This window comes from Euleptes europaea, chromosome 4, assembly GCF_029931775.1.
Source record: "Euleptes europaea isolate rEulEur1 chromosome 4, rEulEur1.hap1, whole genome shotgun sequence".
Taxonomy (NCBI): Eukaryota; Metazoa; Chordata; class Lepidosauria; order Squamata; family Sphaerodactylidae; genus Euleptes; species Euleptes europaea.
In genome coordinates this window covers 9,649,214-9,721,302 of record NC_079315.1, presented here as the reverse complement: position 1 = coordinate 9,721,302, position 72,089 = coordinate 9,649,214, and the positions used below count along the sequence as shown (strand labels likewise).

General features: G+C 46.0%; 1 protein-coding gene across 1 annotated transcript; it reads right to left on the bottom strand.

Annotated features, from left to right (window-relative positions):
* Nucleotides 1-12,969: 12,969 nt before the first annotated feature.
* On the bottom strand, nucleotides 12,970-51,098 carry WARS2 (tryptophanyl tRNA synthetase 2, mitochondrial). Its single transcript, XM_056848399.1, has 8 exons — nucleotides 50,690-51,098; nucleotides 36,573-36,585; nucleotides 32,293-32,428; nucleotides 31,052-31,309; nucleotides 20,435-20,515; nucleotides 18,740-18,825; nucleotides 15,793-15,911; nucleotides 12,970-13,425 (listed from the first exon to the last, which is right to left on the bottom strand). Exons 1-8 carry the CDS (start codon nucleotides 51,096-51,098, stop codon nucleotides 12,977-12,979), a joined length of 1,551 nt encoding a protein of 516 aa, XP_056704377.1. The 3' UTR covers nucleotides 12,970-12,976.
* Nucleotides 51,099-72,089: the final 20,991 nt, after the last annotated feature.

The window sequence follows — 72,089 nt, the reverse complement described above, 5'->3', positions numbered from 1 at the left end:
GGAAGGCTTGAAGAGGGGAGTGGGCATGTTCGTGGAGGAGAGGGCTATCCATGGCTACTAGTCAAAATGAATAGTAGTCGTGATGCATACCTATTCTCTCCAGGATCAGAGGAGCAGGCCTATTATCTTAGGTGCTGTGAAACACAGGCAGGACAATGCTGCTGCAGTCGTCTTGCTTGTGGGCTTCCTGGAGGCACCTGGTTGGCCTCTGTGTGAACAGACTGCTGGATTTGATGGACCTTGGTCTGATCCAGCACAGCCTTTATGACGTTCTCATTATAATTATATTATAACCCGCAAACCCAGATGGGTTTGAACCCAGCATAAACCTGTTTGGCTATGTCCTGAACTTAGGTCTTCTACAGGGAGCCAGTCCCAGAGTTCTTCAAGCGCTCTTGCGTGTCCGGCTTTTTCATGTGATCAGCTAATGCTCTCTGAATGCGCTATAGCATCTCCCTTGAACTGGAGATGCCGGGGATTGAACATAGGTCCTTCTGCATGCCAAGCAGATGCTCTACCACTGAGCCACAGTCTCTGGGTTGGCTTGTGTTTGCAAGGATGGCCGGGAAAAGTCGAGGAGGCACTGGTATTGATTTATTTATTGATTTCTCCCCAATGGGGACACAAGGCTCTTTGCATCTCCTCCGTTGCATCCTCACAACGACCCTGTGAGGTAGGCTAGGCTGAGAGAATGTGACTGTCCTCAGGTCTCCCAGAGAGTTTCCACGGAGTGGGGGATTGGAACCTGGGTCTCCCAGATCCCAATCTGACACTTTTAAGGGAGGGGGCAGAGGACTGACCAGGTCCAGGCCCCATATTTGTTTATTTGAACATCTGTATCCCTCCCTTTCTGGTGGTTCAAGGCGGCTAACAATGCTTTGGTAATCTGCATGAAATTATTTCAAAACAAAAATTATTTGCATTTCCCCACACCACCTCCCATCGACAATTAATCAGGTTGGTTAATTCCCCACACACACTCTCAATAGTCTGAATCGCCAAGAAAGAGGGCTCTGTAAGAGGAGAGGAAAGATGTCAAGAACTCTTTAGCCTAGAAGGTTAAAAATTTCACTTGTGACTGGAAGGAGATCTTTCCTTCCCCCCTCCCCTCTCCTCGCAACAACCCTGCGAGGTAGGTTACAGTGAGCGTGGGACTGGCCCAAGGTCACATGGATTCAGGGCTAAGTGGGGATTTGAACTCTGGTCTCAGAGCAACACTTTTTAACAACCACATGGCTTACATACTGGATACTCAGTATGAATCTCCAAATGCATCTCAGAATCCAGAGTAAATACTGGCTTCTCAAATACCCTGGCCTGAAAATATACTAAAATATATACTGGTACCTATTTTCAAGGGCAATGGGCTAGCTGTACCAGGGATATAAGGGACAAGGGAATGTATTCCATATTTCAGCCATAAAATATATTCATTCAAAGAGAACTTTTGAATTTGAAGGATACAATGCCCTGTTTTAGAATTTTATTAGTACATTTGAAGATTCCCAGGGAGGATTCCTCCCTCTCACTTTTTAATAAACTAGTTTAGCTGTAGGTATCTGAAGAAGTGAGCTCATACCCTACCAGAAAATAATCCAATCAAGCCTGCTATTCACATTTACATACTGCTCCTCTACTTAAAGACCGATGGATTCACATTCTAGCTGTATCTGAAGAAGTGAGCTGTGGCTCACGAAAGCTCATACCCTACCAGAAAATATTTTTGTTAGTCTTTAAGGTGCTACTGGACTCTTGCCCTTTTCTACTAGTTTAGCTTTAGTGTGTCTAATTCATTTTTAGCCGAAATTCGTAACAGCCACGTTAACTTTAACCATTTCTAATTTATCTGGATTGCTGTTTTATGAGACTTATGCTTTAAAAAAAAAAAAGATTCTTAACAATGTTACACAAACGATTTTTTTAAAGTGTGCACTATCCTCCGGGTCCAGTTTCTCCTAAATAAATGCCAGAGTAAATAAATAACGAAACGAAATGCATAATGGGTCTTGAATTTCCGCTAGGCTAATTCCTTAGAAGGAATCAAGAGATATTCCAATTCCTTTCCAGATCAAAAGCCTTCCCAGGTTCGGATGAAAGCGATTGTTCTTGAGCGCCCCCTGGCGGCTGCAGTCACATTCCGGAATATATTCCTAAAACACATCCCAACGCAAATTGCGCTATCAACGTTGCGCACAATTTGACTTTTTTTATATATATAATTTTTTATTGAATTTTACAATACAAAAAAGAAAAGAAAAGAAAAAAGAAACAAGAAAAAAAAGAAAATATATATATATATAGATATAAAAGGGTATTCACATAACATATTGAATACATTTCATTTTTTAATACATTCATCAAAAGAAAAATACCCTTTCCCCCCACCCACCAAAAGTGACCCATCACCGTGACTTCCATAGAAGTGTCCGGTAGCTTTATTTATTAATTATCTAAATTCTAATGTTGCTTAAAAAATAATTTTCTATAGCTCACTAAATAACAAAGTAAAATCCATTTTTGCCAACTTATCCCAATATGAGGTGGCCTTAAACCATGTTAACTTAAATTCTTCCAAATCATTTCCATGCAGAATTTCCGTTAATCTGGCCATCCTCATATATAACCACACTTTCTCTCTCCATTCTATAATTGAGGGTTTACTTGTTTGTTTCCATACTCTAGCTATCACAATCCTTGCAGCAGCAAAACTATATTGACAGATAATCCTATCCCGATCATGAATATCGTACAATTTGACTTTTTTAGGGAGTACACATGAACGCATGAATCTGTCTTCTACTGAATCAGACCCTTGGTCCATCAAAGTCAATATTGTCTACTCAGACAGGCAGCGGCTCTCCAGGCTCTCAGGCAGAGGTCTTTCACATCACCTACTTGCCTGGTCCCTTTAACTGGAGATGCCCGGGATTGAACCTGGGACCTTCTGCATACCAAGCAGATGCTCTACCACTGAGCCACAGCCCCTCCTGGTATGTCCTGGAATCGCTGAAGGCGAACTCCGATCGTTTGACAGTAGGGGGTTTCGATTGGTTCGAGTCTAGACTGGATTTTTGGGCCCGTTGGGCAGGTTTCTAGTCCCATTCATTGCTATAGACTCTCGATTCAAACGAACCCAGATGTAAAGCGTTTGCTTTATATACAGTATATTAAGAGAATCGCCACCGGACACCACGTGGCTTAGGCCAGAGGCAGGGAAATCTCCAGCTTGACTCCATACCGGATCGTCGAGTTCTCCCCAAGGAAAAGAGAAGCTCTCTCGCCTGCATTCTTGCATTCCCAAGATTTGCCCGAAATCTGCCGCCCTGTTTGTGTTGAAAGACTTTGGCCTTGCTCCTGGGGGTGGGTGAGTGGGAGTGGAATCTGAAGGGGCTGGCAAAAATCCGGACTCTCTTTTCCACCCCTTGTCCTACCCCCCTCTCCTTCTTACAAACCCTTGCTCTCTCCTGCCCCACCCCCGAGGGGCTCCCCTGCTAGATTGGAAAGAGGGAGGGAAGCCCCCCCAACCCACCAGATGCTCCGCGAGGTTCTTAGTTTAGAAGCCCTTCGGATTCCCCCCCCCAAAAAAAAACGCACACCTTAGTTCTCTGCTGCCCCCTCCCCCACCCCACCCTGTGACTTCATCCCTTGCATGGTTGCCATTAGGCCCTTCCTTACTCAACCCTCTCCCCCCTCCCACAAAAAAAAATCACAAAAAAGCAAGGGGGGATGAATGGCCGCGTTGGAAGATCAAAGCCAGGATCTCCCTCCCCGCATCTGGAGACCGAAGCGGGGTGAAGGGAAGAGCCGCGGTAGTGGCGACTTCAAAGCGCTTGGAAGGAGGAGGTCGCCCCCCACTCCTCCCCCCCACCCGCCAAGCCTCTCTGCAGACCACGGCTCCCCTCCAAAGAAGGAACTTGCCCCGCGTGCAGGCACGACTCTCGCTCTGGGTCCACAGGTGCCTTTGGCATCGCGTCTTAACCTCCCAGGGATTTTTTTGGGGTGTGTGTGTTAAAAAATAGTAGTATCCTGTAGTAATGACTACAGGAGAATTACACAACTTTAAGGTTGACAATGAGGAAATTGAAATTGTTCAAGACTTTCTATTCCTTGGCTCCACCATCAACCCAAAGGGAGACTGCAGCCAAGAAATCAGAAGGAGATTGAGACTGGGACGGGCAGCCATGAAGGAGCTAGAAAAGATTTTGAAGTGTAAGGATGTGTCACTGGCCACCAAAACTAGATTAATTCATGCCACCGTGTTCCCTATTACTATGTATGGGTGTGAAAGCTGGACAGTGCAGAAAGCTGATAGGAAGAAAATAGATTCCTTTGAAATGTGGTGTTGGAGGAGAGTGTGATGGGTCGGATACCCTGGACTGCCAAAAAACCAAATCAGTGGGTTATAGATCAAATCAAGCCTGAACTGACCCTAGAAGCTAAAATGATTAAATTGAGGCTATCCTATTTTGGTCACATCATGAGATCACAAGAGTCACTGGAAAAAACAGTCATGCTAGGAAAAGTTGAGGGCAGCAGGAAAAGAGGAAGACCCAACAAGAGATGGATGGACTCAATAAAGGAAGCCACAGCCCTCAGTTTGCAAGATCTGAGCAAGGCTGTCAAAGATAGGACGTTTTGGAGGACTTTCATTCATAGGGTCGCCATGAGTCGGAAGCTACTTGACGGCACTTAACACACATTAAAAAAAAAAAACCCAACAACCTCAGTTCTCAGGCGCACCGATACTGAAGTCCGGTAATTATGGACACGGAACTCCCCAGGAATGTCTGGTTGGACGAGATGCCAGGCTGAGGGTCTGTTGGCAGAGAACGCTAAGTACGCAGCGAAGGGTCAGACTTACCGATTAAAGATAAAGTTGCCTTTATTGAGGGAACTACATTTTAGGATAGGAAAGCTGAGAGACAGAGCCGCTAGCTGTCGATCTAGCCAAGGAGGGAGGGAGAGGGTAGGAGGACTTCCAAGAAGGAGGAGGAAAAGGACCCCTAAAAATATCAGTCTAAGGACAGAAAAGAGGTGTGAAAAAGGGTGGAAAGGTCTCCAACCTTACAGCCCTAACTAGCTGACCACTTGCCCGCCCCCTGCTGGGATCTTCTTCTCAGTTCATTTGCTCCCTATACATTGCAACTCTTCCAACAGTGTTGGCTATTGCTAAAGCTCAGTCTCCCTCTCTCTCTCTTTGGGGTCCTGAATGGCATGCCCCCCCTCACAAGTTATTCTCCCCTTCTATGACCCCATCAGGGGCGTTTGCTGGTAGAGGTCCCCCCCTCACCACCCCAAGGTTAGACTTGAACACATGGACACCCCACCCCTGGTCAATCAAAGACAGTATTGTCTACTCAGACCGGCAGCGGCTCTCCAGGGTCTCAGGCGGAGGGCTTTCCCATCACCTACTTGCCTAGTCCCTTTAACTGGAGATGCCGGGGATTGAACCTGGGGCCTTGGATGGGAGCAGGGCCGGTGCCAGTCATTTTTGCACCCTAGGCACGGCTAACTATGTGTGCCCTCCCCAATTGCCAACCAATTTTCAAAAACAGATATCTTGTAGAAAAATAAAAGCACAAAACCTCATAAGACGTTATAATTCTATCTATCTATCCACCTACCTACCTACCAACCAACCATTAATTATATTCCATGGCACTGTTTTATCTTAAAATAAATATAAATTGTCAGCTGCATTTTTTCGAGAAACAAATTGGTTTAAAACTGTGCCCCTTGGGCCAGTTCTGTGCCCGTCTGAGGTCTGCCTCCTAGGCAACCGCCTAGTTCGCCTTAATGGTAGAACCAGCCCTGGATAGGAGACCACCAAAGGAGCCCGGGGTTGCTACACAGAGGCAGGCAACGGCAAAACCACCTCTGAGCATCTCTTGCCTTGAAAGCCCTACAAGGATTGCTGCTGTAATTTGGCTGCGGCTTGACAGTACTTTCCACCACCACTATTGCTTGACGTCAGCCTGTCCACGCCATGCTTCTGTCAGAAAGCTTTCAGGGAGGGAGGAATTGCAGAACACATTTTGCACCCAGGTAACGTTCAGGGGAGAGCAGGCCAAGCACCTCCTTTCTCGTTGCCTCCCCCAACACCCTCCCCTTCGCCTTACAAGGGCATCCTTGGCCCCGATCCACAAGCAGAGACCGCCGCAAGGCGAAATACACCATTTATTTCATGAGTAGCACTCCCTGTCCCCTCTCTCCAAACCATGCATAATTTTATAGATATCTATCACGTCTTCCCTTCTGGATCGTTTGCAAGTGGATTTTGCCATTTCACACAGTTTGCAAGTGGATTTTTCCATTTCACACAGTCAGATCCAGTTGCAAAAGTGCATTGGAAGTAGGCTGAAAGGGAATTCGTGAGCATGGGTGAAAGGGCCCCAGCGGGCCTAGGGGCTGCTCTGCTCACACCGTTTTCAGGATGGATAGCTTAAAAGGTGGGGAGTGTCAGGGCCAGCAGAGACAGCATTTTGGAAAGGCGCAGTCACCAAACAGCTGGCATCGGCTGTCCCTTCCTCCTCCGGAGGTGGCAAACCTGTGTGTTTGCCAGCCCCCCCCCCCACACACACACACACCCCGCCTGAAAGGGAGCAGAGACTGCAAGCAGTTAAGTACACTCTGCTCTGTCCCTCCCTGAACAGAAAGCCCCGCATTTGAGACTACGATCTGCCCCCTGGTGTTCACCTGAAGCAATGGCTCCTTCTGGGTTGCCCTTGCTTCCTCACAAGGATCAGAGAGGGAGAGACAGCACCTTGCCACAAGGGGGAATTTCCCCTCTCTGCATTCAGCCGGCAGGGTGAGAGAGACTCAAAAGCCACCCCAGGGAGGGGCGGGCCTCGGATCATCTTTGGTGCTTCCAAGGACCCTTTCAGCAGCCCAACCTCATCAGACGTCTAGATTTCCTGGCCCTTGGAGAGGACAACCGGTCCGAGCACCTAGAACTTCTATTCACAACAGCCCCGAGCACTGCTGCCTGGTACGTAGGCTGGGAACGTGCCTCCAACGCGTTGTTCCCACAGAAGCTTTCAAAATGAGCTGAAGACATCAGCAGACTGCAGCTACTGGAAAATCTAGCAAGAACATAAGAAAGGCCCTGCTGGATCAGACCAAGGCCCAACAAGTCCAGCAGTCCGTTCACACAGTGACCAAGCAGGTGCCTCTAGGAAGCCCACAAACAAGACGACTGCAGCAGCATCCTACCTGGGTTCCACAGCACCTAATATAACTGTATATAATTATAATAAGAACATAAGAAAATCCGTGCTGGATCAGACCAAGGCCTATCAAGTCCAGCAGTCTGTTCACAAAGTGGCCAACCAGGTGCCTCTAGGAAGCCCACAAGCAAGACAACTGCAGCAGCAATGTCCTGCCTGTGTTCCACAGCACCCAATATAATTATATATAATTATAATAAGAATGGAAGAAAAGCCCTGCTGGATCAGACCAAGGCCCATCAAGTCCAGCAGTCTGTTCACACAGTGGCCAACCAGGTGCCTCTAGGAAGCCCACAAGCAAGACAACTGCAGCAGCATCTTGCCTGTGTTCCACAGCACCTAATATAACTGTATATAATTTAATTATAATATGAAGGTAAGAACATAAGAATAATTATAAGAGCCCCATGGCGCAGAGTGGTAAGCTGCAGTATTGCAGTACAAGCTCTGCTCACGACCTGAGTTCGATCCCAACGAAAGTTTGTTTCGGCTCACACTGAGCTCAAACTCAGCCGGCTCAAGGCTGACTCAGGCTTCCATCCTTCCGAGGTCGGTAAAAGGAGTACCCAGCTTGCTGGGGGTAAAGGGAAGATGACTGGGGAAGGCACTGGCAAGCCGCCCCATAAACAAAGTCTGCCTAGTAAACGTCGGGATGTGGCGTCACCCAGGAATGACCCGGTGCTTGCACGGGGGACCTTTGCCTTTTTAAGAACATAACAAAGGCCATGCTGGATCAGACCAAGGCCCATCAAGTCCGGAAGCCCACAAGCAAGATGACTGCAGCAGCATTATCCCGCCTGTGTTCCACAGCACCTAATATAATAGGCATGCTCCTCTGATCCTGGAGAGAATAGGTATGCAACATGGCTAGAATCCATTCTGACTAGTAGCCATGAATACCCCTCTCCTCCATGAACATGTCCACTCCCCTCTTAAAGCCTTCCAAATTGGCAGCTGTCACCACATCCTGGGGTAGGGAGTGCCACAAAATCTCAGATTTCCCCCCGCTTGTTTGTAAAGCTAGATCCATTTTCTTTGCTAGGGTCTAGGCTATGTCAGCCAAAATACCCAAAAGGTTTCTCAGGAGGTAGGGGTGGCAGACACACTGATGGCGCACAGATACAGAGGTAGGCAACATCACGTTGGAGAAATTAGGCATGTCCATCAGTTATGCAGGTAGCTGAACTCCCTTTCCCCTGGCCCAGAACTCTGATTTATTTATTTCCGCCATTTAGAGTCTGCCTTCTCACGGAGACTCAAAGCGATTGCCGAGATCTTGAAGTGCTCTTCCCTGCCACTGGTGTGTTGGGTTGGAAGGTCTGTCCCGTGGCTACCTGTGGTCAGAAAAGAGGCAAAGAGCCAGAGGAGGGAGCTGGGGCCAGCGTCGTGTATGGGTGGAGTGCCTGGCTAGGATCGGGGTGATTCAGGTTCAAATGCCCACTCTGACATGGAAACCTGCTGGGGGACTTCGGGACAGTCAAACCCTCAGCCTGGCAGACCTTACAGGGTTGTTGTGAGGATAAAGTGGAGGAAAGGAGAAGGGTATAAGCCTTTTTGGGTCCCCACTGGGAGAAAGGAGGGGTTCAGGTTGAGTATCTCTTATCTGGACATCCAAAATACGGAAAGGTCCGAAATGTGGACATTACTCGCTGGCCCGCAGCAGCACTCCAAGCTGCTTCCTGACGGTTCAATGTACACAAAATTATTAAAAAATATTGTTTAAATTACATTCAGGCTACGTATATAAACTGTATATGAAACATCAATGAATTTCGTGTTTAGACTTGGGTCCCATCCCCAAGATACATTATGTATATGCAAATATTTCAAAATACGGAAAGATCACCGGAGTGCCCTCGCAACAAAGGGGGCAGGTTCCCAGATCCAGGCCGCAAGGCATTCTTCGGCCCCTCAAACTACCCACACAGCTTCTTCGCAAGAGAAAACACCCAGGCCATCCTTCTTTCCCTGATGGGACCTCCGGCTATTTGGTGGCCGGAGGTCTCATCATTTCACGTATTTTATCTTCTAAAGCAATACTTCTAATTTTGATTTACAGCCCGGATTATTTTCAAATGACTTTGCCTGCTCCAGCCCCGGTTTATTCCTTTAGGTTCTTGCCAAGCGTCAGCTGAATATTGCTAGAACACCCTCCTTCATTCTTATGCGGTTTCCGGTACTGGCAGCTCTTTGCACCAAACCTTTTATTGCTCTGTTATTGGTGTCACTAAAAATGTTTATACAGCATGTCCAATAATGTGCTAAAAGCACATGCCGTTGTTTTTTTTTTGTGGGGGGGAGGCAGAAACTGTAAGGACCACCGGCGGGTGACGTTAAATTAATGCCGGATAGAAGCTTTGAGGTTTTGGGAGATCCAGCATCCTGCCATCCAGCATGTGGAAATGGATTATTTGAGCTAGCATCATTCATTTTTAAGCATCAGCCAAATTTAAACACATCTGATACTTCACTGTTGTCACAGATCGGTTGGTGTCGATTCGGTAGCGGAAGGCTGTTGCTATTCCGCAGCTCTTTCCGCAAACTCCAGGGTTTGGGCCACAATACTCATCTTCTGTGCAAATGGATCCTTTGCCTATATATATATATGCCACATATATATATGTGCCATAAAGTCACAGCTGACATATGGTGAAATTGTAGTTTTCAAGGCGAGTATCGTTCAGAAGTGGTTTGCCATTGCCTGACTCCACCTCACGACCCTGGGAGCCAGCGTGGTGCAGTGGTTAAGAGCAGTGGTTTGGAGCGGTGGATCCGGAGAAACGGGTTTGATCCCCCACTCCTCCACATGAGCGGCGGAGGCTAATCTGGTGAACTGGATTTGTTTCCCCCACTCCTCTGCATGAAGCAGCTGGGTGACCTTGGGCTAGTCACAGCTCTCTCCGCCCCACCTCCCTCACAGGGTGTCTGTTGTGGGGAAGGGAAGGGAAGGGGATTGTACGCCGGTTTGAGTCTCCGTTAAGTGGTAGAGAAAGTCGGCATATAAAAACCAACTCTTCTTCTGGTATTCCTTGGAGGTCTCCCATCCAAATATCTGCCAAGGTCGAGGCTGAGAGCATGTGACAGGCCCAAGGTCACCCAACAAAATTCCATGGCAGAGAGTATTGACTCTTTCTTTCACGCTTGGTGATGTTATACAAATCCTGAGAAGCATATCATATACGAGTGAGCTGCAGAGCCATGCTAACACACATGGACTGAACGTTACTACATAAAGCCACACAAATTAAAAGACCTTTATATGTCCTTTACCTTGTATAACGTGTATGTATATGTCAGGATGTGTATTATAAAATTGTTTTATGTATGACCACTGAGGTATGACCACCTATATAAGGCCGAAATGCTTCTGGTTTTAGTTTGGTCATTTTATGTATTGACATCAAACGAGCATGTGTTGTTGACATTTGTTCATGCGTTTTAGGTGGTAGCCTGCATTGTAGGCCCAGTATTGGTGCACAATATAATAAAAAATAGTTTTATTTGCTTATACGTCATGTAGCCAGCGTGGTGTAGTGGATAAGAGCGGTGGTTTGGAGCAGTGGAGTCTGGGCTGGAGAACCGGGTTCAATTCCCCACTCCCCCACATGAGTGGCAGAGGCTAATCTGGGGAACTGGATTTGTTCCCCCACTCCTACACACAAAGCCAGCTGGGTGACCTTGGGCTAGTCACAGCTCTCTCAGCCTCACCTACCTCACAGGGTGTTTGTTGTGGGGAGGGGGAGGGAAGGCGATTGTAAGCCGTTTGAGTCTCCCTTAAGTGGCAGAGAAAGTCGGCATATAAAAATCAACTCTTCTTCTTTCGTTTCCTTTGATTCCCAGGTTGGGTTTCTCTCCCCACCCTTCTTTTTCCAGTCATACTTTAACCATTACACCATGGCTGGCTCTATATAATACCGCTGCAAAAAACAACAACTGCAGAGGGCCCCCAAAATTATCACAACCACAATGTTAGGTACGGCGGGAGGGGATTCTCCATATAGCATTCACCTGTTTGAAAATGCCCCCTCTTTACCCCATGGCTCCAAATGCCAGTAGGAAAAGCAAAGAGGCAGTTGCCCCCTCTACCGTTAAGACTGAAAAGCTGTAGTGGGGTTTTGTGCCTGGAAAAACAACTGGGGGGGGGGGGGACATCAATCCGCCCAGCACTGCAGCCCTATTCATAACCCTTTCTGATTCAGCTGCTTTTTTGCACCGCAAGCACGGTGTGGTGAAGAGCGGAGGATTCCAATCTGGAGAGCCAGGTTTGGTTCCTCACTCCTCCACATGAGTGGCGGACTCTAATCTGGAGAGCCAGGTTTGATTCCCCACTTCCTCTACATGAGCGGCGGACTCTAATCTGGTGAATCGAGTTGGTTTCCCCACTCCTACACATAAAGCCTGCTGGGTGACCTTGGGCCAGTCACGGTTCTCTCAGAACTCTCTCGGCCTCACTTACCTCACCAGGTGTCTGTTAGATCACGATGGGTAGCCCTGTTAGTCTGTCTGTAGCAGCAGAGAAGAGCAAGAGTCCAGTAGCACCTCAGAGACTAACAAAATTCCTGGCAGGATTATGAGCTTTCATGAGCCACAGCTCACTTCTTTAGATCTGAAGGGGTGAGAAGTGACTCAGGAAAGCTTATACCCTGCCAGAAATTTTGTTAGTCTTTAAGATGCTTGTTGTGAGGGTGGAAAGGAAGGCGATTGTAAGCCACTTTGAGACTCCTTAAAGGTAGGGCGCTTTCACACATGCTGAATAATGCACTTTAGCGATTGTTTGAAAGTGGATTTTGCCACCTCACACAGTAAAATCCATCTGCAAAGTGCATTGGAAGGGGATTGAAAGTGCATTATTTGGCATGTGTGAAAGCGCCCGTAGAGAAAATTTCGGCATAAAAATTAACTCTTCTTTTAAATTACTTCTCAGGGATCCAGTCAAGGATGCCCCCACATGAATTCCTGTTTGGGCCCACGGCAGTAGGGGACCCCATAGGGGTCTGCGCCAGCGAAGCCCAATCCAGCCAATGGAATAAAATATACCCTCAAAGGAATCCTGACAATTTATTTCTAACATCTTGCGTCGCTGCCGCTGGGGTGTTGTGTGCATTCCAGCGTTAACCTTTTAAAAAACCACTTCAAGGTGGAACGGCCTCTCTCACCCCCTGCAAGAATAGAGGGCCATACTAACTGAACCTCGCAGTGGGGTTTGAAGTATCATTCTGCCAAGTTTTGCAAAGAGGCTGGCCAAACCCCCCTCGCAGGAAAAGTTCCAAAACATTTCCACGCACGCAGTTTTGTGAGCGTGGCTGCCGAACCCAGGTACCGCCGCCAAACAGCCGCTGCCAATGAATGAATGTCCCTTTTAAGGTCTGGATGAAGCAGACGCAAGCCAGGCTCTCTCCTGCCTGTTCCTTCCCCCCGGCCCTGGTGGGAGTCCTCCCCTCCTTCACTGAGCTGCAAGCCAGGGTTGTCCTACAGCATGAGGAGGGGGGAGAAGACAAAAGAAGGGCCTGTGGAGAAAAGGGGAGAGGGAAGCTGAGGCTACTTCACCCTCCCACACACACAGACACGCCTGGTTGCGGCCTGGAAACATTACATGTGAGGATCTGAGTGCGAAAGAGGACATTCAGTCAGACAGCTCTTCTGATTCCCCACTTTTACAAAGGGGACTTCCTGGAAGATTGTGGGGTCAAGATGACCCCGGTCCACTAAAAAGAATACCCGAGAAGGTCCTGGCTGCTTTCCCCTTGGGATTAATGAAACCCCACTAGCTTTTTGACTTCCCGATATACTGGAGCCGCGAGACTTTTGGCCTTTTCTGCTCCGGTCCGTAAAACCTGCTCCAGGTAAGCCCCGTCTTCTCTTAGTCTCTCAAACTCGCCCCTGATCGGCGCAAGTTTTGCAATGACCGCCTCTGCCACTACGGCCTTGTAACGGGCAGTCTCCAGGCCGACGCTCTGACGCACCACCTCCTCCACGCCGAGCCCTGTGACGGCAGAGTGGATGGTTACGAGATTGGAGACGCCGGGGCGGTGGTCCGGCTCGTAGGTCACCTCGGACGTGAAGTCTGTTACGGCCTTGCGGAATTTCAGCAGGATCTCTTCGGGGCTGTCGGTTATGCCCACTGTGGCTAACTTCTGAGGGTCGGACTTTGACATCTTGGAGGAGGGGTCGCGGAGGGACCTTACCTTTTTCATCGCAGCTGAAAAAACAAGGAAGGGAAAAGGAAGTTAAAGGAGGACGGCTGGTGTAGACAAAAACCAGCACGCCGCTGGCTTCCAGTCTCCCCAGGGGCCCTCTGGAAGCCCACTGTCCCAGCCACCAGCAACAAGAGGATATCAATTTCATACACATGCTTTCATACACATCAGATAATGCACTTTCAATGCTCTTGAGCAATTGTTTGAAAGTGGATTTTCCTAACAATGGCTGCCTTCACACATGTCAGATAATGCACTTTCAATGCCCTCGAGCAATTGTTTGAAAGTGGATTTTCCTCACAATGGCTGCTTTCGCACACATCGGATAATGTGCTTTAGCAATCGTTTGAAAGTGGATTTTCCTACATTGCAAATGATTGCTAAAGTGCATTGAAAGGGCATTATCCAACATGTGTGAAAGCAGCCATTGTCTCTCACACACCTAATGTAAAAGTTAATGTACATGCCAGGAGCACACTCACCAGTGCTAGGGACTTATTACTCCCACCACTACATGCAAACATGGTTTTCCCCCCATGCACCTTTAACCATTGCCCTCCCACCTGCACTGCTGAATACACACCTCCCGCAGCCTTCAGCCTTTCTCCAGAGGCCCCAGGGGCAATTCTCTCTCTCCCCCCCCCTCCAACATTACCTGCAAAGACCACAGCCTTCCTCTTTCTTTCATTCTCTAGGGCCCAGAGCTGGGGCAAGGCTCTCTCTGGGGCAAGGGGTCCTGCTGACCAGCCGCAGAACCTGGCGTGCCGGCCCAGTTTTAAACCCTAAAAGCTCGCCTCTTACGGAGTGCTCGGAACAGACCAAGCTGACCTCTGCCTTCCAGGTGGCCTTGCCTGACCCCCTTGTCGAAAACACATTCTCAGCTGCCCCCATCCTTGCTCCCTTGAGAAAGTTTGTGTCATCATCCAGCAAACAACGGCCGAAACATTGCTCTAAAATCTTTCCCAAACCTTTAGGTCAGCCTTCAGGCCACACTTTCGGCAAGGAGCCAAGTTCTAAATAACTCTTTTGGATATCATCAGGCGTCAAAGGAACACTTTCCCCATCTGCAGAATTATGTGGCTTCGATGGTGGGTCTTTGTTATAACCTTGAACGGGCCTTACAAATATTTGTAGAGAAGTACATTGCAGGACACCGTGTTCTTGAGAGCTACAAACACTGCCCAAAAGTCTCGAGGAAAGCAGAAATTGAGAATAATAATACTGACACCAAAGATGGGGGCTTTCCGATGACAAAAGAGGAGCCACAAAGCCCTGCATTTTCTCTCTCCACTGTATAACCTCAATATTTCTTTTAATGGTCTACAGCAGGGGTGTCAAACTAATTTGTTATGAGGGCCGGATATGACATAAATGTCACTTTGTTGGGCCGGGGCATTTGTACCGTTCAAATTTAACGCCAGGTACTGGAGATACAAACTTTACAGAAGACAGGCATAGCCAATTAATGATATTATTTTTTGCTTTATTTTTAACTTGAACATAGGAAGCTGCCTTATGCTGAATCAGACCCTGGGTCCATCAAAATCAGCATTGTCTACTCAGACCGGCAGCAGCTCTCCAGGGTCTGAGGTAGAAATATTTTACATCACCTATTTGCCTTGTCCCTTTAACTGGAGATGCCGAGGATTGAACCTGGGACCCTCTGCGTGCCAAGCAGATGCTCTACCACTGAGCAACGGCCCCGCCCCAAAAAGACTGTCATTACAATAAAAACCTGTTTAACACAATAACACTCTTAACAGTATTTTCTTTTATTTAACAGTTTTTTTTAATCATTGGCACTTTGGGACTGGGGGTGGGGGGTGGGCTAGCCAGCCCAGATTAGGAACGGTGTGTGTGTGTGTGTGGCTGCGTCAGCTGGCTCACGGGCCAGAAGAGCCCTCAAGGGGCTGAATGCAGCCCCCGGGGCAGTATGTTTGACACCCCTGGTCTATAGTATGGTTTTATTTTAATAAGGATTGGGGGGGGGGTTGGATCTTCAATTCTGTTTCATTGACCCCCTCCTCTGTTGCAGACCTTACACTTTGTCCCCACACTGACCTGCGGGATCCCAATTTCAGGGGGCACAGAGGGATTCCACACGAGGGTGAGAAGATACGTCCATCTGGTACGACTCTGCTCGGACTCTCGGGCATCCAAGCCCAATGTTTTACCTTAGGAGCTACTTTGCAGCCAGACTCTTGAAAGTGGCATCTGTTTAAATAGAGAAGTAAAACTTCCCCTCCGCTCATTTGACGTTGATATCTCTTTTCCCCTCCCCCTCTTCTTTGAAGAGATCTATTTTGCTTGACATGTAGGCTTTTCTTTTTTTCTCTTGTTTTTAAACCGGGGTTGCACCAGCTACTCACTCAAAATGGCTTTGGGGACTGGGAAAAATTCTCCGTATTTCCTGTTGAAGCGACGGGCGAGATCCTGGGTCAGCTCCAAGTGGAGGACTTGATCTTCTCCAACCGGGACATGCGTTGACCTTTCAACAACACACACACACACACACACACACGAGAAATCATAAACATTCTTGCACTGACTGGTACTGCCCCTCCTCATTAAGGGACCAAATGCAATGACCTCTAAGCTCCCTCTCCCCCCTACACACACAGCATTTGCAAAAAATAAGCTGCTGAGGACAATGAACATTTGTGCCAGCTCACCCAAAAGCAGGCAACCAGATTTACCGAGAGTTTAACAGCCATGCATAGAGTACCCTGCCCTGAATCGAATGGCCCGGGTTGGCCCAATCTTGTCAGATCTCAGAAGCTGGTTAGTACTTGGATGGGCGGCCACTTAAGGAAGTCCAGGGTTCCTACACAGAGGCAGGCAATGACGAACTGCCTCTATCTGTGCCCTGACCTGGATGGCCCAGGCTAGCCTGATCTCTTCAGATCTCAGAAGCTAAGCAGGGTTGGCCCTGGTTAGTACTCGGATGGGAGGCCACCAAAGAAGTCCAGGGTTGCTACACAGAGGCAGATCACCAAGGAAGTCCAGAATTGCTATGCAGAGGCAGGCAATGTTAAACCACCATTGTTTGTCTCTGCCCTGACCTGGATGCCCCCCCACCCCCCAGGCTAGCCTGATCTTGTCAGATCTCAGAAGCTAAGCAGGGTCGGCCCTGGTTAGTACTTGGATGGGAGACAGCCAAGGACATCCAGGGTTGCTATGCAGATGTGGACAATAGCAAACCATCTCAGAATGTCTCTGCCCTGACCTGGATGACCTAGGCTAGCCTGCTCTTGTCAGATCTCAGAAGCTATAATAAGTATAATAATAGGGAGTATAGGTACCAAATACACTGAAGATAACTAACAAAATAGTAGTACCTATAATGATAGACTGATTCTCTAAGCGAAGCCACAACCCTCAGTTTGCAAGACCTGAGCAAGGCTGTTAAAGATAGGACGTTGTGGAGGACACTGATTCGTAGGGTCGCCAAGAGTTGGAAGCGACTTAACGGCACTTAACACACACACAGTACCTATAATAAAACATATATGCATGTATATTCAAAACATAAATCACTGTTAGTTTATACAGTATATAGTTTTCCAATGTTTAACACAAGTATACACCATTCAAAAAAACAACTATTGACTTATACAGTATAAAGGTTTCCAATGTCTAGCACAGTTTGTTCATATCGATACGACGTTTAGAATTATTTAAATCTATCAAACATCTTTTTGTTATTGGTTCTTGTAGGTTATCCTGGCTGTGTAACCGTGGTCTTGGTATTTTCTTTCGTGACGTTTCGCCAGCAGCTGTGGCAGGCATCTTCAGAGGAGTAACACTGAAGGACAGTGTCTCTCAGTGTCAAGTGTGTAGGAAGAGTAATATATAGTCAGAAAGGGGTTGGGTTGAGCTGAATCATTGTCCTGCAAAAAGTATCAAAGGTAATGTGCTAATCATTGTCCTGTAAGTATCAAGATAATGTGCTAATGAGGGTGTGGTATGTTAATATGGAACCATTGTATCCTGAAGTGATCTGTTAATGAGTGAAATCCAAAGCTAATCTGCATGGCTATTGTTGATTGTAGTCTTTGTTAGTCTGGAGGTTTTCAGGACAGGAAGCCAAGCCTTATTCATTCTTAAACTCTCTTCTTTTCTGTTAAAGTTGTGCTGATGTTTATGAATTTCAATGGCTTCTCTGTGCAATCTGACAAAATAGTTGGTAGAATTGTCCAGTCTTTCAGTGTCTTGGAATAAGACCCTGTGTCCTGTTTGTGTCAGTCCATGTTCAGCCACTGCTGATTTCTCAGGTTGGCCAAGTCTGCAGTATCTTTCATGTACTTTTATCCTTGTTTGTATGCTGCGTTATTCCAATAATAGCCATGCAGATTAGCTTTGGATTTCACTCATTAACAGATCACTTCAGGATACAATGGTTCCATATTAACATACCACACCCTCATTAGCACATTATCTTGATACTTACAGGACAATGATTAGCACATTACCTTTGATACTTTTTGCAGGACAATGATTCAGCTCAACCCAACCCATTTCTGACTATATATTACTCTTCCTACACACCTGACACTGAGAGACACTGTCCTTCAGTGTTACTCCTCTGAAGATGCCTGCCACAGCTGCTGGCGAAACGTCATGAAAGAAAATACCAAGACCACGGTTACACAGCCAGGATAACCTACAAGAACCAATGAACTCTGACCGTGAAAGCCTTCAACAATATCTTTTTGTTAGTTATTAAGAATAATACAGACTATGCTGGAAAAGAAAATACAGCAATTTGAACTTCTGAACTCTGCCTTATGAATTAACTACCTGATGAACTTAGCAAATAAGATTTCAATTTCAAGCCGATAAGAGAATATATCATTTTGAATTTGTATACTATCTGGTTTTACCTTGTATTTTGCATTTTCTTTTGTATGCTTGTGTTAAACATTGGAAATCTATATACTGTCTAAACCAACAATGATTTACGTTTTGAATATATACGCATATCTATTTTATTGTGGATCTCAGAAGCTAAGCAGGGTCGGCCCTGGTTAGTACTTGGATGGGAGACCGCCAAGGAATTCCAGGGTTGCTACGCAGAGGCAGGCAATGGGAAACCACCTCTGCTCATCTCTTGCCTTGAAAGCCCTACCGGGTCACCCAAGTCGACAACCCATCACAGAGGGCGCGCCATTGCAGATCCCAGAGACAATCACATAATGACAAAGCTGCCGAAAAGCCACCCCTCCCCAGCCATGTCAGCTGACGACCCTTCTTTGCCGTCAGCAAGTCCACCGACCTCCAGTTGAGAGCAGAGGCCCAGAACACCCTGAACCTTACTTGTACAGAAGAATATCCGCCGCTTGAAGGATGGGGTAAGTGAAGAGACCAGCCGTTCCTTCGTTCATCTGGCTGGCATTCTTTACCTGTTTCCAAAGAGAAGAACGAGGAATGGGCCTCAGCATAGGGGTTTTGAGTGGGCTCAGGATTACACAAGAACATAAGAAAAGCCAGGCTGGATCAGACCAAGGCCCATCAAGTCCAGCAGTCTGTTCATACAGTGGTCAACCAGGTGCCTCTAGGAAGCCCACAAACAAGACGACTGCAGCAGCACCATCCTGCCAGTGTTCCACCGCACCCAAAATAATAGGCATGCTCCTCTGATACTGTACAGAATAGGTATGCATCATGACCAGTATCCATTCTAACTAGTAGCCATGAATACCCCTCTCCTCCATGAACATGTCCACTCCCCTCTTAAAGCCTTCCAAGGTGGCAGCCATCACCACATCCTGGGGCAAGGAGTTCCACAATTTAACTATTCTTTTGTCAAGCATGAGCACATGCGGCGTCGCATCCAGAGTTAGAAACACAACAAACAAAACTGGTCACGGTATGCCTCTAAGAGCAAGGAGGCCACTCGGCAAACCAACACCTCCGGTCAAGAGCCCCAAGTGGCTGCTTATGGCAGTGCAAGGAAGAGGGAGCCAGTGCCCCCACAATGGGTCGGCTTGCTGCCAGAACTGGGCGGGGCTATGGATCAATGGAAGAGCCTGAGCTTTGCATGCACAGCGTCCCAGGTTCAATCCCCAGCATCTCCATTTAAAACGACCAGGTAGCAGGTGATGTGAAAATGAACCAAAATGATCAGGGGGCTAGAGCAACTGCCCTATGAGAAGTGGTTAAAACGCTTAGGGCTGTTTAGTTTGGAAAGAAAGCAGTTAAGGGGAGACACAATAGAGGTCTATAAAATTATGCATGGTATGGAGAGAGTAGACAGCAGGGTAAAGCTTCTCTCCCTCTCTCATAATACCAGAACACGGGGTCATCTGCTGAAGCTGGAGGGTGAGAGATTCACAACAGATAAAAGGAAGTATTTCTTCACACAACACACAGTTAAATTGTGGAACTCCCTGCCCCAGGGATGAGGTGATGGCTGCCAACTTGGAAGGCTTGAAGAGGGGAGTGGACATGATCACGGAGGAGAGGCTATTCAAGGCTACTAGGAAAAATGAATACTAGTCATGGTGTATACCTATTCTCTCCAGGATCAGAGGAGCAGGCCCATTATATTAGGTGCTGTGGCACACAGGCAGGACGGTGCTGCTGCAGTCGACTGTCTTGTTTGGGGCTCTCCCTTAAGTGGTAGAGAAAGTCGGCATATAAAAACCAACACTTCTTATAAAATCTTTTTAAGGGAACCTCTGAGATGTGCGGTTTCAGAGAGTAGCCGTGTTGGTCTGCCATAAAACAGCTAGATTCAAGTCCAATATCACCTCAGAGACCAACAAGATTTTGGGGTATGCCCTTTTGAGACTCAAAGCTCCTTTCAAAGGCTTTGACTCTCGAAAGGTCACCCCCCAAATCTTGTAGACCTCTAGTGACCCACTGGTCTCTGAGATTCGTAGTTCCCAAGAGCTACCGGACGACTCCCCCCGGATACATGGAATGACCGACTCCACCGTATCTGAGCAAAACCCTGTTGAAACACGTCCTGTTTCGAGTTTAGCCAAGAAACGCTCCAGCAAACCATACCTTCCACTGTGGAAAGTGCTGCAGGCGTGGTATGCTCGTGAGGCACCCCAGAATCCATCCGAGCTCCGTGTGTTCAGGCACCTGAAACAAACCAGGTATGGAGTGAGCGGAGACGTGTTTTCTCGCAGCAGCATCTCCTCCCCACTTCCAAAGACGAACGAATACAAAGCCTTTATTGGCATTAGCAATACAGCAGTAGTGTCTGCATAGACATAAAACCCAATTTATTATCACCTCCATCAAATTTAAGAGCCTCTGTGGCGCAGAGTGGTAAACTGCAGTACTGCAGTCCAAGCTCTGCTCACGATCTGATTTCAATCCCGACAGAAGTCGGTTTCAGGTAGCCGGCTCAAGGTTGACTCACCCTTCCATCCTTCTGAGGTCGGTCAAATGAGGACCCAGCTTGCTGGGGGGGGGGGGAAGGGAAGACGACTGGGGGAGGCACTGGCAAACCACCCTGCAACCAAAGTCTGCCCAGGAAACGTCGGGATGTGACGTCACCCCATGGGTCAGGAATGACCCGGTGCTTGCACGGGGGACCTTTACCTTTTACCTTACCATAAAATTTAACCCTAAAACAGTTTTAAGTTGAGAGCCAGCGTGGCGTAGCAGTGGTTCGGAGCGGCAGAGGCTGATCTGGAGAACCGGGTTTGATTCCCCACCCCTCCACATGAAGCCAGCTGGGTGACCTTGGGTAAGTCACAGCTCTCTCAGCCCCACCTACCTCACAGAGTGTCTGTTGTGGGGAGGGGAAAGGAAGGTGATCGTAAGCCGGTTTGATTCTGCCTTAAGTGGTAGAGAAAGTCGGCATATAAAAACCAACTCTTCTTCTTCTAAGTGCAATAAGTAGTTTGCTCACTTCAGAGCTCTGCGATCGGCTCATGAATTACACAAACTTTCACTCGCTTTAGTTGCCCTTTGTAAGAATCTTGCCACCACATGCGTTCATAAGGAGGGCGGCCTTAATATTTACGGGCAACCATTCCCTGTCCGCAAATACTGGGTCTAGTAATTGGCGCCGACCTCTGACAGCTGAATAGGACACGGGAGACTGATTCAGTTTCACCTCCCCACGTAGACAAACCCTGTCTGCGTAGGGGACTTTACTAAATCTCCCACTTAGCATAGCAGATGGCAGCACTTCCAAAGACAAGGAACACCCACACATGTGATAACAGTTTCGTCCCCAACAACCAGAGGCGCAGTGGCCAGAGGCAGCGCAATTGCGCTACTTCCAAAGAACGTTCTCTCCCCCCCCCCCCCCGCACTGAAGCCGAAACCTTTCCCTTACTTCAAGCCCCGTGGAACTGCTCCATGGGGTTCCAGGGGGCTACGTGGCGTAAGTAAAAGTAAGGGCAAAGGGGGCGTTCCCAGGCCGAAAGGGCTTAGGAGGCTGCCTAAACGCGGCTCCTAGAATCATAGAGTCGGAAAGGACCACCAGGGCCATCTAGTCCAACTCCCTGCACAATGCAGGAAATTCACAACTACCTCCCCCCTACACCCCCAGTGACCCCCTACTCCATGCCCAGAAGATAGCCAAGGAGCCCCTGGACCGGCCCAGGAATGCCCCTGCAACGCCCCTAGGAGAACGGTGCACAGAGGTGCGTCATAGGGACGCTGGCGTGAGGCTGTGTGCGCCCCCCTCCCCCAACCACACATTTACAGCCTGTGGTCTTTCCAGCGTCCTTTGCTTTCTCCGTGTCTACAGTTTGATGCGTCTTTCAGTGGCGCCTATGGATCTAGTCGGAGAGAAGTAGCTGAAAGCCTTTGTTCAGCTGTGGACTGCCAACCGAGCAGCACCGTTGTCTTTTTTTTTAATCAAGAACTCCCACCGACTTTGGTGCTACTTACTTCCAAATAAACACACATGTGGCATCACTGCCTTCATTTTCTTCCTTTCCCCGCTTCCCATGGCAGCACAAAGACGCATCCTTGCCTTTTTGTTGTTGAGCATCTGATCCGTCTTAATTTCGGTCATTCTACAAATTAATCAGTCTTTTGGGGGAGGTAATTTTTTTTTTTTTTTTAAGAAGTCAGTTACTAATAACCTTAGCCCAGGTACATCCATGGCAGTTAAAAATACTTTATTTCTACTCAAGATACACCTAAAATGGAGGAGAAGGAGGAGGAGGAGAAGGAGGAGGAGGAGGAGGAGAGTTGTTTTTTATACGCCAACTTTCTCTACCACTTAAGGGAGACTCAAACTGGCTTACAATCTCCTTCCCTTCTCCTCCCCACAACAGACACTCTGTGAGGTAGGTGGGGCTGAGAGAGCTGTGACTAGCCCAAGGTCACCCAGCTGGCTTTATGTGTAGGAGTGGGGAAGCAAATCCAGTTCACCAGATGAACCTCCGCCACTCATGTGGAGGAGTGGGGAGTCAAATCCGGTTCTCCAGATCAGAGTCCACCGCTCCAAACCACCGCTCTTAACCACTACACCACGCTGGATGGAACCTGTCCCAGTACAAAACTTTATTTCCCCGAGGAATGAACATCCAGAGAAGGTTTTTGTTACATAGAACAAGAATGCTTCCAGGTGAAGAAAGGACTTATTTTAAGTCAAAACAGCCACGCGCCCATTCCATGTAGCTGTTTTGCTCCACGTGGCAGTGGTTTCAAAATCTGCCCCCAAACAGACCACTATCCAAACGAACAAATGTCTAGCAACTCGGCTCCAAAAGCATCATCCATTTCTCTCTCTCTCACTGAAGCATTCAGCATAGGCTCCCATGACAGAAAACACCCCCCTACCAACCATTCACATATGAAAGGGGAGGAAAGGGGAAGCATGCAGAAGAAAAACTTGAATAAACCAGGAAAGGAAGCCACGGTCACCCAATGAAAACAACTGAAATTTATTCCCCCCCCAACGCTGTTCACAAACCCGATGGCCATGCCAGCGAAGCAAGCTGTGTGCACTGGAAAGACATTCTGTTTTGATATCTGGTGCAAGATGAATCTCAATTTCCTAAAACATGGTCTCTGCCAAGGTATCAGGCATGCAGTTCAAGCAACCAAAGAAACTCTAAAACGCACTGCCCATCTTGCGATCGGCTGACTCGCATCCAGCCGCCGAGGGCACATTTCGAAAAAAATGGTCGCCGCCTAGCAAGCAGGCACCACACAAGGTCGAAAAGACCACAAAGTGCGCAGCCGTGTGCGTACAAAATGGCTGCTGAAAGGAAAACGGCATCTGGCGCGGAGCAGAGGACATCTCCACTTGCGACGGGACAGCGACGTGAAGGAAGAGCTAGAAAGTTGGGAAGCTGTGTGTAGGAAAGGGCTTGATAGAAAACATCACTGTGTACTTGCGTGAGGCTCCAGAAACCAACTCGATCGACGGAGACAAACGAGGGTCTCCGAAGCCCTGCTCTTCTCCCCTTCGATTTCGGGGAGGGCACAATTTGCTGCTCCACTCGAATCGGCAACCTACGTGGTTTCACACTTCCTTTATTACAAAAACGAGCCTAAGCCCTTTTCTTTTCTCTTTTTAGTTTAAATTTTCCAACACATTATAAAACATACAGCAAATAACACACAAACTACACAACACAACAGTTTTGCCTATCAATACAACTCTTGGACAAGTTACTATTTGTAAATAGCTAGATTGGGTTTATAATCCTTCTAACCTAAGACAAAAGTAATGACTACAGGAGAATTACACAACTTTAAGGTTGACAATGAGGAAATTAAAATTGTTGAAGACTTTCTATTCCTTGGCTCCATCATCAACCCAAAGGGAGACTGCAGCCAAGAAATCAGAAGGAGATGGAGACTGAGAAGGGCAGCCATGAAGGAGCTAGAAAAGATTCTGAAGTGTAAGGATGTGTCCCTGGCCACCGAGATCAAGTTAATTCATGCCATTGTATTCCCTATTACTATGTATGGGTGTGAAAGCTGGACAATGAAGAAAGCTGACAGGAAGAAAGTAGACTCCTTTGAAATGTGGTGTTGGAGGAGAGTGTTACGGATATCGTGGACTGCCAAAAAACCAAATCAGTGGGTTATAGATCAAATCAAGCCTGAACTGACCCTAGAACAGTGATGGCGAACCTTTTAGAGACCGAGTGCCCAAACTGCAACCAAAACCCCACTTATTTATCGCCGAGTGCCAATGCGGCAATGTAACCTGAATACCACCCCCAGAGGGGGCCCAGAGGGAGAGAATAGGGTTGCCAAGTTCCTCTTCGCCATGAGTGGGAGGTTTTTGGGGTGGCGCCTGAGGAGGGCGGGGTTTGGGGAAGGACTTCAGTGCCATAGAGTCCAATTGCCAAAGTGGCAATTTTTTCCAGGGGAACTGATCTCTATTGGTTGGAGATCACCTGTAATAGCAGATCTCCAGCTAGTACCTGGAGATTGGCAACTAGTTCCTTAGTGTTTTCTCTCTACATATCTAGACAAATGGAAAGGTTTTTGGAGGATAGCTTGTGGGCACTTCAAAGGTGGAATAGGACTGCACGCCCCTCCGCCCGCACAGACCCAGAGGGTGCCGGAGAAGCCGCTGGAGGGAAAGAAGGAAGGAAGGAAAGAAGGGAAGGGAGGGGGAAAGGGAAGGAAGGGAGGGAGAGAAAGAAAGAAAAAGAGAGAGAAAGGGAGAAAGAAATGGAGCAAGGGAGAGAAAGAAAAGGACAGAGGGAGACAGAAAAAGAAAGAGGCCATTTATACATGGGAGGTTTTGCCTTGGATTTGCCACTCGGTGGGGCGCGGTGGCAGGCTTGTGAGAGGCGAGCAGGGTGGGGCAGAGGGCGCCTCCTTCACACCCACCGACCAGCCATGCCCCTCCGCCCGCACAGGCCCAGAGGGCGCCGGAGAAGCCGCCGGCCATGCCGAGTGTGAGCGCTCAGTTTCTGTTCCCCGCTCTCCCACCCGCCTGGCTGGCCGCGCACGCTCCAGCGGCGGCAATGGCGGCAGCTTCTGTGGGAGAGTCCGGGGGCCACTGCCAATGATGTCGGAGGTTCCCCACCCCTGGGCTACAGCCTCCCCCATCCGGGGTGGGGCAGAGCCGGAAAGACCAGCGGCTTGGAGGAACCGTGCGTGCCGGCAGAAAGGGCTACGCGTGCCGGAAGTGGCATCCGTGCCATAGGTTCGCCAGCACGGCCCTAGAAGCTAAAATGACTAAACTGAGGCTATCGTATTTTCGTCACATTATGAGAAGACAAGAGTCACTAGAAAAGAAAGCATGCTAGGAAAAGTTGAGGGCAGCAGGAAAAGAGGAAGACCCAACAAGAGATGGATGGACTCAATAAAGGAAGCCACAGCCCTCAATTTGCAAGACCTGAGCAAGGCTGTCAAAGACAGGACATTTTGGAGGACATTGAGTCATAGGGACTCCATGATTCGGAAGCAACTTGACGGAACTTAACACACACACACACACACACACAACCTAGACTAATATAAACTGTTAAATGCTTACAAAATATATTGATTAGTTAAAACTGCATTAACCTGCTGTGTGTGTGTGTGTGTGTGTGTGTGTGTGTATATATATATATATATATATATATATATATATACACACACACCTATATATTTTACTTTACTAAAAGACTGCACTTCCATATCAAAGAATAGTTAATAAAGTTAAGCTCAGTTTGCTGATATCAAAAATTTGCTTATATAAAATTTAAAAAGCAGAATTAGAAAGAAAATAAAAACAATAACATGCTTTCATATATCATAACTTTATTTAGTTATCCCATTAATATGTAGTTATTTTATATAACACTAAACTAGCATCAATGACCAGTCACAGAAGAGAAAGAGCCTAAGCCCTTTTCAAAGCACAGAGTCTGATTCTGGCCACGCTTTAATGTCCCAGCCGGCAGGGCTTCCTTGTAAACTGGAAACAGGGAGGGGAGTTGTGTGCCTGTGAGGGAAGAGAGGGAAACCCACAAATCTGGGGCTCATCCACCGTTTCCCAAGTCCCAGAGACTGAGTCACCGGCAAGTGATGATGAGAAAGATAAGGGCATCCAAAGCAGGTGCCTTTGTGGGGGGGGAAAGGATCATTATTTCCTCTGTATAAAAGGGACGAGCACTTAAACGCGCCCATAAATCTGGCCGATTAGCGTTTTAATGGGCTTTCCTGAATCAGTTCTTAATTTTCAGTCTGGCAACTGTTCAATGCGCATTCTAATCATCGCTAGTAATTTCCACATTGCTCTATCTGAAGGATCCATTTTCCTGGCCTATATTTTGTCATATTTCTGAAAAACATATTTTTTTTATGCCCCATCCCCTCCTCCAACCTCAAACAAACAAGGATCAGGAACCAGACGGATGGCAAACCAAGAACTCTTAGTCATTTAGTGGGGGAATAAAATCGAGCCAAATTATGTTTGTAGTAATCAAGCAGTTTTCTAGTGTCTGGAGCAGTCATATGCTTTGCCAGATACCTTTGCCAAAGAGCCAACGTGGTATAGTGGTTAGGAGAGGTGGATTCTAATTTGGAGAACTGGGTTTGATTCCCCACTCCTCCACATGAGCAGCGGACGCTAATCCGGTGAACCCGGTTTGATTCCCCACTCGTCCGCATGAGTGGTGGACGCTAATCCGGTGAACCGGGTTGGTTTTCCCACTCCTCCACATGAAGCCAGCTGGGTGACCTTGGGCTAGTCACAATTCACTTAGAGCTCTCTCATATTTTGTCTTTATAAAATGTGTGTCAATGTATAATAACGTTTAAAATAAAGAAAAAGAAACATCAGCTACGAGACTGAATCTGTTGCAATCCATATGGAAAGTGAACAACCAGTAAACAACATACAGGTAATCATTCCGTTTGCTATTTTTTAGGTTTTCTCTGGCAAACGTAGCCCCTTTGTTTTTCGTTTGTTTGGGTTTTATTTGCCCTCAAATCACAGCTAACTTTATGGTGACACCGTTGGGTTTTCAAGGCAAGAGATGTTCAGAGGTGGTTTGCCATTGCCTGCCTCCACATCACAACCCTGGTATTCCTTGGTGGTCTCTCTTCCAAATACTTTTCCTTTCTCCCTTAGAAGCTCCTTGATTCATAAATCTTGAGCAGCACAGTTCTACATCAATTGTTTAAGGGAAATAAGGACTGAGATAAATTTTGCCACTGCCAATGTAACCTTAGTACTGCAGTCAAAAGCTCTGCTCACAACCTGAGTTCGATCCAGACGGAAGTCGGTTTCAGGTAGCCGGCTCAAGGTTGACTCAGCCTTCCATCCTTTCGAGGTCGGTAAAATGAGTACCCAGCTTGCTGGGGGTAAAGGGGAGATGTCTGGGGAAGGCACTGGCAAACCACCCTGCAAACAAAGTCTGCCTAGGAAACGTCGGGATGTGACGTCACCCCATGGGTCAGGAATGACCCGGTGCTTGCACAGGGGACCTTTACCTTTTATCTCAGGCGTAGAGGTACTAGTCTGATCTGTTAAAAAGAGGAATAATATACCTTGATCTTAGATCCTCATATAAATGACATTCCAGGAGCACATGTGCTAGAGAATCAATAGAACCAGAAGAACCCGGGCAGGTCCTTTCTGAATATGGTAAGTTCATGCATCTACCTTGCATAACCATAGAAGGGTTAGCATTTAATCTAGCAAGGAAAAACGCTCCTAAAAATGAGGCATTGTCAAGAAATAGGCAAGCAGGCAAGTAATATAAGGACGGAATTCCAAAGAACTAAGATGAGCAAACACAACGAACAGGAATCGATGCGTTTACACAATCAATCTCTTGAATATGCTTATTTATTTCAGACAAAACCTCTGATTCCCCAAGATCTCTAATCATATCTCATGATATGCCCATCAATGACAATTTCTTGTCAAATCTTTTTTTGCCATGAGGATCTATATGAGTCAGGTTTCATGAAAACTAGGCATCCCTCAGTGCTAAAAAAAAACAGCCTAAATTGCAGCTTGAACGCAAACAACCATGTCCTAGCTTCGAGAGACATTGGGCCAAACCCAGAACGAAGATAACACCAGCAACCCACCGAGGGGCATTTAACAGCCTCAGTGAAAACTGGAGCAGAGGACGATCAATAAACTTATCAACAGCATTTAGCCAAATGGAAGCACCAAAAAGAACAATTGGAATAATTTTTTACATTCAAAACTTGAATACCTCCAGGGACATATTTCCAACTTGTGGTATAAAAATAAGTTACAATTGCCCCAACAACAGGTTCGATTTTTATCAGACACAACCTTTTGATGGGAGTTCCAGCTCAGATTATAAGAACAGAAAATATCCAGACAAGCAAACTCCTTAACCTGATCAACGTCAATGCCTTCTAGTGCTCAACAAAAAGAGGGTAGTTTTCTCTTCTTAGAGAAGATCATAATCTTAAATTTATGGTGCTTTATTGGAAGACCTTCCCTAAAACAATACTCAGGAAAAAATTGTAATGATCTATGTAATCCAACTCTTGTACGGGACAAAAGAACCGCATCGTCAGCATAAAGCAAGACTGGAATACTGTGGTTTGCTAACTTTGGTGGGTGACAAATCTCTTGAAAATTCGCTGCTAAATCATTTGAATATAAATTAAGCAATAAAAGAGCCAGAAGATAACCTTGTCTAACCCCCCCAACCAAATCAAAAGGCTCGGTCAATTTTCCTTGGTTGGCACAGCGAACCTGAGCCATAAGATCCGTATGAAATTGCTTCTTCCGAATGCTGACCCTGACCAACCCCACTTAGTTTACGAGATCTGATCAGTAGGGTTGCCAGGTCCCTCTTCGCCACCAGTGGGAGGTGTTTCGGGCGGAGCCTATGGAGGGCTGGGTTTGGGGAGGGACTTCAATGCCCTAGAGTCCAATTGCCAAAGCAGCCATTTTCTCCAGGGGAACTGATCTCTATCGGCTGGAGATCAGTTGTAATAGCAGGAGATCTCCAGCTACTACCTGGAGGTTGGCATTTTGGAGGGCAAACTGGCAAAACCGCCATTATTTTGCTGGCCCTACACGTACTGCCCTGACCTGGATGGCCCAGGCTAGCCTGATCTCGTCAGATCTCAGAAGCTAAGCAGGGTCAGCCCTGGTTAGGTATTTGGGTGGGAGACCACCAAGGAATACCAAGGTTGCTGGAGGAAGGCACCGGCAAACCACCTCTATTAAACCAGTCTCTTGCCATGAAAACCCCAAAAAGGGGTCGCCATAAATCGGCTGTGACTTGATGGCACTTTACCCACCCACCACACATACTGTGCTTTAGCCCAACACCTCTGTTGACCAAAGTGGCCTAAAAGATGACCCAAAGCTGACTTGGAAAGCAGATACAGAGGAGACGGCACGAACAGCTGCACTGCCCACACAAACCCAGGGCACCCCAACTGGGCTTAATAAACCGGACACACATGAAATCCCTGAGTTGGAAAGATTGAGAGAGAAAACGGCGGAATATGCTGTGATGGCAAAGTTAACCCATTTGCCGAACAAAGGACCTGTTGGGGAGTGGCAGAGGAAATGGAAACTCTACTATGATTATGCACAAATGTGAGTTCCAGGGGATTACCGCACTTGTATTCCCAGCGATTTATTAAGAGTTTGAAAATGTTATAAAAAATACTGTTCACGCTTTCTATGTATTCTCACCGATGTATTAAGAGTTTGAAAACGTTATAAAAAATACTGTTCACACTTTGTTTGGCCCTTTTAGCTGTGAAGACGTCTTCCAACCTTTTATAAGCCGTGGTATCCAAAAACCCTTTTAAAGCGATGTTTTTTACAACATTTTCAAACTCTTAATATATCGCTGGGAATTCAAAGTAAGGTAACCCCCCCCCCCCAGTGGGACGTAACCACACGGTATGTGAAGATCATCTCCGTGACAAAATAGATTTTTCATTACTTTTAACCATCCTCCACAAAGTAGAGTTCATTTTACTATCAGCATTGGAATAGCATAAATGTAACTTTTGTAGCAGAACAATTAGAACGGGATTAAGTTAGAACATGGCGGTTAGAACACATATATGTTTTAGCAACAGGATTTAGTTATCTTCACTTTGATTAATTTCATGCCTACGGTATAGGGTTATAAAGTGTAAACAAATAATTTTACAGTAGTTATATATAATGTGCTGTTAAGGGAAAAAGTTTAATACTAAAAAAAAAAGTGGGAGATTAGATGTGGGAGAGTAGTGAAATAAGTAATGCTATAGTTTATAAGACAGATAACAACCCAAAAACAGCACCATGATATTGAGCCATCGTGCTGTTTTGGGTTGTTATCTGTATTACATTCAGCATAGGGTGTTTTTTTTTCATTTGTACGTAGTTTATAAAACAGCATAAAGGGTCTGAAAAATCTTATACAATGGGATCTCCTGTGTTGGATATTTTTATTACTTCAGTAGATACAGAAGATAGGTAATAGGCAGCTCCTTTAGGAAGACTTGATATACTGTATGTATGTTAATTCACAGTGGGTAGCCGTGTTAGTCTGTTTGCAGTAGTTCAGAAAGCTCATACCCTACCAGAAAATATTTTTGTTAGTCTTTAAGGTGCTACTGGACTCTTGCCCTTTTTGTATGTATGTTGTGTAAGTATGTCGTGTTTGAATTTCTTTTTTCTTTAATAAAATAATTTAAAAATAAATAAAAATAAACCGGACACACATACACACACACACTGACCTGAGACTGCTGAAAAAGGACGCACTTCTTTGGATCTATGCCACAGGCCAGGAGAACGGCTGTGATGTCTAGGATGCTGGCCCGAAGGATGGCTGGATCTCTCGGAACCGTGAGGGAGTGGAGATCTACAATGCTGTACAGCACAGAACTGCATTCTTCCTGTAGCTTCACCCAACTTGTGAGAGCGCCGAGGTAATTCCCCAGGTGAGGGACCCCCGTCGGCTGAATCCCAGAGAAGATCCTCTTCAGGCCGTTATTCTGTAACCAAACAGCAATTTAATATTGTTTAATACAGTATAATGAACAATCGCGTGTAAGCAATATGGAAGCACCTGTACATATGTATGTGCGTGCACACAAACGAGTCTACCTCCTCCTGCGCGCACACAAAGAGCAAACACAGGCAGTATGAAATAATCCCCCTCGGAAGCCTAGTTTTCCCTTTCACATTTATTCTGTGAGGCACCACAGTACTTCTCATGTGCGAGAATTCCCATGCTTCTCAACGAGTCTTGGGTAGGAAAACTTTCCCTAGTCGGTTGTGCTTTCTGTAATTCAGTCAAATTCTGATTTTAATCTGGTGGAGAGTGCCGTCAAGTCGCAGCCAACCTATGGTGACCCTACAGTGTTTTCAAGGCAAGGGGAGATCAGAAGTGGTTTGCCATTACCTGCCTCTGCGTAGCAACCCTGGACTTTCTTGGTGGTCTCCCATCCAAGTGCTCACCAGGGTCGACCCAGCTTAGCTTCTGAGATCTCATGAGATCAGGCTAGCCTGACCCATCCACGTCAGGGTGATTTTCATCTAGGGGTGTTCAGCTGTTACCTTAGGAAGGATCCATACTTTACAGTAGACACAATACACTTTGCATGTTTGCAATGGGGTACAGAGAGTATGTGGCATACCTATGTTTTTGGCTAGGGTAGAGGGTGGGATACAAGTCTAATTAATAACAACAGTGATAATGATAATAATGAGGAGGAGGAGAAGCCATGAACATTCTTCTGAAACCTCAATACAACGAGGGCTCTCAAAGGGATGTGCGCAGATATAGACATGGGTATATAGTACGTACTTTACAGGTTTTGATGTGGAAAACACCAATAGATGCAAAGATAGATATTTTCCTCAAAAAGCATATTATTATTTAAAAATCCAATTTAAATTAAAATATTATTTAAATTTTTAAATCCACTTTTTTATTTTTTTAAAAAATTGACTTTTAACCACCCTGGTGCATCACCTTCAGAAGGCTTTGCTCAGAGGCACAAAGCTTTTCCAGCCACGTATAGCCAGAGAAAGATGTGGCGTCTGAGGCCACGAAGGACTGGAAGTAATAACTAGCCCCTTGAACTGAACCTAGGCAACCAGTGAAGTACCTGCGGAACAGGCGTGAGACAGGTTTTCAAGACACTTACGGGTTGACTGCAACTGTTCTAATCAGAAATGTAAAATGCCCAGACATTATGAAGCTGTGGGAGGGTTAAAATTCCACCCCCGTCCAGAAAAAAAAAAGGACATTTGACAGAAAATTGAAATATATGCAGTACTTGCTTTCCGATTGAGTCGCTTTATTGTTTTAAACATAAAATGCATCATTTATGGCTTTAATTAAAGGTGTATTAAGCATATAAATCTTTCTTCCCACCTCAGCTTTCCTGGCTCCACTCACTCTGCTGCCGTCCCTCTTTCTCCCAGATGTCCTTTCTACCTCCTCCTTCTAATACCCTTCGGCCTTCCGAGGGATCTTCTCTACAAAGTGTTCAAAATTCTGCATTTACCATACTGAAGACTATTGTCAAATGGCACGGGGGAAATATTTTTTTAAATAAAATCAGCATTTGTGGATGTTGACTTATTGGAGAAGTAATGAAGGAGAGGTATACAAATCTTCATGCCGGCTGGGTGCTTTAATCCCGTTCTGAACAGTGAATATCTAATCTAACTCCATGCTATTAATACTTTCAAGCAATACCCCAAGCGCTAAAAGAAATGTGTGAATTTTTTACACTAAAAGCTGAAGCAAAACAATTTTTGGCGTGGACTTATATGGGAACGTAAATGTGGGGGAGAATAAATATATACGAGGAAACAGGACGGAGATCATCGAGAAGCCTGAACATTCCCATTCGAAAGGAGGCCTACATTGTTGGGTTAACTCAGACAGCAACACTCTATAAAATAGCTAGTGATATTTAAAAGCCACAGAAGACATAAAATCTGTAACGTCAGTACTGTGCTCATCTAAATTCCACGTTTTAAAAATTGTTTTCTAAAACCTTTCAAGACAGATAAAAGGATTACAATTAAGCCAAAAATATGATCCTTTGGTCTGGCTTTGAAATTATAGAAAGGAGCACAAAGACCGGGAATAATATTGGCGTTAAATCTTGTAAAAGTCAGCGGAAGCTCCGAAAGATTTTGGAAAGGGAAAACAGAGCCTGCTAAGAGACTGGTTATTTAAGATTCGGGATATGAGCACAACAGTGAAAAATCACAACCTTAAACAACAACAGAAAAAACCTACAGTAACACAGTGCCAAACAAAGGAATAAACTGCTCACTTGTAACATACAGCGAAGCAAAATATTTATTTACTTCATTTATACACCACTTTGATTATTCATTTCATTTATTTATAAAACATTTATTTACTCCATTTATACTTTCTCCCCAATGAGGACCCAAACTGGTTCACATCATTCTCTTCTCCGTTTTGTTCTCGCAAGAACCCAAGTGAGGCCAGGTTACTGCAGGCACAGTGGTTTTAGGGGCGAAATGGAAATCGGATGAAAGCCCCAATATAGAAGAATGGAAGAGCAAATTGGCAGAATATGCTGGGATGGCGAAACTAACCAATCTAGTAAATAAAAGACCTAATTTATCTTACACTGGAGGCTTCACTCTGCTTATGTGAGAACAATACAAGTTATGAGGAGTTTGAAATGGAGGATATCAAAACTGTTATTAAAATGTATTGTTGTTCAAGTTTAATAGAAATCTAGAAATACAGAAGGAGACAATAAATATAGTATACTTTAGAATGTTATCGGGATATAAGGGATATCCATAACCAGGGTAGACATGTATACTTTTGTCGAAATAATTGAACAGTAGAGAAGATCACTGTAACCCCCAAACCCCTCATCCTTTTTTTTTTAATGTTTATCCCTTTTTTAAAAAGAAAATAAATTTTAAAAAACGAAAAGAACCCTATGAGGCCGGAGATCACCCAGCAAGCTTCCATAGCAGAGCTTAGCTTGAGAGACTAATCAATACACCACGCTGGCTCTCATTATTACTGTTAAATATAAGCTGTCATCATGGGCCAAGGGTGACGTCTCCTTACTAAAACTTTGCATGAAGGGTGGGTCGTACCTGTATCTTTTCTCTTGCGCACATTGCTGAGGAGTGTATTAAAGCAAAGAAATGTTTTAAATAAATCTTATATATAATTCTGAAGTCGGCCTCAGAGGGTAGATCAAAAAATCTACACAATGCTGCCAGGAAAATAAAAGTTTTTTGTTTTTTTACAAACGGAGGCTATCCCTAGATTTGCAGGGGGCGTTAAAAATGGGGGGGGGGAACCCATAAAAAAACACTGGAAACCTGTGCACGCATCACAATTTTTTAAAAAAAGAGGAAAGACAAGGAAAGGGGGAGAAAGCGGAAACAACGAGAGGTTTGAGGGCAGAAAAAGAAGAAAGTGGCATCATAAACTATAGGGGGGTGGAGGGAGGGAGAAATTGGTGACGGGAGAGGGGATGAGCAGGATGAGAGGAAACGGGGTCCAGCAGATGAGACTGCCCCTCCTTGCAGATCGCTCCTCTTGTATATTCTGAGGCGAGGATATAAGGAATAAAGCCAACTAAGTGTCTCAATGAAAGATCTTTGAAGTTATGAGCAAATGCCAGATGTCTTGCTGCCAACCTGAGCACAGTTACTTGCGAAGAAGCCCCGCTAAACACAGTGAAAAAAGTAAACAGGCAGAACCTCATACCCAGCTGAAGAGGTTCAAGTCAGCGGAGAATTTTCTAAGGTAAACCATCCTCCCGGGAAATATCAGCATTTCTACTTTGGTTACTCCATTGCTTTTTGCTTGGCCTTTCATTGGAAAAAAAAAAGTTTCATGCATGAACTACTTACTCTTATTCCCCCTAGAGATTCGCCATATTATCGTTGATACAAACGGGAAACCCAAAAGTATAATTGTACAAACTGAGCTATTTAAAGCATTTTTTAAAAAATTCAGATATAACCTGGCATTAAACTTTTTAAAAAGAATCCGCTTAAATAATCAGTCATAAGCGAGCCCCGACAGTTTAGTCTCTGAAGAGGCAAGCGACTTCCTGGGTGGTCCCTTTAAACTTTACTCTCTGCGTTAAACGGTCCACCAGAGCTCACACTCAAATTCAAGCGCGCACGGAAGAACTGTTTCGCTGAACAGCCATTCACAAAAACCCACCAGCAGCACAGTCACTGTAGCAATGACAGAAAATTTAGCCTGGATAAAACTCGCTCACAGATACAGGGGGCGGCCGTCCAAGACAGCAGATCCTTGGGCCAGCCGTGCTCCCCATTAAAAAGGGAAATACGACCCCGTCACCTGACATCACAAAGTGCCTTTCCCAATGCAGCCCTAGAACAGGGGACTGGCAAACATCTGCAGAACATGAAGTCATCAGGACATGGGGCAAATTCCACTACATGTTGTGGAGGGGGGGGGCTACATTTGGCTGGCGGAGGCCATCTTCAGCGCCATCCAAAACATAGTTTTGCTCTTAGCTAAGGATCTGAAGGACGTCCTAGGACTTACACGCACATAGGAGAATTTGCTTTCCATTTTTTTCCCTTTCAACTCATGCAGCGTTGCCAACTGCTCTTTAAATGCAGCTCTGGAGGGGCCCATGGTGTGGCGGACTGCTGACAAAGAGGCCGTCCCCCAGTGCCACGGCAAAGCCTCGCGTCCGCACAGTCCGAAGCGCAGTGACCAGACTCTCCAGGGCCGTGGCTCAGTGGTAGAGCATCTGCTTGGCGTGCAGAAGGTCCTAGGTTCAATACCCGGCATCTCCAGTTAAAGGGACCAGGCAAGTAGGTGATGTGAAAGACCTCTGCCTGAGACTCTGGAGAGCCACTGATGGCCTGAGTAGACAATACTGACTTTGATGGACCAAGGGTCTCATTCAGTATAAGGCAGCTTCATGTGTTCATGTGTGTCTCAGAGATGCAGGGCTGGGGGGGGGGGGAACCCTCAGCCTGAGAACTTGGAGAGCCACTGCTAGCCAAAGTGGACAGCACTAAAGGCAAAAGGATCAAGGGTATAATGTGGCTTCATGTCTTCGTTTTTTAAAGAAGGAAGCTTTTGGTTGTTCTTCAAATGCCGTTCTTAATCCACTGCTTGGAAAATGCAGCTGCATGGGTTCTAACAGAAGTCTGGTTTTCGGAGAGAAGGACACGGGCTTCTACCCTACCATTCTCCACAATCTAGTCTAAAGTAGAGGGGACTCCTGCCCCGGTCCTCACCTCCCACTGCCACCTGGTTCAACAGCGGAAGAAAAATAAAGGGGGAATGGCTGTCACTGCGACACCATGCTGACATCACTTTTGTGTTCATGCTAGGAGTGACGCCAGCATGAAAAGTCTAGGACTCGTAAAACAATAGAGTTCTCGTGAAATCCTAGAGTGTCGTGCTGATGAGCTGACGTACCTTCTGGGTCTGCACTAGAAGTGATGCGATTAGAACGTCCCGGCCCCTCAAAACCCCTGCCGGTTGCCAGCGCTGGGCTGGCAACCCCAGCCTGAAGTCTTCCTCCGTCAGAGTGGCTAAGACGCACAACACGGTTTCCTTAAACTTTTACAACAAGTACAGTCAGATGTTCTATTAATACAGCATAAGCCAGTAAAACACAAGCGTTATTTATACGAAAGTTAAAAAATTATATCAATTCAACCAAAAACATTCCTAATTGAAATCTCCAAATAATTTATAATAGACTAAAATTGACCAAATTATGATTTAATCTAATTGCAATTGCCCAACATTAGGGGTCGAACTTTGTATGCTATTGCACAAAATTTGGCTACCTGTTCTTCCGTCTGGGCATTCCCTTCCCAGAGGAGACTCTTAATTCTCCCTTCATCTGAGCTGACTGTGATTTGGCTGAATGATTAGCTTACAACGAACTTCCTCATAGAAGGAGCACCTGAGCAAAACATGCTCTATAGACTCCAATTCCCCCGATTTACAAGGGCACAACCCATTCTGTTATTGGAAGCTTCTTAAATCTGCCTTGCTAAAGTAGTCTAACAGTGTTCTAATCAGAGGTGTAGAACATTAAGCGTTACCAAAAAAAGAGAGAGAGAGAGAGAACATAAGAACATAAGGAAAGCCCTGCTGGATCAGACCAAGGCCCATCAAGTCCAGCAGTCTGCTCACACAATGGCCAACCAGGTGCCTCCAGGAAGCCCCCAAACAAGACGACTGCAGCAGCAGCACCATCCTGCCTGTGCTCCACAGCACAGGGCTTCCAATCAGTCAGTAATAATGGGAATAAAGGCAGGCTCTAAAACAAATAAATGGCAGGCAACCCTGCCACATTTGAGCTATCGGCCAAAAAGGGAAACGCACCGAACACATTAAGGTGTCCAACTAGAATGGACCTTCATACACACACACACACAGAGAGAGATAGAGTCAAGAAGTGATTATTCATCATCATCATCATCACCTTTATTAGGCACTTACATCAGCATACAATAAACAGAGTTGCGAAAACGGTTAAAACGGGTTACATTAAAATGACATTACTTAGAAGTATGAACAAACTGCTCACGAATCCTTTGTGCAGTCAGAAGAAAACTAGCTACTTGTTGGGTGACAGAGGGGTTTCTAAAGTGATCATTCTAAGCACACAACCCAAAAGCAGACCTAAAAACACTGTTAACCATTGAGGTGCCTCAACCACAAAAAGATACTGGCAGCCTGGAGAGAGTTCAGAGGGAACCAACTAAAATGATTAAGTGCCTGGGAACGGCTGGCTGGGGGTGGGGGGAGATTAAAAGAATTACATATGTAGAGTTTAGCTAAATTACAGGACCTTAGAAAATTCGCTTTCTTCCACCCCAGCCTCTTGGCCTGACCAGTCTCTTGGCGACTCCAGCTGTCAGGATTTGATCTATTACACTTCAAACTTTCCAGGATACCTCGACATCAACTGGAAACATTTTTATTTAAAATATTTTCCATGTGCCATTGTCTAAGGCTGGGCAGAGGGGCAGCTGCTCTTTGGGTTTCTAAGCGAGGAGTTTGGTTTCCCCCAACAAGCGCCTCCGAATTGAATTGCGATCTGAACCCCCATCCAGGCATTTGCATCTGAAAACAAATCCATTCATTCCTCTGCCCGTTAGAGATGATGGCAGAGGAACCTGGAAAGCTCCTATGGTCATCATGGTGCCCTGTGGAAGGAAACGGCATTTGCTTCAACATGATTTAGGCATTAGCAAGCTCCCTGACCATAGCTGAAGATGCTGAACAAGAAAGTGCAAATTAAAATATGTGGAAACTATTCACAGGGCTTTCAATCAGTCGGTAATAATGGGAATAAAGGCAGGCTCTAAAACAAATAGAGGGCAGCGACCATCCCACATTTGAGCTATCGGCCAAAAAAGGAAACACATCGAACACCTTAAGGGGTCCAACTAGAATGGACCTTCATACAGCAATAAATAAATAAATATCCCACATTAATTCCCAACGGACAGACCCATTGCTGAAGTTTCAAACTCGACCCTGATCATTCTGTTGATCTAGCAATTGTTTAAACAACGGGTCGCCTGAAACGTTTGGCTTCACTGACAAAAAAAACCCGTTAAAAAACTGAGACTCCCGGAATCGTAATTCTCCAAAAACCGCACAGAAGATTCCGGCCTTTTACAAACTTTGCTCTGTGTTTATTCTCCCGGCAAGAGTCCGAGAGTGGCCTTAGCAGGGGCTCAGCCTGATGCCATGAAATCACGGGGCTGGAATGCGCCTCGGCGAAACACTGAGGTCAGGACATCGGAGCTGCTGCGTGCTTGGAAGATCTGGAGTTAGCAAAGAGTGCCCGATGGGGAGAAATAGAAACCACAAGACAGGCAAGCTCAGATTGTCTGCCCTTGAGGCCTCAGGCTTTTGTCCAGCATCTTCCACACTCAAGAATTCTGTACGGAATACTTTGCCTGTTAAAAGAATGTAAAAAGCCATGTATGGTTGCCTGAAATAAAATAGCAAGATGACCCAACGATGACTCTTAAGTGTATGAGAAAGGCAGGGTTCTTGTGCTCATGCCCACCCTGAGAGTTGGATAATGGTGAAATTGTGCAACTTTCAGAGGCCAACCAGCAAACACCAGAGCTGAAGAAGCGTTTTGTAGTTCCTTTACACAGCACTGTCCAGGTAATTATTTCAGAGGGGTAGCTATGTTAGTCTGCCACAGCTGAGATAAGCAGGAGCTTTGTGGCACCTTAAAGACTAACCAAAGCTTTTTTACTCCCGTGTACATTTTCTGGATTAGAGCCCATTTTTTCAGCTGCAATCAGTGGTTTCTCACTTGGCACGCGTTTTATGCAGGAGGAATGGAGTTAAACCCAAACTGCAGGGGTAGAGGCCATGAAATACAGGACTACAGGGTGAAATCATGTAAAATACAAATCCAATCAGAAAAACCACAAGATGCCATTCCAAGATCTTTGCTGATTTTATTTTGATGTTTTCCTAATGCTTGCATAGGTTTTTATAACTTTTTTTTTTACTCCTCATGCTCCTAGGGCTTTAAACAGCCTCCCAACATAAACGTTTCACGGGCAAAGTTTTCCCCACCGCTTTTCTCCACGTGAGGAAAAGCATGACCTGTTTGGTTTCTGCCTGAGGGATTAACGCCCGGGAGGCTCGTGAGTGGGGCTAATGAGAAAGTAACAGCACCACCATTTGCTTTTATACCTTTCTTGTTTATTCACTTTGCTTTATACTACCAAATATTTTTTAAAAAAATACCACTGGGTGCAGAATATAGCTAGAGGCATTCAATAAACACATTATAGAAGAATCGCTGTGCAAATTCCAGGCAAGCCAGCATTACTGATTGGACATGGCCACATGCTTGCCTTGAAACAAACAATTCCTGAACACTGTCAGGGGAAAAACCCAGGGTGCGAGCAAATTATGTGAAGCATTCCAAGCTAAAATAGTTTCCGAGGCTCAGAAACGTCAAGAGAAACAAGAATCCAGCATGCCCCGGACCCTTACGCAGCCTCCGATCTCCGTCAAAACTCTGCCACTGGCATCAAACTGCCTTGCGTTTTGGATTTTGGAAGGGCAGGCTCCAGTTTGACGGCTGTTTCCTCGGAACAGAGCAGGTGAGGGGCCGAAGCTGGTCCCAACTACAGGTGGTGTGCGCTGGTGCGGGTGAGAAAGAACTGAGAGACCAGAAGAGGGGAGCGAATCGCTGCTGACATGCGGGACAGGGAAGATTGATGGCTTCCCCCTCTAGTTCTCCCTACTGCGAAGGCACCCCGGGGGTGGGGGAAAGGGACGAAGAAGCCGCTGGGCCGGCGACGAAACTAGCCGCTCTGCTTATCCCTGATTAATGAGGCGGCGGCAATTCAGGAAACGGGAAAGGATCAGGCTCAGACTCCCCCCCCCTTATTTTGGACTCAATTACAATTTGATCCACAGCATTCCACATGGTTTCAGTTGTCCGGTCATTAGGAGTTTTCAAGCGGAGTCAGACAAAGAGGAATTGCTAAGAGAGAGAGAGAGAGAGACGCTGTTTGTAAAGTCTTACCTGGAATCCGAAGGGGAAGCCCGGACCTTTTCGCAAACATGGTTCCAATCTATTGCGCGAACGGACGGAAAATGGGCTGCTTTTTTTTCTTTACCTGCGCTAGAGCAAGAGAGAGTCTGGAGACAACCCCAGTGTTACATGAAGCAGCTCTGCCGGCAGCAGACCGATGCTTTCCTCCTAGCATCACACGCTTACGTACTTAGAGGCAAATTCTATGTATATTCAGACAATAGAGAGTATAGCAGATTATAATAATCAGCTGCGTTTGGGGGGGAAAAACCCAACCTGCTTTAAAACTTCGGTGGTTTGGAAAAAAACACATTCAAGCATCACCTGAAGGGTATCCTTTATAACATAAATGGTACGCTGATCATTTACAATGATCCCATCAACGTTAACCAGGACCGCACTGAAATGAAATTATTCAGAACTAACGTTTGTCAAAGGGATAGAGATGGTGGACTATACCAAAGCTTCTTAAACTGTGGGTCGCGACCCCATATGGGGTCACGTAACTGAATGTGGGGGTCGTGAAAAAATTGGCAACAGTAAATGGTAAAATTATATGTATACCAAATAATTGTTTTAAAATAAATTTCTTTATGATTTATTATCAGCATATGTTTGATTTGTATACCTATTTTATATACCTATATACCCAGGGTCACGTAAAAATTTCTTGGGCGAAAAGGTGTCGCAAGTGGAAAAAGTTTAAGAAGCCCTGGACTATTCTACTATACCCTGTCTGGTGTAAGTGTGCTTCTGCTGTGTAATTTCTGTATCGTTTAACATGTCAGGTTTTAAATGCTTAAGCTTCATTTCAGGTTGTTTGAGATTTCGGCTTGTTTTCAGATGTCTGCAACCCGAACCTGACTGCACTGTATACGGGATGTCCCATCCTGTTGATATATATTTGAGTTACACTACGTAATCCACCCTGAGGCTCAGTGAGAACGGCAAACTACAAACAAGGCAAATAAAAAAATACATCTTCATACAAGAGTAAGGATGTGTCACTGGCAACCAAGATCAAGTTAATTCATGCCATCGTATTCCCTACTACTATGTACGGGTGTGAAAGCTGGACAATGAAGAAAGCTTGTAGGAAGAAAGTAGATTCCTTTGAAATATGGTGTTAAGGAGAGTGTTACAGATACTGTGGACTGCCGAAAAAAGCATCAGGGGGTTCTAGATCAAATCAAGCCTGAACTGACCCTAGAAGCTAAAATGACTAAACTGAGGCTTTCGTACTTTGGTCACATTATGAGAAGACAACAGTCACTGGAAAAAAACAATCATGCAGGGAAAAGTTGAAGGCAGCAGGAAAACAGGAAGACCCAACGAGAGATGGATTGACTCTATAAAGGAAGCCACGGCCCTCAATTTGCAAGACCTGAGCAAGGCTGTTAAAGAGAGGACGTTTTGGAGGACATTGATTCATAGGGTCGTCATGAGTAGGAAGCGACTTGACGGCACTTAACACACACACACAAGTCAGCTTCAACTGAAAGCCAAACGAGAAATCCAAATTTTAAATCTACTTATTTATTAATTTATTTTTGCTGCCAAGTCACAGCTTACTATGGCGACCCCGTAAGGTTTTCAAGGCAAGAGACCTTCGGAGGTGGTTCGCCATTGCCTGCATCGGGGTCACAAGCTGGTATTCCTCAGAGGTCACCCATTCAAATACTAACCCGAGTCAGGGTTGAGAATGCGCTACTGGCCCAAGGTCACCCAGTAAGCTTCCATGGCAGTAGTGGGGATTTGAACCTGGGTTTCCCACGTCCTAGTCCAACCCTTTAACCACTACACCACGCTGGCTCTCTAAAATTACCTATACATTAATTGCACTAAGCAATGCATAAGGGCTGCAAGCCAGCGATTATGATTATTGTTGTTTATTACAAGCTTCTATTTAATACCACACTCCTAAACTGCTGTATATTTATATGCCATAAAATCCAATCACTCATGGCGATTCACAAATCACAAGGCAACACTACTTTAAAATTAGGTAAAATCTAACCACAGAAGAGCAAGAAACGCATCAGAGGAGCCGCCGCCGCTGTTTTCAGACCCGGGTGCCACCTTTTAGCTGCACTATCAAGCACACTGCTGTTATTTTTAACTGGGCATGTCCATCTTTACCTTCTTTTCCCAGCGTGGTGCAGTGGTTAAGAGCAGCAGATTCGAATCTGAAGAACCGGGTTTGATTCCCCTCTCCTCCACATGAGCAACAGATTCTAATCTGGAGAACTAGGTTTGATTCCCCACTCCTCCACATGATGCCTGCTAGGTGACCTTGGGCTAGTCACAGTTCTCTCCGAAATCTCTCCGCCCCACCTACCTCACAAGGTGTCTGTTGCGGGGAGGGGAAGGGAAGGTGATTGTAAACTGCACTGACACTCCTTAAAGGTAGAGGAAAGCGGGGTATAAAAACCAACTCTTCTTTTTCATCTCAATCCTCCCCCTTGTTTTTCGCCCCCTCTCCCAAGAGCAGCTCCCCCCCCCGAAACTATGATACCCCTCAGGCTGCTGCAGCCCCCTTCAAAAATATGACCCAGCTATGGGTCGCAACCCAGCAGCCGAAGGCAGAAGTCTGAACCATTTTTGCTCTAAAGAAGAAACCATTAGACAAGGTTCCCCAATCACTGCCTGAGAATTCAATGGATGGCAGGTACACAGTCACAAGGCATGCGGCTCCAACACATGTCAAAGCTTCACTTAAAACATCGTCTGTGTGCCAACAAAGCACTCGTCTTGATAGGCACACAGATATGCTTGGCCGGCCCTAATAAATGTAAATTTGCCAGTTCCCCCCCACCTTAAGACTCAAATAAAGGTTTGCACATGAACACATGTTCCCAAGCTGTGCAAGAATAATTTTAAACATTGCCGTTATAAAACACATGTGGAAAACATTTATCGATACAATTAATGGGCCTCAAGCCTCCAAAGTGAAAGTAAGCAAAAAACGCTCTCACAATGCAGGAACGGTTCACACAACTCTAGTTTCCTATGTGGGAGTCCCGTGCTTACGAGACAGAAATGCAAGATGTGAACGGGGCGGTAATTGTGGTACCTAGAGTGACAGCTCAGCAAGTCACCAGAATTGCCACCAGCTGGTTGAGACTGCTCACGCACAGCAAGGGGATGGGATGTGGCTCAGTAGAAGAGCCTGAGCTTTGCATGCAGAAGATCCCAGGTTCAATCCCTGGCCTCTCCAGGTAAAAGGACCAGGCAGTAGGTGATGTGAAAGACCTCTACCTGAGACCCAGGACAGCCACTGCCAGCCTGAGTAGACAATACTAATTTTGATAGACCGACGGTTTGATTCAGTATAAGCAAAAAGAAAGGGGGCCGGACCAAAACAATACTGAGACAAAAAGCAACGGTTGGTGCAAGGGAATAAAATGCAATAAATAAAGTACCCCTACGCTTTCGCACAAGCTTCCTCAGGGGGATCTATTCTCTGCTCAAGTGTCCCATGCAAGCAATAAAATAATTAAGAAACCATGCAAAACGATTAAGAAAACAATGAAGGAAAACCATTGTTTTATTGCTTGCATGGGATGCTCGAGCAGAGAATAGATCCCCCTCAGGAAGCCTGTGCGAAACACAAGATCAAGTTAATTCATGCCATCGTATTCCCTATTACTATGTATGGGTGTGAAAGCTGGACAATGAAGAAAGCTGATAGGAAGAAAGCAGATTCCTTTGAAATGTGGTGTTGGAGGAGAGTGTTACGGATACCGCAGACTGCCAAAAAAAAAACAAAAAAAAAACAGTTGGTTCTAGATCAAATCAAGCCTGAACTGACCCTAGAAGTTAAAAAGACTAAACTGAGGCTGTCCTACTTTGGTCACATTATGAGAAGACAAGAGTCACTGAAAAAGACAATCATGCTAGGAAAAGTGGAAAGCAGAAGGAAAAGAGGAAGACCCAACAAGAGATAGATTGACTTTGTAAAGGAAGCCACAGCCCTCGATTTGCAAGACCTGAGCAAGGCTGTTAAAGTTAGGATGTTTTGAAGGACATTGATGCATAGGTTTGCCAAGAGTCGGAAGCAACTTGACAACACTTAACACACAGAACAGGCCACCTCATTCCCTCAGAATGATGCCACTCCTCATACATTCATTTTAATTGTATTTACTTCATTTACACCCCACTTTTCTCCTCAGAGGGGACCCAAAGCAGATAAGAAAGAGGTTTTCTTCTCCACCTCCAGGAGAGAGTTCCAGTAAAAAAACAAATAAAATGCTTAAAATGATACAAGAGTCATTTAGTAATGCCTTGAACACTGTATTCAATTGGAAACATCATCAAATCCAAGCATTTAAAGCAGCAAGGCGCACCGCCTGGGAGAATCCTAAGTACTGAACAAATTCAGAAGCTCACAAATCCAAATGTCAACGTCAACTACAAAATGCTCCGGTCACTTTTGACCAAGGCCAGTGCAGGACAACTGCGATTTTTTAAAAATTATTTTTTGGGATACAAAAAAGAAAAGAAAAGGGTAAAGGAATTGGGGAAAGTATATAACATTTTATGTATTCCTTGCGACTCTGTAATGCTCAATTGAACAACTATCTGAAGTTTTTATCATTTTTTAAAAACCATTATACTATGAAAACTCATCTATCGATATATTTATTAATACCTTTTATCATAATACTATGCTTTGTTATAATTCTAATATTACACTTATAACTACAAACTAAAAAGTAACATTGTCAACCATACTTATTATAAAAGAATTGCCATTTCAATTGATGTTCTTCATGTTGTCTTCCTTGTAGATGATCAGTAAGCTTTGTCATTGTAGCAAATTCCATCATTTTAGTAATCCATTCAGTTAAACTGGGTATCTCTGTATTTTTCCAATATCTTGCATAAAGAATCCTCGCTGCAGTAGTAGCATATTGAAAAAATTCTTTTTGCGTAGCATGTAATTGAGTTGGAATCATTCCCAAAAGCATGAATTTAGGGTTTAAATCAAAGGTTGTCTGGAATACTGTCATAATCTCATTGTGTATTTTACAACTGCGATTTTTTTAAAAAAAACTCTTATATGCCAGGCCACTTCACAATAATAAGGCACTTACTCGGATGCCAAACGCTGGAGGAAGCATACACATGAGCCAGTGGGAGAAGCTTTGGACTAAAGAAATGGGCAGCCCAACCCTGAGGGGGAGGGCAGATCCATGGCAAAAAGAGACAATCAAAAATTTCAACAAACTAAAAAAGGGGGGGAGTCCCCCATTGCCTACAACAGGGCTATGCCACCAAAAAAGGTGGTGCAGCCCCGCCACCGCTCAAGGGGGTGTTCCCGGAATGCCCCCCCATGCTGACGTGGGCTTTCCCTTCTTCAAAAGCCCTGGCAGCGTAGCTGTGCTGGTGGCCAGGGCTGGCGGCGCCCGGACACCGGCCTCTTGAGAGCTCTTACTCGTCCCACAAGCCAGCGAACCCCCCCCCCCAGTCCCTATATGGACTGGCAAGCCTGCTGCAGGTTTACCAGCCAAGGCAGCCCCTGCCTGCAGTCCCAATATGGGCTGGCGAGGCATGGCCTGGCCTTAGCAAGTGACATTTATGTCATATCTGGCCCTCGTAACAAATGAATTTGACACCTCTGCTTTATACTTTTTTTCCTGGATATTCGGTAAATTAACCAACATTTATGACCTGCAACGCCCAAATGGCAAGATATCCACAGATTCATTTTTCCCAACCCCACGAGTAGGCCTGACTGACGCAAAATGCTTGCTCCCCACTAAACCCTCAGCCTGGAAATGGATCAAAACTCATCAAAGGTTTTGGCACTTCTCAAGAGACCAGGATCCTTTTAAAAGTCTAACTTCAAATGCGATGCAAATATAACTTGGACCCTTGAGCTGCTACACATCAGGTGGTCTCCACAGCCCTAGGATTTTAATTCCAAAAGTTTGAGGCAAATTCCGTTATTGTTCCCTGTCTTAATCTTCCATTGCCAAAGCGCTGAAAGAGGAATATAGTGCTGATGGGTACTAGACTACTTTAAAAAGTATGAGCAGTAACTATCCAATGAACCTCAAGGTGGACTAGATGGTTCCTTCATAAGAAAGAGTCACTCAGGAAAGGGCGATTTGCCAGGACAGCTAAATGGGACCTCCACATTCAGCGGCAGTATGCCGGAGCACTGGATGCTGTAGGCAAACAATAGGGGAGGGTTGCTGCCTTCATAGTCTGTTTCTGAGTTTTCCCAAAACACCAGACTGGCTACTGTTGGCAACAGAATGATGAAGTGACAGGCCCTTTGGTAGGATCTGTTACACACACAGAAGAACCCCCTGTCCACACGGAACAGATAAAAGAACTTAGGTTTCAGCTTCACACACAAGACCCCGGAATGAGAGAAAACAACAAGATGCCTCAGTGTATCAAAAAAGATCTTCTTCCTCAACCAGCAACTTGATTAAAATCCAGTCACACTTTGAAGGCAGAAGAACGGATTTGTTAGTTTCACTTATAAGTAACCTCTGCATGTAAGAACTTCTCAGAATTTAAAGGAGGGGTCCCCAACCTTTTTAAGCTTCACAGGGTGGTGGGCACAACCACAAAATGGTTGCCACAGGCAGCAGGGCCACACAGGTACCCAGAGGAAGTCCAAGGGAGATGAGGGGTAACTTAAAAAAATACAATGGGAAACAAGTGAGAGAATAAACCCAACCCTGTTATAGCAACTGTCACCGAAACAATGTTATTTTAGTCTGCACAGCCCATCAGGTCATCAATGGTCAATTACAAGCTGTGCTAGGCAGAATGCCCACCTGACCCCATCCACCTGAAAACACCTGGTGGGAACCAGGAAAGGTGTCAGTAGGTGCCATGGAGCCCATGGGCACCACATTTGGGAATCCTCATTTAAAGCATGGTGCACTCTGTGCATGCCCACATACATAGCAAATAACTCCTACAAGCCAGATGGGTAAGTAATTCCTGAACCTGGCTGGTAGTACATGTCACTAATCTAGTATGCCACAAGAAAAAGTACTTAGGACAAGCAGTACCGAACATATAGACATTAAATTATTACAAACACTTATGTTTTGTTGGTGCTGGACACAGACATACCAGTACAAGTATTTAGGACTGGATTGTTAAATTAAAAACATACTTAGATCCTATTCATGTGGCAGAAAGATGTGATAACATTCTGAAGTACATTTCAGACTGCAGGGTGAGGCATGCCTCTCTGAACACTCCCCCAAGTAAAAAACTCCCAGCAAATAAAAAATTGGCACATCAGGGAGAAAGGTTCTAGCCTAGACCTTTCCTCTACAAAGTAGTGTAGTGGTTAAGAGTGGTGGTTTGGAGAGGTGGACTCTGATCTGGAAAACCGGGATTGATTCCCTACTTCTCCACATGAGTGGTGGAGGCTAATCTGGTGAACTGGATTTGTTCCCCCACTCCTACACACGAAGCCAGCTGGGTGACCTTGGGCCAGTCACAGCTCTCTCAGCCCCACCTTCCTCACAGGGTGCCTGTTGTGGGGAGGGGAAGGGGATTGTAAGCCAGATTGATTCTGTCTCAAGTGGTAGAGAAAGTCAGCATCTAAAAACCAACTCTTCTTCTTCTCTTGCTGTGAATTATAAATGAAGGGGAAATTTGAAAGATGTAATCCTTCACCTGCAGTCAGAAGTGGTATGGTTCATTCGATCACATCATTCTGCTGGATATCCAGACCAGGTCTTAGAGTAGAACTTAAGCACTTCAGATTTTTGTGGAATTAATAGGGATTTGGCACAAAACATAGCTTGCAAAATTTATTAAAGCCACAGCGACAGCTAGACTTAAAACTCTTCTCGTTTATTACTTATTTTACACACTTTTACCCTGCTCTTCCACCAAGGAGCTGAGGGTGACATCGATGTTTCTCCCTTTCTCCATTTCATAACAAGCAGGTGCAAAAGAGTTGGCCTGAGGAAGAATGGCTGGCCCAAAGTTAACCAGCGAGCTTCTTGGCAAAGCGAGGATGGGAAACCCAGATCCTGCCTGTTCCTCATCCAACACGTTAACCCCTACAGCACACTGCGGGCGAAAACGCATGGGAGGTTTTGCCTTGGATTTGCCGCTCTCTAAACGCACATTTTCCCCAGCCAAATTCTCAGTACTCAAAAATAAGCCCCGGTACAGAGTTTTGAGAATTCAGATGGGGGAAATATGCATCTAGAGAGTGGCAAATCCAAGATAAAACCTCCCATGCGTATCTCTTCTCTGGCATTGTTTTCTGGGCAGAAAGTCGTTCAGTTTTCTTGTTCGATCCACGATCCCAGCCCCCACCTGCAGAAGGGTTGCCAACCTCCAGGTAGTGGAACTGGAAGGAAAATAACACCTATACTATATCAAAATGTTAGTAGGAAACAATAGCACAAGGCTCCAAAACTGATTGCAAAAAACATATATTTACACAATAACAAATATTACTCTAAGTGATTGATTGTGCAAAACCACCAAGTGAAGCAGTGTGACATTAATGACTGCAATACAAAATCACAAACAAATTATCTCACTATGTATAATGACAAATGTTCGCGCATGCTTTGCACGAGGTAAGTACAGTTCAAAATTTGAAGAGTACTGGTTGATAATTTCTTTCTCTTTGCCAATAAGGCTATAGACAGAGTTGGAGTGGCTTCAAAAGAAGTCTTCACAGCCAGAAAGGAAAGAAGGTAGTAGCGGGAGATCTCCTGCTATCACAACTGATCTCCAGCTGATAGATTTCAGTTCCCCTGGAGAAAAGGGCAAGAGTTCAGTAGCACCTTAAAGACTAACAAAAATATTTTCTGTAGTAGAAAAGAGCAAGAGTACAGTAGCACCTTAAAGACTAACATTAAATTATTACAAACACTTATGTTTTGTTGGTGCTGGACACAGACATACCAGTACAAACATTTAGGACTGGATTGTTAAATTAAAAACATACTTAGATCCTATTCATGTGGCAGAAAGATGTGATAACATTCTGAAGTACATTTCAGACTGCAGGGTGAGGCATGCCACTCTGAACACTCCCCCAAGTAAAAAACTCCCTGCAAAAAAACTCCCTGCTGTGATCCACAGCACCTAATAATTTAATGTTTGTAATAATTTTGTTAGTCTTTAAGGTGCTACTGGACTCTTGCTCTTTTCTGCTACTGCAGACAGACTAACACGGCCACCCACTGTGAAAAATATTTTCTGGTAGGGTATGAGCTTTTGTGGTATGAGCTGGAGAAAAGGGCCGCTTTGGCCATTGGACTTGATACGGCAAACGGGGGTTCGTGGGGGGAGAGAGAGACCTGCAGATCGTTATTCAAGAAAACAGTTTATTCTGGCAGCTGCGACCCAGAGCACTCTACCGAGTAAAAATCTCTGAGCCCCGATCATACTGAGGAAGGGATATTTATCCAAATTCAAGATATGACAACCCTTCAACATTCAGGGTAGGCTGATAACACTCCAGACATCGAGGCGGCAGTGGAGTAATAGTTTCACCCAGTTCTTGTTATGGTTTACTGTAACCCTCCATGACTCTTACCCCAGTTACTAGCTCACAGACACACAGGGATATTCTGCCCAGCAACAAGCTATTCCCTGGCTGCCCTAATACATTTTACAGTAAGGAAAAGAGATTGTTACAAATTGCTAAATCAGTGGATCTTCCATAGTCAGGGGAAGTCTACCTTGCTGTCACAGACTCTATGGCATCGAACTCCCTCCCCCCCCAAACCCCACCCTCATCAGGCTCCGCCCCAAAAACCTCCCGCTGGTGGCGAAGAGGGACACGGCAGCCCTAACCTGCGGCCCAATCGGGGCAGCCCTGGCAAACGATCCTGGGCTTAGCCGGGAGGCCGGCAGGCAAAGGAGACGCTGAAGGCACGGAAGCACACGGCGGCTCGGGCGGGAAGGGACCCCCACGGCCGGCCAGCCGGACCCCCGAGCGAAGAGCCTGAGGGGAGAGGAAGGCCGCTCCCCAGGGGACACGCCTCTTCGCTCCCTGTCCAGCGGCACGACACGGGTTACCTGCAGGAGACGGGTGGAAGCCCTGGGCGCCGCCATGTTGGACGGAGTGGGAGAGCGGGCACGTGACCTCGCGCCTGCGCCCTGCGGGCTCTGCGACCGGCAAGCGGGGCTCGCTCCAGTAGCCAATCAGGGCTGTCCCCCGCCTCCCGTGGTCGCGCTCTGTCGGGCGTCTGCGCGGTTGCATGTAGTTACAATAAGAGCGCAAGAAAGGCCCTGCTGGATCAGACCAGGGCCCATCCAGTCCAGCAGCCTGTTCACACGGTGGCCGACCAGGGGCCTCTAGGAAGCCCACCAACAAGACCACTGCAGCAGCACCATCCTGCCTGTGTTCCACAGCACCTAATATAATTATATATATATTATAATTATTATAAGAACATGAGAAAAGCCCTGCTGGATCAGACCCGGGCCCATCAAGTCCAGCAGTCTGTTCACACAGGGGCCAACCAGATGCCTCCAGGAAGCCCACAAGCAAGACGACAGCAGCAGCACCATCCTGCCCGTGCTCCACAGCACCTAATATAACAGGCATGCTCCTCTGAGACTGGAGAGAATAGGTGTGCATCGTAAGAACATGAGAAAAGCCCTGCTGGATCAGGCCCAGCAGTCTGCTCACACGGGCCAACCAGGTGCCTCCAGGAAGCCCCCAAACAAAACAACTGCAGCAGCATTGCCCTGCCTGTCTTCCACAGCACCTAATATATTTATATATATATTATAATTATGATAAGAACATAAGAAAAGCCCTGCTGGATCAGACCCAGGCCCATCCAGTCCAGCAGTCTGTTCCCACAGCGGCCAACCAGGTGCCTCCAGGAAGCCCACAAACAACTGCAGCAGCATGATCCTGTCTGTGATCCACAGCACCTAATATAATGACATATGATTATAATAAGAACATAAGAAAAGCCCTGCTGGATCAGACCGAGGTCCATCAAGTCCAGCAGTCTGTTCACACAGGGGCCAACCAGGGGCCTCTAGGAAGCTCACAAGACGACTGCAGCAGCAACATCCTGCCTGTGTTCCACAGCACATAAGAAAAGCCCTGCTGGATCAGACCAAGGTCCGTCAAGTCCAGCAGTCTGTACACACAGTGGCCAACCAGGTGCCCTAATATAATTATATATATATTTATATATTCTAATTATGATAAGAACATAAGAAAAGCCCTGCTGGATCAGACCAAGGCCCATCCAGTCCAGCAGTCTGTCCACACAGTGGCCAACCAGGTGCCTCTAGGAAACCCACAAACAACACGACTGCAGCAGCATTGTCCCTCCTGTGTTCCATAGCACCTAATATAATTATATAATTACAATAAGAACATAAGAAAGGCCATGCTGGATCAGACCAAGGTCCATCAAGTCGAGGAAGCCCACAAGCAAGACTGCAGCACCATTATCCTGCCTGTGTTCCACGACACCTAATATAATAGGCATGCTCCTCTGATCCTGGAGAGAATAGGTATGCATCATGACTAGTATCCATTTTGGCTAGTAGCCATGAATAGCCCTCTCCTCCATGAATAGTCCACTCCCCTCTTGAAGCCTTCCAAGTTGGCATCCATCACCACATCCTCGGGCAGGGAGTTCCACAATTTAATTATGCTCTGTAACATACTAACTTTCAAAGAACAGGGATTTTATTTATTTTTTACATTGGGGAGCATTCAGGCATGATTTCCCCATCTTCACTGAACTGCCCCAAAAGGATTCTGGTGGCCACTGTGTGAACATACTGCTGGACTTGATGGGCCTTGGTCTGATCCAGCAGAGCTTTTCTTATGTTCTTATTATAATTATATTAATATATTAGGTGCTGTGGAACACAGGCAGGACAATACTGCTGCAGTTGTTTGTGGGCTTTCTAGAGGCACCTGGTTGGCCAGTGTGTGGACAGACTGCTGGACTTGATGGTCCTGGGTCTGATCCAGCAAGCCTTTTCTTATGTTCTTAGAGAATGGCTTTCCCCCTGGCATATTCATTTTTTATGTGCAAAGAGATTTCCCCTCCATGTGAGAGCATTCCAACATTCTGTCCCACCACTGTAAATCTCTAGGAAAATCCGTACCATGCACTCTTTCTGTGTGATCGAATCCCCAGCATTAGTGCAGACACAATGGCATGTACTTAATCATAAGCAGACTCTGGGAATTTCCCATGTCTCCCTCTGGCTGCAGCCCATGGAGCCCCCTGAATTTTTGTTCCTGTGGGTCAGCTAGGGTTGCCAGCTCCAGGCTGGGAAATGCCTGGAGATTTTAGGAGTGGAGCCTGAGGAGGGCGGGGTTTGAAGAGGGGAAGGACTTCAGTGGGGTATAATGCCATAGAGTCCATCTTCCAAAGGCCATTTTCTCCAGGTGAACTGATCTCTGTCGCCTGGAGATCAGTTGTAATAGCAGGAGATCTTCAGCCACCACCCAAGGGTCAGCAGTCCTGTTCAGCATAGGAAGCAAAGTTGTGGGTCTGCATCAGGAGTAGGGTTGCCAGGTCCTTCTTTGCCTTCAGCGGGAGGTTTTTGGGGTGAAGCCTGATGAGGGCCATAGAGTCCAATTGCCAAAGCGGCCATTTTCTCCAGGGGAACTGATCTCTATTGGCTGGAGATCAGATCAAGAGATCTCCAGCTACTACCTGGAAGTTGGCAACCCTAATCAGGAGGCCAGATTCGGTGTAAATTGCCCCCTTTCCTCTGCAAACAGAAACGGCACTCCGTCAAAGGACCTGTGCAGTTAGACCTATGCTTCTGATCTTTGCATGGAATCCTTTGCCTTTAGATTGATTCATGTTCTTTTGTGCAAGATAACAGGATGAGGTCAGATGCGTGACTTGGAATTAACGATCAGTCTCATATGTGCAGCTAGAATAAATTTAGCAGTGTTGGTGCGGGAGGAGGAGCAACAGCCCCCAAACTCAGATGATGCTTGGAAAGATTGGGGAGGTGGCAACGGTCACAAAATATACTTCATTGCATTTGTAGCATTTCCCGGCTCCGAAAATAGCATGCAAAGGAACTCACAACATTAACGTGAAAACACCCAGTGTTTTTAAAATAGCAAAAACCAACAAATCAAAAACTAGGATTTATGTGGTTTGTACAATGGGATGCAAGACTTATGCTGTGGTTGAATAGTGAGCATTTAATAGGGTCCCATTCCAACACACATTCCTTGAGGTCACTAAGGTTTGTACGTTCCTTCCAACAGAAGTTTTTTCCATACTCTGAGTTTTTATATGGTTGTATATGAGCATGTATATCATTGTCATCTGGGCAATAAGTGTCTAGAACTACAATCGGTATTTACCATGTTCAGCCACAGGCTTTGTTTCCTTTAATTTGTGGTATAATAGATTATTTGCATTTTCTTCCTTCTGTCGTGTGCTTTCTATTGGTTCTTACCATCTATATTTTATCCCTCTTCTAGTCGTTTGTTTTTATTTGAGAAAACAAACTTTCAACAATCAAATTAATAAGTAAAAAAGGCTCTGGCAATAAAATGGGAGGAAAAGAAGGAGGAGGAAGAGGGTTGGTTTTTATATGCCAACTGTCTCTACCATTTAAGGAAGAATCAGCCCAGTTTACAATCACCTTTCCTTCCGCTCCCCACAACAGTCACCCTGTGAGTAGGTGGGGCTGAGAGAGCTCTATGAGAACCGTGACTAGCTCAAGGTCACCCAGCTGGCTTAATGTGTAGGAGAGGGGAAACCAACCCACTTCTCCAGATTAGAGTCCGCCGCTCATGTGGAGGAGTGGGGAATGAAACCTGGTTCTCCAGATTAGAAATTTTGTCCCGTAAAAGAGATATAAGTCTAGGCATGCCAACTCTGGGTTGGGAGATTCCTGGAGATGTGGGGATGGAGCTTAGGGTAGGTAGGGTGTGGGGAAGGGGAGGGACATCAGAAAGGCATAACAGTCCACCTGAAAAAAAATAAAGAGTGAAAAAGGACTGATCGTTTTGACCAGTTTGCTATAGCAAATCCAAATCAATACAGTGCTGGTCTGGAGGCATTTTAGCTCAAACGCATGAGAGCAGACCATGCATCCCAGTAGTTTTCAAAGCTTCTGGGTTAAGCAGCATAATTCTGTGCCGATAGCAGAGGTTTTTTATACTGTACATGGGCACTTTGACTTATTTTCTCCACTGGTCCGACTCGTTTTTTTGTTGGGGTTATGCACGAGTTTTCCATCCCTTAGAGATGATCTCGCCCCCAGCCCGCGCAACGTCCGGGTCTTCCGGATCCTGCTGTAACACGATTCTTCGATCTCCCCTGAGATCAGCCCAGGTCAAATCATCCCCATTTCCTTGCATAAGCCAAAGAGCAGGAGAGGGGAGTTGGGGTGTGTGACGTTTTTCTCAGAGCAAGCACTACAGCCAATTACAAAGCAGCGTTTTCAAGGGGCGGGGACTCAGATGCGTCTGGATTTCTGCTGGTGATTCTACAGTACTCCAGAAACCCCTGGACTTCTCCAGGGCAAACTACAACATGCACAGCATTTTTGGGATCTGGAACAGAAAAGTGTGGGCCAAGAGAGCCTCGAACCCCAGGTAAAACTCCCATGCATAAAAAACCAGAGTGTACAAACTGCACCAAACATTTGTCTTCCTACAAAGGAACAAGCCTTAGAAAGTTTGGCCTGAACCCAAGGAAGCTTGCCTGAACCCGGCAACCCCACTAGGGTTGCCAGCTCCGGGTTGGGAAACACCTGGTGATTTTGGGAGTGGAGCCTGGGGAGGGCAGGATTTGGGGAGGGGAGGGATTTCAATGGGGTACCGTGCCATAGAGTCCACCTTCCAAAGCAGCCATTTCCTCCAGGGGAACTGATCCAGGTCGCCTGGAGATCAGTTGTACTAGCGGGAGATCTCCAGCCACCACCTGGAGGTTAACTAAACTGTTCACTGTGCGATACAAGTGGCTAAGCAGAAACAATCAGCACTCAGCTCAGTTCTAAACATATATTCAACGGAGAGACAGTCAATATAAACAAATGTGCAACAATATCTACAAGTGAACAATTGTCAAACAGGAAAACATGGTACAACAAATGTGAAAGAACAAATCTATATACAAGAAATCTATGTCAAAGGTTTTCCTGTGAGTCCTTAGGACTTTCCGTGTATAGTAACAGTCTTTGTAAGAGCTGGTCCTCCAGACAGAGGTAGCAAGTCCTTCCCTTTCTTATGGTCAGTCCGTGTCAAGAGCCATGCCTTCATAGAGTCCACCTTCCAAAGCAGCCATTTCCTCCAGGGGAACTGATCCAGGTCGCCTGGAGATCAGTTGTACTAGCGGGAGATCTCCAGCCATCACCTGGAGGTTGGCAACCCTAAACCCCACCCAACTATATCATATGCGCTCCATGCTTATTCAGTGCGAACCCACATGAGAAGGCAGCAGACGGCCTGTTTTGCCTTCTCCTTTTCCACCGAGTTTCTCTTTCCCGGCCAGAGTCGGTGATACGTTTTTAAGGTTAGCTTGAATTACAAAGGCCTCATTTCCATTTTGAAACAAAGTTATCTTGAAACAAAGGCTCTTTTGATTGTACACATATGGAGGCTTTCATACTGCAACATCTTCAAACCACATCGGGGCAGCAGACGCCAGGCTCAGATTACAGGCAAACCCGAAGCGATGGGTCTCTCCCCACATTTTTGGGTTCTGCCTCAATTTTTCTCGAAAGGCTTCAGGGGAAACAAGAAAAGAAGCTGATGTCCCCACCCCTCCCATATCTGGAGCAGTTAATCAGGGATGTCAATTCGTTTAGTCACCCCTTCCCTCCTCTTGAAACATCAATTTCAAGAATCAACCCAACTGCAGATGGGGCTTCTCCTACAAACATCTTTCCATCCCTCTTTCAGCTATTGAAAATAAAATAAAATCCACCTTGAAGAAGTGTTCTGTGTAATTCCGGGGCTGGCATCAGAAATGGGAACTCTTGGCCCGGAAATGCCAGAAGCTGTTCATCCGCATTTCTGTCCGCAACTGCCCTCCAGACTGATCTGGAAATCTCCAGCTGGTATAGAATGCAGCAGCAAGATTTCTTACGGGGACCTCGCTGCGGGAACTTATACAGCCAGTGCTGCAACGGCAGCACTGGCTCCAACTGGAACACCAGATCAGGTTCAAGGTGCTGGTTTTGACCTTCAAAGCTTTACATGGGCCAAAAACGCATAGCCACTTAGTGTCAGCGAGGGCATGCAATCGATCCCTGGATAGAGAGGTGAATTTCTTTTCACCTCTCCTTCCCGTGAGAAAGTCTTCCAGGGAGGAAGGAAGGGGCAATAGCCAGAGGCTCTATAAATCCCCATTTCAAAGTGACTTCCCGATTGTAATCCTGCTCTGATCTCAAGGTGTGAATTCTCTCTCTTGGTGTTGAGGAACCTCTAATGTTTTGCATTTCAAAGCTTTTACTTGTAAACATTTCTAGCTTGTGTACTCTATAAGAATGCCCTCCAAATGATTTTGCGCCATTATAACGTTATGCCTTCTTAGACTACTGTACTCTCCCTTTTAAATAATTTCTCTTTAAACTCTCTGCAAACGTCTGGAGTAAAGTTGATGATTCTTGAAAGGCAACGGAGTCCTAAGTCTGACACCTAGCCCACTTTATTCCCTGTTTCAGCCAGGATCAAAGTAATCCGGGCTGGAGGAGAAACTGTACGCATTACCTGGAATGAGCAGGGGAACTGATCTCTATCGGCTGGAGATCAGATCAAGAGATCTCCAGCTACTACCTGGAGGTTGAGCAACCAAAATAAACACACCTGTACTAATACCACAGGTAAGGAAGGAAGTACAGGAAGGCTGAAATTAAATATAAACAGCACTAGGATGAGTAACAAAGTGTATTAAGTGCATGAAGTGACTACAACATAAACAAACAAAAAATATATACAGCAATATCTAAATAGTCCTGTAAAGGTACTAGTATCAAAAATCCATTGAGGAATTGGGTGGAAGAGAAGTCTTCATAGAAGAGTAGCAAGGGAGATGATCGTTTCTTTTCTTCTTCAGTCTCGTTTTTAATTGGAGTCAATCAATATGCATAATTCCATATCCAAAAATTCAAATTATTTCCAATCTCCCATAGGGATGAAAGAAGCAACTTATGTATAATATCTGATATAAGGTTCCAGTACAGGATACATCATCTCAAAGACATAGTTGCACAGACGAATTCAAACGTTCCCGAAGGATATTGCTGTATATATTTTTTGTTTGTTTATGTTGTAGTCACTTCATGCACTTAATACACTTTGTTACTCATCCTAGTGCTGTTTATATTTAATTTCTGCCTTCCTGTACTACCTGGAGGTTGGCAACCCTAATGGGGACAGGCTTCTGGCTGAGGTATCCGAGCAGAGCGCTGTTGCTGTTGGCAGTGCAGTTCACCTGGAGAAAAGGGCCGCTTTGGCCATTGGACTCTATGGCATTGGAGTCCCTCACCTCCCCAAACCCTGCCCTCCTTAGGCTCTGCCCCAAAAGCCTCCCGCCGGTGGTGAAGAGGGACCTGGCAACCCTAGTCCCCATACTTAGAGTTGGGAGGGGCCATGGTTCAGTGGAAGAGTGCAGTCCATAAAACATAAAACTGCAGTGCAGTCAGTCCATAAAACATTTAAGGAAACCCCACTGTTATTATTTAGTGGTCCCACTACTTTCCTTTCTCAAGCGCATGTTGTGTAGCTTTTAGAGTGTTTTTACTGAAGTTGTCTGTCGGCCACTTCACATCAACTGTATATAGAAGAGCGGGATGGAATCGACTTAAATAAATACATAAATGTCTTGCTCAATCTCTCTCCCTCTCTGTTGCACAAGCACACACACACACACACACCACTAACTCCAGATGCCACATCATGCTCTCCACTGCCTGTGTTCCCCATGTGATTCTGCATCAGCAGGACTTGGCCACTGTATGCCTTGTTGTGCTGTGCAGATGTTCATCCACTCAAGCCCTCGTGCCTGAAATCCAAGCAAGCCATAGATGTCAGGGAGCCAAATCTTAACAACGCTCGGTAATTGCTTTCTCTGGTTTGATACTCCAAAACTTTTATCTCCTGGCGGCATTTTAAAACTGCTGTGATATCATTTCCCCCCCTTTGTTGCCTGTACTTAGACTGCGGGGGTCACACAATTGCACACTGCACCGTTATATCGCAAAGGCTTGAGAGTGATAATCCTTTCTGCAAGCAGCGAAAGTCGTCTGCAGCCGGCAGCGCGTACACCGTTCTTGTCCACAGATGCCTAATAAAGAGAGCGGACACCAGAGCTGGGATAATCAAAGGCCAACTTTATTTATTTGTTTGCTCAAGAGGGATCTGCAGACCACACAAGCAAAAAAAAAAACACCCCCAGAACTAACTGCAATGTGGGCAATTGTCGGGATGCAGAAGAGTCAGGCCTCCTCTTTTTGTGCATCTCAGTTCTTAAGGCGAGTCTACTAGGGTTGCCAGGTCCCCACTCACCTTCGGCGGGAGGTTTCTGTGTAGATCTTGTCTGTATGTGTGTGTGCGTGCGAGCGAGCGCCGACAGAACACTTCCGGTTTACAACCGGGGGTGCCGCCTCGCAAGGAGCCTTAGTTTGAGTGGTCTAAAGCTCCTCGCGAGGCGGCATGCATGTGCACGATTGCCCGCCAGCCCTGGTTGGCGGGCAGAGGGGCACATTACCAGGGGTTTGCCCGCAACCAGTGGGCACCTGGCAACCCTAGAGTCCACCCTGGCTTGGAGCTCGGAGCTGTCACATGTGGTGACAGCTCATGCTCCTCCTTGCCAATCCTTCTTTAATGCTCGAGGGAGGTGTGCCACGTCCAGTCCCCCAAGCCCCGAGGTCTGTAGGTCAAGGATAGCGGCACCCCTCAAGGAGTTCCTGTCCCAAGTCACAGCCAGGCACCGAGGCCCCAGGCCTGGTCTGAGGGTTACTCCTTCATCTGCCATGTCTCCTCCGTTGGCTTCCAAAGATGGAGGAACTGCCTGACCCAGACCCTATAAGCCTCCTCCCTTGGGCCCACCACTCTTCATGCATCAGGCCTGAGGATGCATGGAGACTGGCTCTCTGTTCCCGCCACCGGCAGCAAAATCCACCCCTCCCATCACTTCTTTGAAGGTGGGATGGGGTGGTCTTTTGCCTGGCTGTCCTCCCTTGTCAAACAGCTTTGGGGATTTCTGAAGCACTACAAAATCTTTTAAAACCTGTTTCCCAGAGGTGATAGCAATTGAATGGGTGCGCCCCAAACAGTGGCATCCCTCTCATTCCACTGTGAAGACACCTTCAAAAAATTGTTTGTCTCTATCCAGAGTGATTCTGAATCAACAGCCCTTCCTTTTCCAGTTTTGAATCTCTGGACCAAGGGTCTGATTCAGTAAGTTTAATGTGTTCATGTGTAGAATAATACTTTTGCTGTCTTGCTTGTTACAGTGGTGGCTGAGTCCTTGGGACAACTCATGTCCCCTTGCGCCAAGGTGCTGGATTAGATGGGGTTTTGTCCCCCTGTGATTTTATAGCAATATGAATGCCTACCTCAGTAGCAGGAGACAAGTAAGACTTGTGGGGATCCACCTTGTGATGTCTCCCCTTTAAAAATGTATGACTTTTATTATGCTTTTTTCCATTGTTCCTGGTTGATAAAAATTGATTTAGTCTGCAATGTTAATAAAATTTAATAATTTAAAAAAAAAATTAAAAAAATACAATAGCTATCTCCAAAGAAATGGCATGTAGCATTTATTTAGAGGACCCATTCCATTATCCTAGCTGGTATTTAAGGCCACTCAAAGTCTGGGTACTGCATCGTAGTTAGGAGGTACTCTGGCAAGGGCCCCTAGGGGGTACTTTCGGTGGCCTATATCCCCAGAATGACAGTTAATCTCCAGGCTATAGAACATAAGAACATAAGAAAAGTCCTGCTGGATCAGACCAAGGCGCATCAAGTCCAGCAGTCTGTTCCCACAGTGGCCAACCAGGTGCCTCTAGGAAGCCACGAACAAGACGAGTGCAGCAGCACCATCCTGCCTGTGTTTCACCGCACCCAAAATAATAGGCATGCTCCTCTGATACTAGAGAGAATAGGTATGCAGCATGACTACTATCCATTTTAACTAGTAGCCATGAATACCCCTTTCCTCCATGAATATGTCCACTCCCCTCTTAAAGCCTTCCAAGTTGGCAGCCATCACCACAACCTGGGGCAGGGAGTCCCACCATTTAACTATGCGTTGTGTGAAAAAATACTTCCTTTTATCTGTTTTGAATCTCTCACCCTCCAGCTTCAGCAGATGACTTCGTGTTCTAGTATTATGGGAGAAGGAGAAAAACGTCTCCCTGTCCCCTCTCTCTAAACCATGCATAATTTTATAGACCTCTCCCATGTCTCCCCTCAGCCGCCTTCTTTCCAAGCTAAACAGCCCTAAGCGTCCTAACTGCTCCCCATAGGACAGTTGCTTTAGTCCCCTGATCATTTTAGTTGCTCTTTTCTGCACCTTCTCAAGCTCTGTAATATCCTTTTTTAGGTGTGGTGACCAGAACTGTACAGAGATCAGTTGCCCTCAGGAAAATTTACCCGTGCAATCCTGAAGGGGGTATGTGAAGTGCCATAGGAGCCGGTGTGACCCCATGCCAGTGCCTGTGCCACTTTGCACCATGATAAGTGGCATGGACTCCGGCGCAGGGGGCACTTATGCCGGCACCGGGGAGCAACGCAGCAGTGTGGGCCTTGGTTGCCGGTGCTGCCGGAAAGGCAGCAAAATCCCAGAAGCGAGTGCCCTTGCTGGCATTCAAGGGACGTTCCCAGGGGTGGAGCTGATGTTAGTCAGCTCCCAAGCCCCTTTCAGCCCGGGAACGCCCCTCTATGCTGCAGATTTGTCTGTCTGTTGTGAATTTTAATTTGTTTTATGCGGATGTGGAAGTTTGTTTTGCATGCTGCCCGAATGGTCCTTCTAGGGTCATAAGGTGGGGTTTTAACTTGAATAACTAAACTGGATACAAATTTTAAAAATTTAATCACTCATTTGAACTTGCATCTTACCTGCATTTGAAGCAACAAAAACACTTTCTCCTTAAGTATGAAGAAACCGAGTAGACAGAAAAAAGTGGTAAAATGACCGTGATGGAAATCTTAAAATTTAGATCCAGGTGTGGCTGGTGTGGTGTGGGACTATAGATTAAAAAATGTATTTGGGAATATTGATGTGGTTGATATATTAAAGAAGATTTGCAAAGATGGGAAAAGCTAAGAATTTCGTGGCTAGGAAGAATGTCTGCAATTAAAATGAATATATTACCAAAGCTACCCTTTCTATTTCAAATGTTGCCAATTTATATAGAAGAAAGAACTTAAAAGAATGGCATAGAGTGATTAATAATTTCATCTGGAGTGGAAAAAAGCCAAGAGTAAGATTTAAAGTATTACAAAATGAAAAAAAGAAGAGGCGGTTTAGCGGCACCAATTATAAAATTGTATTAGTCTAGCTGACAGATTGGGTCATTGATCCTAATAGATGGACAGCAAAAATGGAAACAATGGATGTTAAAGAAGGCATACATAATTACCCATGGATCAAGAAATCATTAAGAACAATTCAAACCCAAGGTGGGAAACATGTTTTGAAGAAGAAGAAGAATTGGTTTTTATATGCTGATTTTCTCTACCTTTTAAGGAAAGTCAAACCAGTTTACAACTCCTTCCCTTCCTCTCCCCACACAGACACCTTGTGAGGCAGGTGGGGCTGAGAGTTCAGAGAGAACTGTGACTAGCCCAAGGTCACCCAGCTGGCTTCATGTGTAGGACTGGGGAAACCAACCTAGTTCACCAGAATAGTGTCGCTCATGTGGAAGAGTGGGGAATCAAACCCAGTTCTCCCAGTTAGAGTCCACCACTCTTAACCACTACACCACGCTGGCTCTTTTGAGAGAGGGCCTGTTAAGAATACCAGTGCAGAAGTAAATTAACATCCTCCAATCTCACCACTGATCTTATAATTTATGAGAATATAATTGATAATTAAGGAAAAATCAAACCTTGGCAAAAAATCAAAGACGGAAAGAATATTCAGTGGTTCTTATACCATCATATAGCAAAAAGACTAAGGGAACACATACAGAGGGAAGCCAACTAAGAAGGAAGACAGATTTTGAGCAGTTAATGACTACAAATGCAGGACATTCTTTGGAAAAAATTATAAAATCCTAATGCAATATGATACTGAAACAGCAGGTAAAAGACTGCATGATAAAATGGATGCAAGATTTTGGAGGAAATATACATATGAAACAATGGGATTAAAGAAATTAAGTTTACAGAATGTCAAGCATTAAGAAGAAGAAGAGTTAGATTTTATATGCCGACTTTCTCTGCCACTTAAGGAAGAATCAAACCGGCTTACAATCACCTTCCCTTCCCCACCCCACAACAGACACTCCGTGAGGTAGGTGGGGCTGAGAGAGCGTGACTTGCCCAAGGTCACCCAGCTGGCTTCATGTAGAGGAGCGAGGAAACAAATCCAGTTCACCAGATTAGAGTCTGCCGCTCATGTAGAGGAGTGGGGAATCAAACCCTGTTCTACAGATCAGAGTACGCGGAGTACACTGCTCACTGGTGCTGGTATAAGTGCCATGGTAAAAAGGTAAAGGTCCCCTGTGCAAGCACCGGGTCATTCCTGACCCATGGGGTGACGTCACATCCCTACGTTTACTAGGCAGACTTTGTTTTTTACGGGGTGGTTTGCCAGTGCCTTCCCCCATCATCTTCCCTTTACCCCCAGCAAGCTGGGTACTCATTTCACCGACTTTGGAAGGATGGAAGGCTGAGTCAACCTGGAGCCGGCTACCTGAAACCGACTTCCGTTGGGATCGAACTCAGGTCGTGAGCAGAGCTTGGACTGCTGCTTACCACTCTGCGCCACGGGGCTCTAAGTGCCATGGTACCGTCGTGAAAATTAAATAAATTTTTTTTGCGGCTAATATGCCAGATAAAACAGGTAAAACAGAAATTGACCATACAGAGTAGACATTTGCAACCAAGGCCAACAAAATTAGGAATCACCCAATTTTCAATTTCCACAGATTAAGGAAGTACATTAAGGCGACATAGCTTCATTGCTACTGTACAGTATTTTGCGACCTGGGTGGTGGTTGGTGAGCTGTCTCCCAGCAGAAACCTTTTGTCCCATTCACCCTCATCACCAGAGCCCATTTCCCTAATCAGAGGGTCAATAATATTGTAGCGGGTTGACTTGTAGAGGGGACATCTAAAAATATGTGCTCAATGGTTTCCAGCTCCCCTGTATTACTCAGGCAAAGTCTCTCCACCCTGGGGATCTTCTTAAATCTCTCTTCTAATATGGCAAATGGTAGGGCTGCACATCTGGCCAGTGCATAGGCCCTCCTACGTGTGCCGTCATTAATGCCCCTTACACTGGCGCAAGGGGCATTTTCACTTGGTCACACTGCATCCTCAGCACTCCCCCCCCCCCCGGATTGCACTGTAAATATATTGCCAAGCAATATGCCAAAAATATAGGATGAATTATTCAAATATAAGTTGACAGCGGCAAGAATAATATACGCAGCAAAATGGAAAGCAGATAAATATCCAAATCTAATTGAATGGAAGAATAAATTAGCTGAGTGTGCCATCATGGGAAAAGTAACATCTTATATACATAACAGACCAATATTGGAGTTACAGGAAAAATTGAATGCTTTTTATACACATATGGCTGGAAGCTAAGGAGAAAACAAAAGCCAAAAGGAAGGAGAAAGATTTAAGAGAGAAATTTTTTATAAGAAAACTTTCCGCTAAGCAAATGTAGAGGGGGAAAAAATTAAGATAAACTTTAAAGGTAATGTAATGTAATTTATCAAAGAAGTGAATTACCAGAATATAAATCTGAGTAATAAGTTCCCTGTTAAGCCCTGACCTGGATGGCCCAGGCTAGCCTGATCTCATCAGCTCTCAGAAGCTAAGCAGGGTCAGCCTTGGTTAGTATTGGGATGGGAGACCACCGAGGAATACCAGGCTTGCTGTGCAGAGGAAGGCACTGGCAAACCACCTCTTTTAGTCTCTTGCCTTGAAAACCCCATAAGGGGTCGCCATAAGTTGGCTGCGACTTGACGGCACTTTACACATGCACACACATAGATGTTAAATTGATTAACTGTTTTTGTTTGATGTACTTAACACATACGTAATTATAATAAGAATATAAGAAAGGCCATGCTGGATCAGACCAAGGCCCATCAAGTCCATCCATCTGTTCACACAGTGGCCAACCAGGTGCCTCTAGGAAGCCCACAAGCAAGATGACTGCAGCAGCACCATCCTGCCTGTGTTCCAAAGCACCTGCTATAACAGGCATGCTCCTCTGAGTCAGGAGAGAATAGGTATGCATCATGACTAGTAGCCATTTTGACTAGTAGCCATGGATACCCCTCTCCTCCATGAACATGTCCACTCCCCTCTTCAAGCCTTCCAAATTGGCAGCCATCACCACATCCTGGGGCAGGGAGTTCCACAATTTATTATGGATCATGAAAAACTCCACACAGAGTACATATAATGTTGGACGTTTGTGTAACGTTCCTAATTTGGATGTGTATGCTGGGCGATCCCAAAAAAGTTATCTAAAAAAACATTGCCGTTTTTGATAAAACATCACACATGCAGATAATTTTTATCCGCTTTTAATCATCTAAGCCCCTCTCTACAGTCCATCCTCTGCTTGTATATTGTTATGCGGCTGATTTTACTGATTATTGTTTTATTGCTGATCATTTTATTGTTAGAATGTAGGAGCATAATTTCCTTGGAAAGGAGGGGGAAATAATATTCTAACTAAAAAAAAATGAAGAAGAGGGGAGGCTGCCCAAAGCCTCGGAGAGTTTAAAGAATCCTGGAGGGGGGATAGAATTCCAGACGTCCTGGAGAAAAATGTCCTTTTCCTTTCATAAAGGCTCAATGTCCCAAAATGGGCAGCTGAAATTTTTCGCGGAAAGAAGTAAATACCATCACCTGGCAATAGGGTTGCCAACCTCCAGGTACTAGAAAAACAAAATCACACCTCTATACTCAGTTGTTATAGTATGAACTCAGTATAGGTATAACAATAAATAGCTCAGAAGGTAAGTACAGTATTCTATGTTATTAGTCACAAGTATAAAGCACAAGCCGTGACCTGGATGGCCCAGGCTAGCCTGATCTCGTCAGATCTCGGAAGCTAAGTAGGGTCAGCCCTGGTTAGTATTGGGATGGGAGACCACCAAGGAAGTCCAGGGTTGCTGTGCAGAGGAAGGCGCTGGCAAAAACCACCTCTGCTAGTCTCTTGCCATGAAAACCCCAAAAAGGGGTCGCCATAAGTCGGCTGCGACTTGACGGCACTTTACACACACACACACAAAGCACAAACCAAATAATCACAATCCTATATAACATCAAGATCAAAAAAGAAAACCCCTCCTGTGCAATCCACTAATAGTCCAATATGCTGTGTCCACTAGTAGTTCCCCTGGAGAAAATGGCCACTTTGGCCATTGGACTCTATGGCACTGAAGTCCCTCCCCTCCTCAAACCCCGCCCTCCTCAGGCTCCGCTCCAAAAACCTCCTGCCGGTGGCGAAGAGGGACCTAGCAAACATCACTCTTTTTGGTTCTTGTAGGTTATCCGGGCTGGGTGACCGTGGTCTTGGTATTTTCTTTCCTGACGTTTCGCCAGCAGCTGTGGCAGGCATCTTCAGAGGAGTCACACTGAAGGACAGTGTCTCTACTCTCTACTCTACAGTGTGACTCCTCTGAAGATGCCGGCCACAGCTGCTGGCGAAACGTCAGGAAAGAAAATACCAAGACCACGGTCACACAGCCCGGATAACCTACGAGAACCAATGAACTCTGACCGTTAAAGCCTTCGACGATGGGTGAAAACGCACGGCCGCTTGAGCCTCCTTTCTTCCCTGGTCCAGCCAGGATGCAGCCAGGATCGAACGCACCGTGCGTTCGATCCTGGCTGCATCCTGGCTGGACCAGGGAAGAAAGGAGGCTCAAGCGGCCGTGCGTTTTCGCCCAATATCACTCTTTTTATTTCATTTTATTTACAACATTTATTTCCCACCTTTCTTCCCAATCAGGAGCACATCCCATCGAGCCTATATTAAAGGGACAGGACATTTTCCTCCCGGCCAGTTGGCAACCCTAAGGGGGAGATGGGGGGGGGCTTTCCAAATCGTCCCCTTCCGCCTTCGCCCGCCGGCTCCACCGGGGCTAGCATGCCTCATTAATTGTTCTTCACCTGGGGATGGAAGTGGTTTCCCCCAAAGGAAATGATGTCACTTCTGGATGGTTTTAATTGGCCTGCTAATGGGGTGCTTTGTGCTCAACACCATCCCGGAGCATTCCTGGAAGCCCATGTAAGCCTCTCGCTTGCCTTTCATGCCGCAGCTGGCTTCGGAACGGCAGCCTCTAATGTAACTACAAAGTGCAGCCGGTATGCTTGCATGGCGCTTGTCTGCCACAGAAGTGTCTCCGACTTGCTACTGGCTGCCTATTCGGATATAGGAGACCAGGGGTGGCTCAGGGGCAGACCCTGCCTGACAAACACAGATGAATGCACACGAAGCTTTCTCGGACGGAATCAGACCCTTGGCCCCTTGTCGTCCGCATTGTCTACTCAGACTGGCAACGGCTCTCCGGGGTCTAAGGCAGAGTAAAAAATTGTAAAAATGGATACGAGACAAAATGGATACTAGTCATGATGCATACCTGTTCTCTCCAGGATCAGAGGAGTTATCTTGGGTGCTGGGGAACACAGGCAGGACAACGCTGCTGCAGTCGTCTTGTTGGTGGGCTTCCTAGAGGCACCCGGTTGGCCACTGTGTGAACAGACTGCTGGATCTGATGGGCCTGGGTCTGATCCAGCATGGCCTTTCTTATGTTCTTACTATAATTATGTGTGTGTTAAGTGTCGTCAAGTTGCTTCCGACTCATGGCGACCCTATGAATCAATGTCCTCCAAAACGTCCAGAATGGCCTATCTTTAAAAGCCTTGCTCAGATCTTGCAAATTGAGGGCTATGGCTTCCATTATAGAGTCAATCCATCTCTTGTTGGGTCTTCCTCTTTTCCTGCTCCCTTCCACTTTTCCTAGCATGATTGTCTTTTCCAGTGACTCTTGTCTTCTCATAATGTGACCAAAGTACGACAGCCTCAGTTTAGTCATTTTACTTTCTAGGGTCAGTTCAGGCTTGATTTGATCTAGAACCCACTGATTTGGCTTTTTTTGGCAGTCCTCGGTATCCGTAACACTCTCCTCCAACACCACATTTCAAAGGAGTCTACTTTCTTCCTGTCAGCTTTCTTCATTGTCCAGCTTTCACACCCATACATAGTAATAGGGAATATGATGGCATGAATTAACTTGATCTTGGTACATTTTAATCTTATACATATCAGACTCCTCATAGCTTATGCTGATCTCACATAAGCATAATAGAGCCTCCAATTTAACAAAATTCTCTGGGTCTTTTATTTACTAGATTAGTTAGTTTCACCACCACACCATATTCTGCTAATTTATATATCCATTTTTCTATATCGGGACCTTCATTTGACTTCCATTTTGCTGCAAGTACTGCTCTGGGAAATGACTTGAGGGAAAGGCAGGAGCCCTTTTCTTCACCCCACCCTCCCACCCCCCATACACGGCAGTGTTCTGAGCCCATTTGGGCTCTCAACCCAGTTCTTTGAAGACCCACGTGTCTAGTTTGGGCTAGACACTTAGCCCACAACACCTTTGGTCTGTCAAGGTCGGCCTCATCTTCTCTGTCTGTCAGCAGTAGCTCTCCTAAGAGATTTTAATAATGAGGAAGTGCAAGTATTGGTCTTTTATGCACTTTGGCTTACTTTCTCCGTGAGTCCGACTCATTTTTTTCATTGGGGTTATGCATGAGTTTCCTGTCCCTTAGAGATGACCTCGCGCACAGCCCTCACAACGTCCGGGTCTTCCCGATTCTTCGATCACTCCTGAGATCAGCCCGGGTCAAACCGTCCCCGTTTCCATGCATAAGCCAAAGTGCGGGAGCTGGGAGCTGGGGTGTGGTTGACATTTTTCTCGCAGTAAGCACTACAGCCAAGTACAAAGCAGTGTTTTCCAGGGACGGGGACTCAGACGCTTCCCGATTTCTGCTGGTGATTCTGTAGTACTCTGGAAACCCCAGGACTTTCTCCAGGGCAAACAACAGCATAGCATTTTTAGGATTCAGAACAGAAAAGTGTGGGTCAAGAGAGCCTCGGTTGAGGAGTGGTTAAAACACTTAGGGCTGTTTAGCTTGGAAAGAAGGTGGCTGAGGGGAGACATGAGAGAGGTCTATAAAATTATGCATGGTTTGGGGAGAATGGACAGGAGGAAGCTTTTCTCCCTCTCCCATAAGCTGGAAGGTGACAGATTCAAAACAGATAAAAGGAAGTATTTTTTTACACAACGCAGAGTTAAATTGTGGAACTCCCTGCCCCAAAATGTGGTGATGGCTGCCAACTTGGAAGGCTTGAAGAGGGGAGTGGACATGTTTATGGAGGAAAGGGGTATTCATGGCTACTAGTTAAAATGGATACTAGTCATGATGCATACCTGTTCTCTCCAGGATCAGAGGAGCATGCCTATTATCGTAGGTGCTGTGGAACACAGGCAGGATGGTGCTGCTGCAGTCATCTTTCTTGTGGGCTTCCTGGAGGCACCTGGTTGGCCAGTGTGTGGACAGACTGCTGGACTCAATGGGCCTTGGTCTGATCCCAGCAGGGCTTTTCTTATGTTCTTATGAAGCCCAGGTAAAACCATGCATAAGAGACCACTGTGTGACCATCAAGCTAAACAAATCAAGAGCTGGAAAGAGGAAAGAAGCCACCAAAGTCATACACTGGTTTCAACCAACCTGCCGAAGCTTAGGGTTCAAGCTTCCCGTATCAATGCCATCCTTTGGGGGATGGTGACCACAGATGAATGGATTGCATTCGGACCACATCACTTAGGATGGCCATTTTTTAGTTCCTTCAGATGCAAAAGGAACACAAGAATGAACCCTGCTGGATCAGACCAGTGGTCCATCTAGTCCAGCAACCTGTTTCACCCCGCAGCCAACAAACAGGACACAGAGGCCGAACCCTTCCCCTGATGTTGCCTCCTCGCAGTGGTATTTGGAGCCTTCGTAAGAATTGGGTCCTCCTGAAATGTATTTGCATTTAAGCAAAGAATTAAATGTACGTCAGTACATTTAATTTAGATTAAAACCTGCGTCCAGTGACTCCTTAAAGAAATAAAAATCTATTCTGGCATAAGCATTCGTGAGTCAGAGCTCACTTCGTCCGATGCACTGGAGTTTAAATGCACAGGTGATACATTTATACTTAAAGTTAAGGGCTGTGGAAAGGTGGGTATGGGGAGATGTTACGAAGAGAGGTCCATCTGAAACCACAAACCAATCAAGGAGTAACCTGAAGGGACCTTCTGGGTCATCTAGTTCAACCCCCTGCACAATGCAGGAAAATCACAACTACCTCCCCCCACACAAACCCCCAGTGACCCCTACTCCAGAAGAAGAAGAAGAATGCGCTGCCTCGGGGGGTGGGGGGTGGAGTCCCCGTCTTTGGAGGTCTTTAAGCAGAGGTTGGATGGCCATCTGTCGGGAGCACTTTGATTGTGGGATCCTGCATGGCAGGGGGTTGGACTGGATGGCCTTTGTGGCCATCCAGCCTTGTGTGATTTTGTGATTTTTAATATGCTGACTTTCTCTACCACTTAAGGAAGAATCAAACTGACTTACAATAATCTTCCGTTCCCCTCCCCACAACAGACACCCTGTGAGGGAGTGGGGCTGAGAGAGTGTGACTAGCCCAAGGCCACCCAGCTAGCCTCATGTGTAGGAGTGGGGAAACCAACCCAGTTCACCAGATTAGTGTCTGCCGCTCAAGTGGAGAAGTGGGGAATCAAACCCAGTTCTACAGATCAGAGTCTGCCGCTCCAAACCACCGCTCTTAACCACTACACCACGCTGGCTCTCCAGAAGATGGCAAAATAAAAAAAAAAATCCTCCAGGACCCCTGGCCAATCTGGCCTGGAGGAAAATTGCTTCCTGACCCCAAAGTGGCAATCGGCACTTCCCTGGGCCACAAGAGCGAGACGCTGATGCAAGCCTGCTGGCTCTCCCTCTCATGATCTGGCTAAGTTCACAACCAATACAGAGTGGGTGCGGTGTTCGTCTTCAAGGTGTCACTGGACTCCTGTTTGATTTTGGTGGGAATGACGAATACAGCCAACCCTCGGCACGATGATGTGTTTAGGGCCCATCTTCATATTACAAACTTCTTCGGTTTGTCGGGGGATGACGGGAGGACTCGGCATCTGACATAGGACGGGAGGTTTGTGCCTCCCGACAAACCCGAGGCCTTTGTAACATGAAAATTCATCCTTAGATCGTTATACAGTTGACCACAACTTCTGCGCAGACAATCTTTCGAAGAAGATTCAAAGACACATCTTTCTGAATTCCATATCCCCAAGGAAATAAATGCATGTGCCCCAAACAAATTCACTTACAAAGTTGCGCAACGCAGTGTCACAACAGCTTGCCGTTGCTGGAATCTCTCAGTTTTTCCATCTGTAATTTTTTGGGAGAGGAAAGTCGAGAAGGACATCTTCCCTACATGCTCTCGTTTTATCATCCATTATGGGTTCTCTGTTCTTTCTATTCATTTCAAATCTGTGTTTCCTGTCATATGCAGATTGAAAACAGAACATTGCAGGGTGAAAGTTCTCTATTGCAAACATCTGCGTCTGAACAAGGATTGTGTTTCCCTGTCCGGGAACATCAAGGGAATTTTTTCCTTTCCCAGATGCACACCTCCCATCGGGGCAATGGGGAATTTAGGGAAAGTAGGGATCACAACGGTTGATAACCATGTCTGTTCAACACACTTTTGTTCATCAAAAACAACAATTGTTATCGCAAATTTATGGATATACGTGCTTTATTGCCATTTCCAAATTTTTGTTGTCTGAATGTCATATGCTAATAAAAACCCAGTGACGAGAGCAAATCTGTTTGGGAGGCAGAGATGGATACTTCTTTTCCACTGATGGTTAGATAAGTGTAAAGTGCTGTCAAGTCGCAGCCAATTTATGGCGACCCCTTTTAGGGTTTTCATGGCAAGAG

What these genes read in the sequence shown, in the direction of transcription:
- WARS2 (XM_056848399.1), bottom strand. Translation starts at nt 51,098, where the DNA reads ATGCAACCGCGCAGACGCCCGACAGAGCGCGACCACGGGAGGCGGGGG. An exon ending in AGCACTTTCCACAGTGGAAG is followed by an intron (nt 18,826 to 20,434) that starts GTATGGTTTGCT and finishes CTTTGGAAACAG; the next exon opens with GTAAAGAATGCCAGCCAGAT. An exon ending in AGTCCCCAAAGCCATTTTGA is followed by an intron (nt 13,426 to 15,792) that starts GTGAGTAGCTGG and finishes TTGTTTTTTCAG; the next exon opens with CTGCGATGAAAAAGGTAAGG.